General features: G+C 33.0%; 1 protein-coding gene and 1 long non-coding RNA gene across 2 annotated transcripts; one reads left to right on the top strand and one right to left on the bottom strand.

The window, feature by feature from the left end:
- Positions 1-40,784: 40,784 nt before the first annotated feature.
- On the bottom strand, positions 40,785-43,976 carry LOC108478452 (microtubule-destabilizing protein 60-like). The gene is made up of 8 exons (XM_017780911.2): positions 42,866-43,976; positions 42,730-42,775; positions 42,282-42,371; positions 42,088-42,207; positions 41,909-42,007; positions 41,733-41,792; positions 41,531-41,625; positions 40,785-41,104 (listed from the first exon to the last, which is right to left on the bottom strand). Exons 1-8 carry the CDS (start codon positions 43,765-43,767, stop codon positions 40,972-40,974), a joined length of 1,545 nt encoding a protein of 514 aa, XP_017636400.1. The 5' UTR covers positions 43,768-43,976; the 3' UTR covers positions 40,785-40,971.
- A 4,510-nt stretch (positions 43,977-48,486) lies between these two features.
- Positions 48,487-49,520, top strand: LOC108478745 (uncharacterized). Its single transcript, XR_001870343.2, has 2 exons — positions 48,487-49,087; positions 49,217-49,520. It is a non-coding gene; the product is annotated as an uncharacterized LOC108478745 (long non-coding RNA).
- Positions 49,521-72,089: the final 22,569 nt, after the last annotated feature.

Below are 72,089 nucleotides of genomic sequence, written 5' to 3'. Positions count from 1 at the left end.
AAGCCACTATACCGAGATGGTCCGTTGATAGTGTGAGCTTGCCTCCTACCGTCCTGATCTCCAAGCTGACTTGTCAAAACTACAAGGAATGGAAGGGAGGGAGTAAGCATAAATGCTTAGTAAGTTCACATGTAAATAGCAAGTAACATAACCATGCAATAATACGAAGTCCACATTTGCATAATATCACCAAAGCATTCATATCATATTTCTCATTCATGATCTTACCATATTATTGTTATATTGAAGTCTCAACCCGAGGGTTAAGTACATACCTGTACAAAGTATTCGTTCCACAACACTTACCAACTAGTCACTTTCATCTCGAGAATTCTTCCATTTCACTAAAATTTTATCCATTGAACACATTCGGAATATAATTCGGATACATGGAAAGTTTGCACATAAGTGCCACATATGTAGCCAAGCTATCTGGTACGCATAGTAGCCTGCACTTAGTACTACACATGCGACCAATTATCCGGTACACGTAGTAGCCCGCACTTAGTACTACACACGTGACCTAACCATCTGATACACGTAGTAGCCTGCACTTAGTACTACACACGTGATCAAAGTTATCGGGTACGCATAGTTGCCTGCTCTTATTCATCATATAACCATGTTCACGTGTATTTTTACTTAATTGATTTTCCCGTTGAACACTTTTCGGAATAATAACTGATACTCAGTAGCAATTCATATTTAACTAGTAGCACACATAATTTGCATATTACTCGATAATAACCACAAAGCATAATATTCCATGATATTAATCATCATATCATATAAATAACATTAAATTACTTAAAATGACAATTATTTTACTACATTTACACCTGAACTTACCTCGTATGCAAAAATGGTTATTTTTACCATTTTGTCCACAACTTGGTATTTTGCCGATTTTAGCTCGAACTTCGATTTTCCTTGCTCTATCATTTCAAATATAGCCTAATTAGGACTCATATTATTCAAATCAACCCAAAATCATATTTTGGAAAAATTACAATTTTCCCCTAAACTTTTACATAATTACACTTTTGCCCCTAGGCTCGGGAATTAAACTTCATCCTATTTTCAAATTTTTTATGACATCCTGATCATTTTTCCCTTCTATAGCAACATCAAATTCACACTCTAACATGTACTTATGAATATTAGGTATTTTTACCGATTAGGCCTTTTTACTTGTTTTCACTTAAAACCGAGTAGCACAAGTTGTCTAGCATAATTTAAAACCTCATATTCTATCATAAAACACCAAAATACACAAATTTCACTATGGGTATTTTTCCAAATATGAACCCTAGGTTGAATTATTGCTAGCATAAGCTAAATCGAGCTACCGGGATTTCAAAAACATAAAAATCATTAAAAACGGGCATAGAAATCACTTACAATCAAGGCTTAAAAGTGTTGAAACCCTAGCTATGGCGGAGAGAAAAATTTGGCAGCAACTTATGGAGAAGATGACCATTTTTGTGTTATTTTTCCCATTTTATTTCATTTAATATCAAAATGACCAAAATACCCTTCCTTACTAAACTTTCAAAAATTCCATCCATGTCCAAATTTTTGTCCATAAACTTAGAAATTGGTCAAATTTATATTAAGACCTCCTCATTAATATTCCAAAGCAATTTCATACTAAAAGCTTCTAGAATGCAAGTTTTGCAAATTACTCGATTTAGTCCCTAATCTCAACTTAAGCACTTTATGCATAAAATTTTGTCACGAAATTTTCACACAATCATGCAATAATATCATAGACCTCAAAAAATTATAAAATGATTATTTCTATCTCGAATTTTTGGTCTCAAAACCACTATTCTAATTAGGCCCTAATTCGGGATATTAAATGTATGATGTTTCTAGTGTGGTGTAGTTACCCGAGTATCCGAGTCGAGTTACTTAGTTCATTGGGCTAAGTGTTAATGGATTATACAATTGGTTTATAGATCAAAATGTGATACATATTCAAGATGCATAAGAATATGAAATGTTAATCGAATTTACCTGTTGGCATGATTATATACTAGTACATCTATGTTAATGAAATGATGCTTATGGAAATGGCAAGTTAGTTGTACTGGGATTATCATGTTGTATTTACGTTATGAGATCAAGAGCTAATATGAGCAGTGGATATGTATTGGATTAGCGGGAATTGTATATTATTTCTTTATATTTTGATGTCAAGTAAGGTAAGATTATATTTGATGCTTTTAAGCTATGAACTTACTAATCTTCTTAAGCTTACTTGTTTTATTTATGTTCTTTTGTAGTTACTATAATTGGGACTGACTGGATGGATCAACGGGAAACTCACACTATTCAGTCATTTGGTAGTTTTTGTATTTTGGTCTTGGGGTGTGACCTGTATATATGTTTTTTTTATGAATATGTTAAATGTTAGGTTGATATATTATACCTAAATGAAAATTGGTTTTGGTTGTGTTTAAGTTGGTTTAAAGATTAGATCTTGGTATTAATGCTTATGTATGACAAGCTATTACGCATGTCTTTATTATAATCCTTGGGGTTGAATTGAATATGTTCGGATAATGTGGTTTATATTTGGGATAAGGATTTAGTATGAAATGATGAAGTGAATGAGCTTGATTGTGGTTTCTTTGAATGGTATATTGGTTAGTTATTATAGGATAGTTGAATTAACTTGTTTTGTAGTAAAATGAATGTGTTATTTGATGGTATGTGCAATTAGTGTGTATTGAGTTTTGAACTTGTGAATTTTACCATTTAAACTTAGGTACCGATACCTTATCACTTAGTATCGATAATTGGCTTTGGGAAAAACTTTTCAGAGAAACATAATGCTAAAATAATATCGATTTTTAGTTAATTATCGATACTTGTATATAAAGTATGGATACCACAAATTAATTATCAATACCACTATTTTTAGTTTGAAAACAATATAACAATTTGGTATTGTTTTTCAATCAGGTATCATTTTGGTATTGATACATCTACAAATTTTTATTAACTATTTTTCAACTTTAAAATTGGGATTTGTTAAGTGTTTGAAAGCTACATTTGCATCCTTTAAACTCGAGTTAAGGTATATAAAAGTGTTTGTAGGTCAATCTTGACAAGTGTTACAATTTGAAATTGTTTTGGCAAACTTTAAATTTGATTGAAACATGTCATTTTACTAATATCATCGAAGGTAGTAGTCATATAATAGTTAAATACTCAACATTAATAATCAGAATAGTCTTGTTATATATCCAACTTCTAGCTTTCAAAAGGGAATAAATAGTTATAGTTTTTATTATTTGAATGCCAAAGTTCTGAAGTGTTCTGTAATGCCCATAACTCTAATCTGGCGATAGAGACGGGTTTAAGGTGTTACATGAACTTTCTAAACTTTCCCTATATAAATAGAGCCTTGGGTCATTATTTATACACACTTGAATTCAAGAGAAAGTTGTAGAGATAAAATTCTCTGAAGAGATTATTCCATAAAATTTTGAAAGATATTTTTTTGATTTACAACTTGACCTAAAAGTTTAGAGAAATTAAAAAATTACCCGACTGGTAATTTTTGTGAAAAATTTTTTGATTCAAAGCGAGCCAACACTCGACAAATGTGGGCTTAAAGATAGTGGAGATGACTACTCAGTCGAAGCGCCCATCCTAGACGAATCAAAAAGGTACAATTTTGATTAAGTGTTTATTACTTTATACATCACAACCAAGATCTTGTTTTGGAAAAATTTTAAAACTCTGGTTTTTCCCTAAATTTATTTTTCGTTGCATTTTCCAAACCCATTTTTCAATACAAGAACGGGGTTAACTTCTACATGGTTAAATACCGATCTCAGAAGTTCAAGTCGAAGTTTGCAATGCGAGATAGTAGATGCGCATGGAAAATCATGGCTTATGTCAAAAAGAAGACGGGGTTGTGGATGATAAAGAAGTTTATCGATCCACATACGAGTGTTGCCACTAGTACAGTGTCAATATCGATATGTAATCCTAACATGGCTGAATTACTTAATTTAACGTACTCGTGGGGTTGTAGGTATTTCATGGGATTATCCAAGGTTGGGTTCAAAGGTGATCGCGAGCATAATACTACCGATGGTGAAAGTAGATCCAATGATTATTGTGTCAGTTTTAATTGCAAATATTCGTAGTCAATTCAATTACATGCCTTCATACTGCAAAGCATAGATAGCAAAGTAGAAGGCATTGGAGAAAATACACAGTGGGTAGGATGCATCATACAACGAGATATGGCAGTAGTGTCAGGTGCTGGAGAGGTATGTCCCAGGTTACGTAACTGATCTTGAAACGGGGCTCGCGTACCACAAAAATTGCTTGCTCTGTGGATGTCGAGTGTTCTATCGTCTCTTTTTGGACCTTCAAGCAATTCTCTCAAGCATTCTATTACTGTAAGCCATTGGTAAAAATAGACTGTACCTTTATGTATGGTAGATATATCCATCGGTTGTTATTGGTTGTTGCATAGGATAATAATTGAAGAATCCTTCCAATTATGTTTGCAATAACATTAGGGGAGTCAATAGATGACTGAGATTTCTTTTTGTCTAGGTTGAGAAGGCATGTCTGCCCCTAACCTGATATATGCGTCAGCTCAGATCAGGGAACTGGAATACTACTCGCAATTGAACGACATGGAGGCCTTTGGGACCACACACACCATCAGTATTGTCTAAGGCACGTTGCGTCCAACTACTACCAGAAATATCCCTCTATCGCTGAGTGAGCACAACTGACCAACATGGGTATGTAATTGCCACCAATATTCTTTGGTTTTTAATATTTTGTTTGTTTTTTATATTCTTTGGTATGTAATTGTCACTATCCACTTATATTGGTAGGGTACGAGATCGTGAAGGATTTTTTCCATGAGATGTTGGAAATCTTACAGTCAATTAATGAGGCAACGGCACAGTACCTTTCTAACATACCCTTTGATCAGTTGACACAATCTTACGATAGGGGTCTACGATATGGCCACATGACCTCAAACCTAATGGAATGTGTCAATTCCATTTTAAAGGGAATGCGTCATTTGTCAATAACCTCAATTGTGAAAGAGGCATACTATAATAGCCCTTTTCTACTCAAATCAAAACAGTGGTTTCGTGTCCACAAATCTGAAGTCAAAATAATTATTTTATTATTCTTTTAATGTCTACAATATGATAATATCATTCTGTGAAATTTTCGTTAAGAAATTTTGTTATTTGAGTGTTTAATTTGATAAAAAGGACTAAATGTGTAAAGTGCAAAAGTGATGTTCTTTTAGCTAAAGGTATTAAATGGCTATGGCATTAAAAGGTTAAGGGATTTATGTTGCAATTAGCCCACTTTTAAATTGGGTGGACAAAGATGGACATTAATATGATGATTTTAATGTTTTTTCATTAAGGTTTAATCGGTAATTTGATATTTAAAGTTAATTAAAATAAAAAAAACAAATTTATTTCTCCATTCGTCATCTTCAACCATTTGATAAAGGGAAAGAAACCATTTTTTTTTCTTATTCTAGGGTTCGGTCAATTTGGGGCTAAATTGGTAAGTGATTTATGTCCCGTTTTTAATTATTTCTATGTTTTTTAGATCGTTGAACTAGGTCTAGCTAGCCCAGGGACTATTTTGCAAAACTGTTAAAGATTTAGAATGTTTCCATTGATGAATAAGCATGTATTTTGATGATTGATGATAGGTTATAAATGTTGATGATAGTTATACAAGTTTTGTTAAGTGATTTTTAGTGAAAATGCAAATTAGGGATTAAATTGTGAAATGTGAAAACTTTTTGGTTAAAATGTGAAATAAATGGAAAATAAAGGCTACTAGGACCTAATTTTAATTCTTCTAGCATGTGTTTCGGTTGAATTGCATGAATTTACGTTTTTATGAAATAAGGACTAAATTGTAAAAATTTTGAAATATTAGGGGCAAATGTGTAAAAGTTCCTTAATGTGAATATTGGACTAAATTGAATAGAGTGATGATTAAATAAGTTAATTTTGATTATATTTAGATTAAGAAAGGCAAAATACGGACTTAGATTGGGGAAAGAACAAGGTTTCGAAATAGTTGACTCGTTTTGTTGTTTTAGCATATGAAGTAAGTTCGTATGTATTAAGCATTGTTATAATTATGTTTTTAATGCTTTGATATTGTATGAATTGTGAATACAACTTTACGGACACAATCGATGACGATTCAGCAAGTGTGAAATCCCAGTTGAACATTAGGAATAGATTAAGATATGAATGACATGTCATTAGGGGTTATTGTAATTATGCTATCCGGGTGCTGGTCTTGTATGTCCTACCGGTGGCTGAGTATACTGGCATGTGTTGTGGTTACTTGACAGCTTATGTGAGCAGGCCCGTTGATAGCTCTAGTGTGAGCAGTTTATGTGATACAAGATTGAGATAGATTCGGCTATATATGTTGCACTTAGGGTGCAAGTTTCCAGAGTATTCGATAGTATTTCAAATGGTTCAACGGGTAAATGAAAGACGTGGTTGAGTATAAGGTTGGTACGACATAGTACAGGTATGTACATGAACCGTATAAGCTTTAAATTGAAGTGATTTATGAAGATCACATATAATCTTTTGATTGAATAAGTGAAAGGTTTGTTAGTTAATATGAGTTACATGATGATATATATTCAATTTGTTGAATTGTGTATTTATGATTATATTGAGTTTATTGCATACGAGCTTAGTAAGCTATAAATCTTACTTTGTTTATTTTTCCATGTTTTATAGTAACTTCAAAGCTAGCTCAAATTCAGGGATCGTCGGAGACTACGTCACACATCCTACTATCACTTTTGTACTATTGAGTTTATGTTTTGAGTATATGGCATGTAATGGGACTTTGGTCATTTTGGTTATGAGTTGATAATGATTTTGGCCATTTGAATTGGCTTGTAAATTTTTAAAGTTTGGTTTGTAAATAGCCATGGAAGTTGATTTATTTTTGTATGTTTGAATTATGTATAAATATGTGTTTATGTCCTGTGGAATGTGTTGGATGATGGTTGTGTGATACTTGATGGTAATTGGTATTATGAGTATCGAATGGTTGAGGTGTGGATATTGGTATACTTGTGAGGTTATGCTAAATAATGCATATTTGAGTCATTTTTTTTGTGTTTGAGTAAGTGAAATTTGGTATGAGTTGGGTAGCATTGTAACACCCCTTATCCGTATTCAATACCGAAACTGGATACAAGGCATTATCGGACTCACATCGCAAGTAAACATACAATTCTAAGTCATAAATTTGCATCCAAATCTCTGTGCGGGGTTGTAGTTTTGGCAGCTCCTCTTCTTCGCCTTTAGTCGATTGCGTCCTTGCATTCTCAGTTGTCATCATGCATCCTCCAGTTTAGGAATAGGTGGTTGGAAAGATGACCCAGCTTAGTAGAACAAAGATCCCAGAGGTGTTTGCATCACAACCGAGGAATGACCATAGCTATGTTGTGTCACATACACCAATGGGATAACGAGTGGACTCTCTGTCAATGCCTGGAACATAAACTGACCTATACATCATTGTCGACGTCATTGGAAAAGTAGATGGCATGGGCGTGTAATACATCAGGGATCGATGTCCAAAAGTCCAACCTAGCATAGGGCTAGAAGCAGGAAAATGTAGTGCAACATATGGTGCTTGTGTGAAGATGATAGGGTTAGAATACACACTAGAATAAGATGGTACATACTGAAAAGGGGGTGGTGTGGCCATCGGTGTTGAGGCCGTCGGTGCCAGTTCTTATGTGGGCGCCGATGATGAACTCACCTCGCCAACCCTTGGATTTAAAGAGGGCCGTCGTGGCCTACTCGTATGAGGATACCGACTACGAAGTTGCGAGAGAAAAGATTGAGAGGTAAAAGGCACGAGCGAGTGAGATCATTCGAGCGGAGGTAAAAGCCAAATGAGTGTAAACACGAGCGGGAGTGACACCTTTTCCTTCTTCTTTCTGAGCGAAATTGTGAGGTTTGTGGTGAGGTACTTAATTTTTTTTTATTTTATTTTGTGATCTAACATTTTCTTTTTAGCAACAAAAATCATGTCACGCGAAGAGTTCACCGAATCGGAATACCAATACTTGGTTCAAGAAATGCGAAGAATGGTGACTAAACGAGACCAAAGTGATCGAGTTTCTTCAAGTCGTAAAACGGAACCAAGAACCCCACGGAGATATACCCCTGACTACTACCTGAAAAAAAGTTCCAATCGTGATTCCTTTTCGCCATCTACGTCGAGACAAAGAGATTCATACTATGACTCATATTCATCAGTGAATTCGAGAAGTGACTTCGATCGAAAGTCCTTTTCATCAAGAAATTCGAGAAGACGAGAAGCTGATTACAATTTTGATTCGTTCCAAGATGGCATTCGAAGAGAAAGACATACTCCTACTAGATCTTCAAAGAAAACTTACTCGGAGTATTCTTCACGAAGTTTTGATTATGAATCATACGCAAATAGTTCTTCATCTTTTGAACAAGATTTGTATTCTCATCGTTCTTTTGTACATTCTTGTAAAGAGAAAATAAAGAAAAGAAAAGAAAAAGAAAAAGAAAAAAAAATGAAATAAAAATAAATGAGAGGCAAGAGGCAAGTAAGAGAGAAAATGAGAAAATCTTGAGAGAACTTGAAAAAGCCTTTGAAAAAGCCTTTGAAAAGCAAAAAGAAAATGAAAAAGAAAATGAGATTGAAAAAGAGAACAAAAAGAAATTTGAGAGTGAAAAAGAAGATGAAAAAGAAATTGAAACAAAAGAAACGAGTGATTCAGAAGAAAAAGAATCGAGTGAAAGAATCGAGTGAGAAAACAAGTGAGCAAGTGAGGATTATTTCTACTAACCCACCTATTCGATCTTCTTGTGAATTAACTTTTCAGGTTCCTAGAAGTTTGTGCGACCAATTCCATCTACATTACCTTCCAAACGAGAGGTGTTTTAGGTTGTTCAAAAGGTAAGTTCACGAATGACACCACCCCTTGCAATTGAAGGTAAGAAAGGTAAGGATTCCTTATTTATTGATTCGAGGCCGTTTGAATACAACGTTGCTCATATAGATTTTATGGCCTTATTTTTGAAAATCTTCCATCTTTTGATTTGGTTAATTATGTTCACATACTAATGTTAACGATGTTGTTTCAAAAGATGTCATGAAGATTCCGTCCTATGACATGTTTTATAACGACAATTCTGTTGATTACATTGGATTGGTTCATCCTGCAAATTGTGAATGTGTGTGATAGCGCTTTTTCACGTTTTGATTTGTTTCATTATAAAAATTCTTTGAATTCATCTTTCTGCTTAAACGTGCCTATTCAAATGATTTGTGATGGATTTGAATTTCGAAAGGTTGCATGAACACAACTTCTTTGCTCGATATATGCGTTAAAAGATTTTTGCATGAAGTAATTGATCTGTTTGAATTTGTTCTTCAAGATAAATCTCGAAATTTTGTGCAAGATTTCCATGCTTTGATCTATCTATTCGAGTAGAAATTACGATGCAAAATTGTTCGAGTATTTGCATGTTTAAGTTTCCTTTGATTTACTTGCATGATAACATGTTGCATCATTTCTTTGGTGATAAAATGAATATGCTTGGTTGTGCCAATTTTTCAAGTCCGATTGAACGAGTGAAATCAAATCATGCGATGAGTTGATTATATTTTCCTTATTTAACATGTTGCTGCTAAATCAAATGATCAAGTTCGTGTGTTCAAGCCCGGTATTTGCTACATGAATTCATTTTATGGAAACATTAAGCGCTTTGCATCATTTACATTCAAATTATGTTTGCTTGATGTTCGAACTTTTGATAAGAAGGTGAAATTCAATGATTTGGGTTTCAATTTTGATTCATTTATTAATCACCTTGTTTGGCCACGTCTGAAATTTTCATTTCATTTCGAGAAGGTAAGGCCAACCTATGTTTTTGGAATTGAAACAAATTTCCATGGTAACTTTCCTTTTCCATTTAAGTCCATAGTTTTCGATAATACTAACCAGTCTTATTTTTATGAATTCCACCCCTCGAGGAGCAAGACATGTCATGGTACGTCACCACCTATTCAAATTTATCGGAGTAATAGGTTTGTCTTACGTTATCTATCCAAAGAGAGAAGATTCATTTTGACCGAGAAAGGTAAACCCAATCCTCAATTGTCTTCTCTTCATATTCGTCAAGGTAAGTCATCTGAAAATTTTCAAATATCTTTGCTCAATTCGATTGAAGTTGAAAATTCCCTTGATTTGTTGTTTGGAAATTATTTATACTGTGATGAGACGGATTTTTCCTTTTGGCATTGTAATGATGTGATTATTATGTTGGAATTTGGAGACACTCCTCATGTTGTTCAAAAATGAAAGGAAGAGTTAGCATACCTTTGGCCATGGCATACCTTGCATGAGCAAGACAAAGGACCAAATGAGTTGCTATATTCGATTAAAGAAATTAAAAGGTTTTGGATGAGGAATAATGTTTTTAAGTGCCTGCCATCATTTTCAACCAATTATCCCTTGATCCAACTTAGTTTTCATGTTTACAACGATGGTCTAACGAAACTCTTCGATAAATTTACGTATGCTTACTTTGACTAATTGAGATTTTTGGCATATGTTCGATTGAATGAATTTTTTATGAACTATCGAACACATTTGAATCTGACTCCTTTAAGTTTCTTTTTACTGACTGTGGTAAGAATTTTCAGGTTTGTGTGACATCTTCCATCCCATTTGATCGAGGAAAGCCATGCACGAGTCAAAGTTCTCCCATGGACAAACAGCTCGACTTGAGGACAAGTCGCCTAAAAGAGGAGGGGATGATACGAGCACGCCCCGCGAACTTCATCGAACAAGTCTGTCAAGCCGAGCATTGACATGTTGGTAAGCTGATCCCAGCTTGTTTCCAGCTCCACGAGCTCCGTCCAGCTCAAATCCAGCTTATTCGAGCTCAATCCAACTTGCCTGAGCTAAACCGAGCTCACTCCTAGCTCATATTCAGCTCACGAGCTAAACCTTAGCTCAACTTCACTTAGGAGTTTAATCTCACTCAACTTTAGCTCACGAGCTAAAGCTTAGCTCATTTTAGTTTAACTTCGGTTTTGTCTTTAATGCATTAAATAAAATTTGCACATATTTATTTAAGCATTAAACTTGTCTTATATTAATATTTGTTATTAATATGTCATAGATATCACATAACTTAAATGTGTTCACATTGTGCTGAATTTATGTGTGTTCACATGATGTCTTATGAATTGTTTTATTTCTTGTAGGTACAATGCTCATGGACCGCGCAATGAATGCTTGAAGAAACATCTCTTTTGGACATCCCACATGCATGAATGAACAACATTTAACTAGGTGCATGTATGACCAGATTCAAGGTGTTTACAAGTTCATGTATTTGTCAAATACATGAATGCACAAAATACATGAATGTTTGGGTTCAAATGCACATTCGGTTACATGAATGATGAAGATTCATGCATAAATGTATCAAGAAGATCCAATCCCTTTGGACGGCACACATGCATGCATGGAAGGAAATTAATGCAAGTTCATGTAGGGCTTGGTGCAATGTATGAAGAGGTGCATGTAGAATTGAGGTTCAATGGACGGCATTTAAGGGGGTACATGTATTGGAGACGTTCATGCAAGTAGGGGCTATTTAATGTTCATGTTTTTGAAGGTTCATGGACCGAATTTATGGAGGAACATACATTGGGGCATTTCATGCATGATCCATGCATTTTCAAGCTAACCATTCAAGTATTCAAGGTGCATTAAAGCTTCATTCGGCCAAGGGGGATGATGGAACATTAAAGGGCTGCACATTCATGGATATTCATGATTTTTCTTTTAGAATTATCTAGGTGTTTATGGCCGAATTTCTTAGCTTCTAAGCTTGTCCATTCAGCTACTTTTATTTAGGCTATAAATATATGTTATTTCATTTGTAAGAGGTTAGACTTTTCACTTAATAAAACTTTGTTAAACTTTTATAGAATTTGTGAGATTTCTTTCTCTCATATTTCGTTAAGGACTTCGTTGGCTTATCTAGGAAGCCTAGTGGCGTCAACCCTGTTCTTCACTATCCCGAACTTATCACTATCAAATAGTGTGGCGTTCACCCATATACTGAGGTTCCTACTTTTCTAAGTAGCGGGTCGAGGTTTATCACTTTCATCCTCCACCTTGAAAGCCTATAAGCATTTGGGTCGATATTTTCTAATATTGGTTCGTGTTTGCTTTTAAGAACCCTTTTCTTCCATATCCATCCTCTATTTACTTCTTTCACTTTCCCTTCCAATTTAGCCGAACCTATACATATTATTCTTATCCATAAACCATCATAGAACCATTATACATAGCTTCCGTCCTATTTTTCCATCATCTTCATTTCAAAAGTGAATTGAACGATACTTTCTCATAGACGACCGGGCAACTCAGCATACGACTCGACTCTCCCCGAGGCGGTTCGTATCACCCCATCTCTCTTTTCCCTTTTTTCTTAGCATCACCAAGCTAGCTCGAAGATCATAGATGTCGGAGCTCTAGTCACACTATCAACAAATCTTTTGGGGTATATTTGGTTTAATACATTTAAGCATGACATGTATAGGGGACTTATTATTTTGTTATACGTGTCATATTGTTTGGCCAAAGTGATGACCCATATTGGTATACTAATTCATTTTGTATATGGTCATGAAGTATGGCTCATATTGATTATTGGGTTGTAATCCTAGATATTGATGCATGCATGAGATGTGTTGATACCTTTGAGGTGTGTGATGAGTTGGTTGTTGACAATGAATGATAGAATATGAATCTATGCTTGATGGATGATTGATGTCACTTGGTTAGATTATAGCATGGTTTAAAATAAGGAAATGTTTTGAATGATCCTAGTAAGTTATGGAGTCCCAAATATGTATACTTTGACATGTAATTGTCACTCATGAGTTAAACTATGGATGTTTAAGTAACCCATTTATGCCATGATATTCACCATTGGCATATGAGCGTGTGCATGTATTAGTGAGGGTGACAAAAGGGTTTGAAAAATAGCCCCAAAGTTGTCCACACGAGTAGACATACGGGCATATGTCTAGGCCGTGTACAACACACGGTCAGCCCCATGGGCGTGTTGTCTGGCCGTGTGTCTCCTACACCCTAGTTTTGTAAGTCAGTATGCATGGTAGTAGGCACACAGGCAAAGACACGGTCGTGTGTCTCAACTGTATGGAAGACACGGCCCTAAGATATTGGCGTGTGCCCAGACCATGTGAAGTCTGCACTTTAAATGCGAAACTTAAATTTGCCATACAGCCTAACACACGGGCATGTGACTTGGCTATGTGACCTTTAATTTATGCTGACGTCATAAACAGAGAGCTACACTAGTTGAGGACACGGGCGTGTGAAACCCACACGGCCTACCCACACGGGCGTGTGACTCTTCCAACTTAGAAAATTTTTCCTAAGTGTTATAAAATTTTTAAAAGCACTTAGTTTAGTCCTGAACCACCCTTGAAGCATGTTAAAGGACATTGTGTTTATGTTTGAATGTTTTTAAGATTGGATGAATTTTGTATGGTTCGATTTATGTTAAAGTGTATGTCAAAGACCGGTAATGCCTCGTACCTTGTCTCAGCATAGGATACAGTTAAGGGGTGTTACATTTATTGGTATCAAAGCTACAGTTTAGTTGGTTGTAGGACTACGTAGCTAGTATAAGAGTCTAGATTTACATGCCATACGTATATTATGATAGTGTGATAACTCTTGATAATTTAAATTGTGTTTTATATATAGTAAATGGATCTTGAACGAGCAGACGATGTAGAGAGTAATGCGCCGGCTTCCGCTCAAGGAGCATTGCCTTCCGATAGTAGACCCGAGACCGTTAGTCCGGCTGGAGAGGCTAGAGAAGCCTTCCTAAAGATGATGAATGACTGGTACACTGAGTTTGTTTGGATAAACCCGGGTGTTCAACCTCCCCCACCCTTTCCTATTCCTTAGCCTACCCCTGTAGCTCTCTAAATTGTTGAGATGGTGAGAAGGGAAAGGCCTCTAGTTGATCGAATTAGAAAGCAATGAGCCGAAGAGTTTTAAGCTAATATAGATGATGATTTTGGCTCGAGAATACAATCTGAGTCTTTGATGAGCTGTCATGCACCCTGAAAGAGTGTATGAAGTGCGTTGTATCGCTTTTAAGAGACTTAGACTATTAGTGGTGGAACACCCTCGTGTCAGTTGTGCCGAGGGAGAAAGTGACTTGGGAGTTTTTCCAAGAAGAATTTCGCAAGAAGTACATCAGTCAAAGGTTTATAGACCAAAAGAGAAAGGAGTTCCTCGAGTTGAAGCAGGGTAAGATGACTGTTACCGAATATGAGCGTGAGTTTGTGAGGCTTAGCAAATACACTCAGGAATGTGTATCTACTGAGGCCATCATGTGTAAAAGATTTGAATATGGATTAAACGAAGATATCCAATTGTTGGTTGGTATCCTTGAGTTAAAGGAGTTTGTGGTGCTAGTTGAGAGAGCATGCAAGGCTGAAGAATTGGCTAAAGAAAAGTGAAAAGCCGATTTGGAGTCCTGAGACTCTCGGAAGAGGCAACTGGGTAAATCTTTTCAATCTTCATCCAAAAATTCAAGAGAGTTCATTACTCAATCTAATGCTTCTGTTGGGTATTCAAGCAAGAACCGGGGTAAATAGTACACGGTTTCTAAAGCTCAGACCACTTTAATAGCTAGTGTTAGGAATGCCCGACCCTATAGACCGAAATGTCCCAGTGAGGGAGACTTCACCTTGGCAAGTGCTGAGAGGGTGATAAGACTTGTTTTAAGTGTGGTTCCCCTAACCACTTTATTAGGGATTGTCCCGAGAGGACAGAAAGAGGAAATTTTCAAGGAACAAGATCAGATAGCACTGCTAATAAGGGGAGGCCTCAGAAGAATCTGGGTAGTGGAACAAACAGTAAGGCTACACCTCGGGAGTCTGCTGTAAGACCCGAGGGCAGGGCACCTACAAGGACCTACGCCATTCGTGCTCACGAAGAGGCCTCGTCCTGATGTGATCACGGGTACATTTTCTATCTATGATACTATTGTTGTTACTTTGATTGACCCGGGGTCTACCCTTCGTATATTTGCATGCAATTTGTGTCTGATATGAACTTACTTATTGGATCTACTGAATTCGTGATAAAAGTGTCAAACCAGGTAGGCAAGTATGTGTTAGTTGATAAAGTGTGTAAAAATTGCCCTTTGATGATTAGGAGTCATTGTTTTCTGTCTAATCTCATGCTATTACCGTTTGATGAATTTGATGTAATTTTTGGTATGGATTGGTTGACCGCTCATGATGTGGTAGTGAATTGTGGAAGAAAATTTATTGAACTGAAATGTGAGAATAGTAATGTTTTTCAGGTTGAACTAGGTGAATTCAATAGCATGCCTATAGTGATTTTTTCCATGTCTACTCGGAGATGCATAAAGAAGGGTTATGAAGCTTACCTTGCCTTTGTATTGAACACTAAAGAGTCTGAATCAAAGATTGAGTCGGTACCTATAGTATGTGAGTATCCGGATGTGTTTCCGGAAGAATTGCCTGGGTTACCTCCTATTAGGGAAGTAGAGTTTGGCATTGATTTGCTTCCCGGCACTGCACCTATTTTGATTGGCTCGTATAGGATGGCTACGATGGAATTAAAAGAGTTGAAAGTTTAGTTATAGGAGTTGACTAACAAGGGTTTTACAAGATCGAGCTTTTCACCTTGGGGTGCTCCTGTGTTATTTGTGTAGAAGAAAGATGGTTCAATGAGGTTATGTATAGATTATCGGTAGCGCAACAAGGTGACAATAAAGAACAAGTATCATTTGCCAAGGATTGATGGTCTATTTGATCAGTTGAAGGGAGCCACTGTATTTTCAATGATAAATCTGAGGTCTGGTTACTATTAGTTGTAGATCAAGGAGTCATATGTACCGAAAACTGCATTTCAGACGAGGTATGGTCACTATGAGTTCCTTGTCATGCCGTTTGGGTTAACCAATGCTCCCGCCGTATTTATGGATTTAATGAATAGCATATTTTGACCTTATCTGGATAAATTTGTTGTGATGTTTATTGATGACATATTGATTTATTCTCGTGATGAGACCGAACATGCTGAGCATTTAAGGGCGGTTTTGCAAACTTTGAGAGATAAACAATTATATGCTAAGTTTAGTAAAAGTGAATTTTGGCTTCGCAAAGTCGAGTTTTTAGGACATATTGTTTCAGGAGACAGTATTAGACTTGACCCGAGTAAGATTTCAGCCATTGTTGATTGGAAACTGCCGAGGACTGTGACAGAGGTTAGAAGCTTTTTAGGCTTGGTCGATTATTACAGACGGTTTGTCAAAGGATTTTCAATGATTCCTACTCCAATGATAGGCTATTACAAAAGGATGTTAAGTTCGAATGGACAGAAAAGTGCCAACAGAGTTTCGAGAAACTGAAAGCGTTATTAACCGAGGCTCTAGTGCTAGTAAAGGAGTTTGTGATTTTTAGTCATGCATCCTTGAATGGATTAGGGTGTATACTTATGCAAGAAGGCAAAGTGATAGCCTATGCATCTAGACAACTGAAATCGCTTGAGAAAAAATTACCCGACACATGACTTGGAACTAGTCGCCATTGTGTTTGCACTTAAGATTTGAAAACACCATTTGTATGGTGAGACATGCCAAGTATTCACTGATCACAAGAGTTTGAAATACCTGATGACTCAAAGGGACTTAAATCTAAGGCAACGAAGATGGTTAGAGTTGATAAAAGATTATGAGTTAGTAATCGACTATCATCTGGGAAAGGCGAATGTGGTCGCCGATGCCCTAAGTAGAAAATCCTTATTTGCTTTGAGAGCCATGGGTACGCGGTTAGCTTAATCAAATGATGGTGCAGTTGTAGTAGAGTTGAGAGATAGACCGATGTTTCTCCAAGAGAATCGTAAAACTCAGAATAGTGATGAGGATTTACAAGCTAAAAGAGCTCAGTGCGAGTCAGGCACTGGATCTGATTTTTGGATTGGTTCCAATGGTTGCTTGATGTTCCAAGATAGGATTTGTGTTCCTAAGGATGCCGAGATGATTCATAAAATTTTGCATAAGGCACACAATGGTCGTCTATCAGTACACCCCAGTAGTACTAAAATGTATAACGACTTAAAGAAAATATATTGGTGGAATGGTAGGAAAAGGGATATTTCTGAGTTTGTTGCTAGATGCCTAATTTGTCAACAAGTGAAAGCTGAGCACCAGGTACCTTCAGGATTGCTACAGCCTATCATGGTTCCTGAGTGGAAATGGGACCAAATTACCATGGATTTTGTAACGGGTTTACCCTTGACGCCAAGTAAGAAAGATGCGGTGTGGGTCGTTATTGATCGAATGACGAAGTCTGCTCATTTTATCTCAATACGTACCGACTACTTGCTAGATAGATTAGCTGAGTTGTATATTTTTGAAATTGTGAGACTTCATGAAGTACCCTTATTGATTATATCGGATAGAGATCAGAGGTTTACCTAGCAATTTTGGAAAAAATTGCAAGAAACTTTGGGCACAAGACTGAATTTTAGTACTGCCTTTCACCCACAGATCGACGGTCAATCCGAAAGAGTGATTCAAACCTTGGAAGACATGTTGAGATGTTGTGTGTTAGAATTCTAGGGTAGTTGCGAAAAGTACTTACCTTTGGTTGAGTTTGCTTATAATAATAGTTTCCAGACAAGTTTAAAAATGGCACCTTATGAGGCATTGTATGGCTAGAAGTGTCGAACTCCCTTGTATTGGGCAGAACTCAAGGAAAATTAGATTTACGGGGTTAACTTGGTCAAAAAAATAGAAGTCAAGGTAAAAACGATCCAAGATTATTTGAGGGCAGCATCGGATAGGCAAAGTTCTTACGCAGATTTAAAAAGAAAAAAATTGAGTATTAAGTAGGCAATAAGGTATTTTTAAAAGTATCCCCATGGAAAAGGGTTCTGAGATTCGGCAGGAAAGGCAAGTTGAGTACTCTTTTCATACAACTTTATGAAATCACTGAAAGGAGAGGACTGGTAGCTTATCGGTTGGCTTTGCCGTCTGATTTGGAGAAGATCCATGATGTATTCCATGTGTCTATGTTGTGTCGTTATAGATCGGGCCCCTCACATGTGATCTCACCGATAGAGGTTGAGATTCAACCGGATATGACTTATGGTGAAGAGCCGATCAAGATTTTGGCTCGGAAAGTCAAACAGTTGAGAAACAAGAATATTGCCTTAGTGAAAGTCTTATGGCATAGACATGGGTTAGAAGAGGCTACATGGGAGCCCGAGGAGGCCATGAGAAACCAATACACGCACTTGTTTACCGGTAAGATTTTTGAGGACGAAAATCCCTAAGGGGGAGAATTGTAACATCAAAAATTAAGGCCTAGTCGGAATAGTGGTTTTGAAACCACAAATCTGAGATAGAAATAATTGTTAACTTTCGGGCGTCTAAATTGATATGCTGATGAAATAAATGAATTTTATTAATTTAGATCAAGATAAACACGATTCGGGTCTTAATCAGGGTAAGAACAAAGTTTATGAGGATTAAGCTCGTCTTCATCATTCTGTATCGAGGTAAGTACATATGTAAATAATGTGTTATTGAAGCTTACTTTGGTATATTTTAATAATATACATCTGTAATTAGCTTATTGTTGTTATGTATCTAAATTCTATTTGTTGCCATGAATGTATGAATAACATGTTATGCGAGTAAATTACAATGTGAGAAAATACGATGCTATTCAATTTGATATGAAGCCCCGTTGAACCTTAGACATACTACAGGATACAATGGGGTATGTTATGAAAATTATGTGGTCTGAACTCATAAGTTGAGTCTGAGTTCATGAGATAAATGCTACAGGTAACGTGGGTCCGGGTATTGACTTTGTGTATAGACCCGTGAGTAACTCAATGAGCAAACATTACATGATAGCTATGGGGTCCGGGTCTTGACTTGATAAAAAGGCCTGTGAATAGCTCAAATGTGAGTGTTTCATAGCACGAGGTAGCCCTGATTTCTTATATGAAATTTAGACGCAAATTCCCTGCGTATCCATATGTATTTCGAGAGTTCAACGGGTAACCCAAAGATTTAGCTGGTGAATACCTTGATGAGGTACGTATACCGAACTCATGGTTAGGACCTGAGTAAAGAATAAGGTGTACTACGTATACATGAATAAAAGGAATAGTAAGATAGAGGCGATAAGTGATTTATATCTTTTAAGCATGACAAGCTACCATTGGGTGAATTTGACTTTCTTATAATTACACTTTATTTGCATATATGTACTTACTAATCTCCCACGCTTACCCTCCTTTCTTTTTTTCCCTTTTAGTTCCGCCAAGCTAGCATTGAGGATCCAGTGACATCAAAAGCTTCGATCACACTATCACTCAAGACCTTGGTATAGCTAGTTTTATCGTCTTGTTTTTTGGCATGTATAGGGACTCGAGTCTTTGTTTAGTGTTTTGTTAGTTAGCCATAATGTGTTGGCTCATATGATGAATATGATACTCATTTTGTATAAGGCCATGGATGATGGTCAATATTCATTTTGATTAATAAATAGAAGATAATGTTTTCATGGATGAGTAAATTGCATAAACAATATGTTGTCCATTGTGGTTATTTTGGTTATGTGATGTGCCCTTATGTTAGTATAGAGTGATTTTTGTGCAGGTTACATAAGTAAGGATGACGAAAAGGCTTAGTAAATAGCCTTATTTTGTCCACATGGGTAGGCACACGGGCGTGTGTCTAGGTCGTGTATGACATACAGTCTATCACATGGGCATGTGATATGGCCGAAATTCCCCTGCACGTAAGAATTGTAAGTTAGTATACATGGTAGTAAACACACGGGTAGAGACACGGCCGTGTGTCTCAACCGTGTGAAGGGCACGGCCTAGCAAACAGGCATGTCGTGTAGTCTTTAAGGATTGCTGATGTCAGAAACAGAATGTCCAGGTTTTTGCACACGGGCGTGTCATGGCAATGTGAAAGACACGGGCCAGAGACACGGGCGTGTTCTAGGTCGTGTGAAAACCCCTGTAGGTGTGCATTTAGAATTAATTCCACACAAGTATAGGACACGAGCGTGTCCCTGTATTGCTTAAGCCGTGTGAGCCACACGGGCCAATAGCACAACCATGTTGAAATGTCACACGGGCGTGTTGCCCCTCCCACACGGGCGTGTGCCCCTGTGTTAAGAGTTATTTTCGGAGTCCTTTAAAGGACTCGGATTGTTTCCAAATGGGTTCCAATGGATGTTTTAGGCTTAGTAGGCTTTTACTAAGGAGTTTATAAATAAAATTGAGAAAGTTTTAATTTTAACCATGTTTTGGTGTTATGAAAACATTTATATGCTTAAGTTTAAGTTGGGTAATGCCTCATATTCCGACCAGATGTGGGGGCACAAGTATGGGGTTTTACATGGGGTATATTTGGTTTAATACATTTAATTATGGCATGTATAGGGGACTTATTATTTTGTTATACGTGTCATATTGGTTGGCCAAAGTATTGACCCATATTGGTATACTAATTCATTTTGTATATGGCTATAAAGTATGGCTCATATTGATTATTGGGTTGTAATCCTAGATATTAATGCATGCATGAGATGAGTTGATACCTTTGAGGTGTGTGATGAGTTGGTTGTTGACAATGAATGATAGAATATGAAATCTATGCTTGATGGATGATTGATGTCACTTGGTTAGATTATGGCATGGTTTAAAGTAAGGAAATGTTTTGAATGATCCTAGTAAGTTATGGAGTCCCAAATATGTATATTTTGACATGTAATTGTCACTCATGAGTTAAACTATGGATGTTTAAGTAACTCATTTATGCCATGATATTCACCATTGGCATGTCAGAGTGTACATGTGTTAGTGAGGGTGACAAAAGGGCTTAGAAAATATCCTTAAAGTTTTCCACACGAGTAGACACACGAGCATGTGTCTAGGCCATGTGTGACACACGGTTAGCCCCATGGGCGTGTTGTCTGGCCATGTGTCTCCTGCACCCTAGTTTTGTAAGTTAGTATGCATGGTAGTAAGCACACGGGCAGAGACACGACCGTGCGTCTCAACCGCGTGGAAGACACGACCTCAGGACATGGGCGTGTGCCCAGACCATGTGAAGTCTGCACCTTAAATGCGAAAATTAAATTTGCCACACAGCCTAGCACACGGGCGTGTGACTTGGCCATGTGACCTTTAATTTATGCTGACGTCATAAACAGAAAGCTACACTGGTTGAGTACACGGACGTGTCCTAGCCACACGGACGTGTGAAATCCACACGGCCTACCCACAAGGGGGTGTGACTCTCCCAACTTGGAAAATTTTTCCTAAGTGTTGTAAAATTTTTAGAAGCACTCAGTTTAGTCCTGAACCATCCTTAAAGCATGTTAAAGGTCATGTGGGCCGTAGAAGGGACATTGTGTTTATGTTTGAATGTTTTTAGGATTTGATGAAATTTGTATGGCTTTGTTTGTGTTAAAGTGTATGTCAAAGACCAGTAATGCCTCGTACCTTATCCCGGCGTAGGATACGGGTAAGGGGTGTTACAGGGAATGTATACAGGTAGTTCGCTTGAGGACGTAAAAATGGAATCCAGTACCGAGCCCATGATTGCAATAGTAAAAGGCAACCACCAATTTTGATTTTTCCTAGTTCAGTCGCTCGACACATCTCCCGGTACAATGTCACCAACATGGTAGATCCCCAACTGAGTTTGCCTGCTCCTCTAAAATAAACGAGTTTTAGCAACCACTTTAGATGGACGAGATTTCGTGACTTATTCAGTATCAGGATACCCCTGATGATCTGCAAGATGTACGCCCGAGCGTGTCGTTCTCTTTCGACTTTAGTCAAATCCTTATCTAGCCTTGCGAAAGTTCTTCGTATCCAAGTAATTTCGATCTGACCTCTGTAAGTCGTCTCCAGAACTGAACCCAAAAGTCCATCACATGCAACTCCCCAATCAACAGACTAAATAGACCCGATGACTACCGACCCATCCATCGGTAACCCCAACCAACTATAAATGTACGTCGTATAAAGTGATAGTACACTTGCTGTATAGAAGATGGAATGTGTGCATCTCGAGTCTCCACCTCTCTTCCAACACGCTTACAAGTTTCAAGTCCAACTTACACTCCTGGCCGACAAAGGCCACGTGCCAAAAACTGGCTTCCTTCAAGTATGGTTCGATCAATGGTGATGGAGGACCAAGTAGACTACGAATATGGCATTGTAAAATTCAATCTTTTGTCTATTTACATAAAAAATAATTTAAAATATAACAACAAAATTAAATAAGATTCAAATTTATTAAAATTTATTCTTACCATTTGCAATTGATTGACGGAGATGTGCTTGCCATCAAAACGGATTAGAGACCTGACTGTTGCTAATAATATAGAACACAAATTAATTTTTAATAAAAATATTTCTTGAAAATATTAATAAAATTAATTTTTAATAAAAAATATTTCTTGAAAATATTAATAAAAATCTAATAAAAATAGAATTTAGATAGAAATAGAATTTTAGTAAAAAAATTTAAGAGAGACTTTTTAGAGAATGTTGTGAGAAATTAGTAGGTGGGGGTTTATAGTTTTTTTATTGTTTGGGGGAGGGTTAAATGAATATTTAAAATAACCATTGGAAATTTAGCCGTTTCGAGAGGGGGGGAACACGCTGTGCTGGACGAGTTTTTCATTAATGCTTCCAGATGGAAGAGTTTTACTGGTCACCCGCAAAAAGCGCTTCCAGTTGAAAGCGTTTTATTGAGTTTTCCATGAAAACATTTCAAGCTAGAAGTATTTTACCAAAATCTATTCTCGTAAATTTTCAAAAATTTGGCCTATTTTTGTAATTTTTTAAAAAATGGATTTTTTGGTAATTTAGTCAAAATAAAGCCTTTTTTTGTAAAATGACTTACTCTTTTAAAACATAAGTCATTTTTCAAAAAATTTCAAAAAGAGCTCCTCTATAGGTAATTTTATTTTTATATAAAATTAACTTAAATCAAGTTTAATATTTTTATATTAATAATAAATTTTATTTTAAAAATATTTAAAATATTAATATAAAATATTATATTTTTCAATATTATTAAAAGTACATATTTAATTATTTATATTTAGTCATATAATAAATTATTGAATATTTCAATTTTATTTGAATAATAAATTTTAAAAATAATAATTTTAAATATATTTTAATAAAAATATTTATTACAATTATAAATATAATAATAATAATTTTTGTAGTATAAAGGTTAAAATATGTCATAAGTCTACATACTCTTCACAAATTTGCAATTTAGTCTTTGTAATTTTATTTTCAAGAATTTAGTTCTACTTTTCAGATTTGAAAATCAAGTAAATTGTTGACATTGTTATTTTTTGTCAATTTGGTTGATGTCACATTTTAAATAAAAAAATACTTACTTGCAAAAACAATGTAAAATATAAATGACGTTGTAATGAACCTAAATTTAACAAAATATTTTTAATATATGTAAAAATAATGTAAAATATAAATTTATAGATATAAAATAGAATCAATTAAACAATGAAAAGATAAGAAAATCTCAAATGTATGTTAATTTTATTGAAAACAACTTTTATGAAATATTTTAAAAATTTATCAAATAAGAGAAAATATTTTATACAGATTCATCCAAACATCAGAATATAGTAACTTTTCTAGGAAAGTAAGCCATTTTTAAGAAAGCATATTCCGGAAGCCATTTTCAGTAAAACAAACAGACCCTTAGTCCTTTGATTTTTCTTTTTATTCATTTTGGTCCTCAATCACCAATTTATTTTACTATTTAATCCTTTCCTCCCTTTGGGTATTTTCACTATTGGTCATTTAATTTTTTCAAATTCTGAGCCTATGAATTTTGAACATTTACACTAAGGCCACAACACTTTTTCACATTTTTATGATTTAGTCCCTAAAATTAATACGCCATGTCATACTTCTTAATTCAACTTTCTTTCTCATTCATCAACTTTCTCTTTCATTAATTTTATACGTTATTCACTAAGAATCTATCACATATTCTTTTTGAATTTACATTGTTTTACGTAGAGGTGTGCATGGGCGGGCAGCCCACCAAAAATTTTAGGCCCATTTTCTAGGCCCGAGCTCGAACCGGCCGAAATATGGGCATAAAATTTGCCCAAGCCCGCCCGAAATAAAATTGTTAAGCCCGAGCCCGCCCATATTAAATTTTTTAACTTATTTTATTAAATAAAAATTTTAAAATATATTAAATAATCAAATACATTTAAAACAAATATTAAAACAAGAAACAAATAAAAATATATTAAAACAATTCTTAAAACAATACACAAATTGAAAATATATAATAAAATTGATTATATTAAAATTAAAATTAAAATATAATTATAATTAAAAATAAAAATATATATTTATTATATAATTGGTAGGGCAGTGGGCCCGGCCAAAAAATTTTATTTGAGCCCGCCCATTTTCTAAACGGGCCTCATTTTTGTGCCCAAACCCATATTTCGGTCTATATTTTACCCAAACCCTCTCATTTTTCAAGGGGCCTTTGGGCAGGCCGGTAGTCTTGCCCATGCACACCTCTAGTTTTATGACTAAGGAGTTTTAGGATGTTACATTAAAAAATTCTAATATTACGGCTAATAAGTATATTATAAAATTTAAATATTATAAAAGTGTTACAATATAATTAATTATAAAAATCTATGGCGAAAAGGTATGGATAAAAGTTATTTGCATGTCAATGCTATATATATTATAAAAAAGATACTTATTGATAAAAAATATATAATTTTTGTCATAACTTTTTATAAAAATATAATTCTAAAATTATGGTAAATATATATTATTTATAAGAAGTGTTATAAAAGTAATTAACCACTTTATAAAATATTTTCTGAAAAAAGTTATAAATTTTATACAAAATGGTTATAACATAATATAAGTCTTCCTCCAAATTAGATATATAAGTTTTATAATTAAAACTATAAACTAGATTGTTTGCATCATAAATCCAAATATTATGTGGTAGATGCTAGTTATGCAAATATAAAAGGTTTTCTTGTACCATATCTTTGGGTTATGGTACTATTTGAGAGAATGGAGCCAAACACAAGCACTAGAGACAACTCATAAACTCTTTAATTTGAGACATTCCCAACTTTAAAATGTGGCTGAGAGGATTTTTTTTGTTCTAAAAAATTTCTCATATTAACAATATCACCTCGATATAACATAAAAAATAAAGTTAAATTGTACTAGCATATTACATACTTCATAACTTCATTTTTAGGTGGAATTGGAATGATTCATATTTTACATGGAAAAATGACATCTTGATAATCTTTATGGTACATATTCAGATGATGAAGAAGTTGGTTAAAGATTAACATATGATGATAATGAGCATATGTTAAATGTTAAAGAAGTAATAACCTAAAAAATATGAAATACTAGAGTGGTTAGATAAACTGAACCAGCTTTGTTTGTGTTTAGTACGTTTAATAAAGGAGCCTCAAAATCTTGTTCATGTTCATTTATTTAATTTAATAAATAAGCAAAAAAAAAAATGAATTGTTCATGAAACTTTCTATTCATTTATAGCCCTAACTGTAATGTTTGGGACTTAAATGTGTGTTCCCCAATGATGGGGAAGCTATGTATTTATAGCATGGTGGTCGATTTTGTTTCAGTACTGATTGATACACTTTGTTTCAAACATAAATCGGAGCAATATAATATAGGTTTCATTTCGACTCAAGTTTTGACCTATCTTGCCTGTACTGACATATTTCAGCCTGTTTTATCTATTTCGACTAAAAATGATGTACTAATGAAACTTGAATTGAAACTTGAGAGAGAAAAGAATGAGTAAAAGAACCACAGAAGAAGAAGCTGCAAGAAGAGAAGAAGAAAGAAAAAAAAATTAAAATCTCAAAAATCGAGGCTATGAAAAAAACCTCACATTCAAAAAGTTGAAAAAATGAGTAAAAGTATAATGTTAAAAAATTAACCCGAAACATTAGGTGAATTACTAGTTATGGGTTTTCACTAGGCTAAAAAATAATATTAATTTAATCTATAATTTTAATTTAAATAAGAATTATATTATATTTTTCAAAAATATCTATATTGATAATAGTTAAAAATGTTAATAAATAAATAAATAATTTTTAAATAAAATTTTTATTAATAATTTTTATATAAAATATTATTGTATTCATTATTAATAAAAGTAGTAGTATGATATATTGACCTTTACATGTTGGTGCAAAAGTCAACCGAACACCAACTTAGCTAGAGAAATTATGAAATGTTCTTTCATAACTAAAACAAGTTATATTATTTGATGGTACTTTTGTCTTTTCATTTTAACAAAAAATAATAAAATAAAAACATGCATATGATGGAATTTGAGTACATGCCAATTAGATTGATAAAACTTTAAACTTAGCACCGAACCAAATCTTCATTTTAATATGTTTATATACATTTTTATTTTAATATGCATAGTTCATTATCTCCATTAGTTGTATTTATTAATAATGCAGTTAATTGAGTTGGTGTCATAAGTCAACTCAACACTATGATAAAGATGCGTGCGGAACAAGATTGTAAGTTTGTCCAAGTCACGGATTTTGTAATATCCCGAATTAGGGCCTAGTCGGAACAATGGTTTCGGGACCACAAATCCGACACAATAAAATTTTTTTATTATATTTTTATAGTCTAAAATTTCATGGGATGATTTTTTGAAAATTTCTTTCAAAAATTTTGACATTTGGGCACTCAATTTGGTCAAAAGGACTAAATTGTAAAAAGTGCAAAAGTTGAGTTCTACATGTTAGAGCTGTCTAATTGTTATGAAATTTTAATTTGGAGGCCCTTAAATGGTAATTAGACCAATGGATAATTTCTTGGACAAAAATAGACATGAAATGGGTGAAATAGAATATTTTTAAGTTAGGGGTATTTTGGTAATCTAGTAATTAAAATGAATTAAAAACAAAATTAAAAGCCAATTTTTGTCCATCTTCTACCCTATGGCTGAAACTTGCATGGAGAAGACATAGCTAGGGTTTTTCAAGCTTCCAAGCTCAATTGTAAGTCCTTTCTAGCCCCGTTTTTAATGATTTTTACATTTTTGAAATCCTTGTAACAGGATCTACTCATTTCTACCCATATTTTGAGCTAGGGTTTGTGTTTAAAAATTTACCCATGGATGATATGCATGTTTTTTGATGTCTAATGGTAGAATATGGATGCTCGGTGTGTAATAAACGACTTTTACTAAGTGATTTTCAGTGAAATTGTCAAAAAGGACTGTTTTGTAAAAGTTACAAAATTTGTCATAAAAGTGTGATTTAGTGAAAATTAGGGGTTACTACAGTTCTGAAAATGATTCGACTAGGCTTAAAATGCAAGGAAATTGAATAAAAATAATTTTACGAGCCTAAGGGCCAAAGTGCAAATATGTGAAAGTTTAGGGGTCAAAATGAAAATTTATAAAAGTATGATTTTTGGACCAATATGAATAATTTGACTAATTATTAAGCTAAATGTGATATTATAGATCAAGAAAAATGAGATTCGGGCATAGATTGGAAATGAATGAGATTATGGACTAAATCAGAATATATAGTCGTACTCGAACCCGAGGTAAGTTCATGTGATTTTAATAATGCAATGTTGTATTTGAATGCTAATGCTTCGATATTACACGAGTTGTAAGTATATATATGTGAATAATTTGATATTATGTGATTATTTTGATGATATAACATGTTCTTGATGTTTTGTTATTATGATGAAAATATTGCAATGCCATGTGATTATGAGATATTGCTATGTGAATGAAGCCACAATTCGAGTATGTCTGGTAAAGGTTTGGAATTTTGATGGAATATGATGTTTCTTTGAAACGAGTAAGTTTGTATGTAAATAATATTTCGATTCTTTTTATTTTATTATCTTTTGTTATTGTATGAGATGTGGCTGCCTATAGAATGATCAATTGATGTAAACTACGAATCGGAATTGGCTAAGAACGAGTTAGTAAAATTTTTGAAAAATGAAGAATTTCCCGATTGAACCTTCGGAATAGAAGAGACAAATGATTTGTTGTGAGTCATGTGTGTAGTACGAAGTGCAGGCTACTCCGTGTACCATATTGATAGGTCGCATATGTAGTACTAAGTGCAGGCTACTATGCATACCCGTTAACTTTGATCACGTGTGTAGTACTAAGTGTAGGCTACTACGTGTATTAGATGGTTAAGTCACGTGTGTAGTACTAAGTGTAGGCTACTACGTGTACCAGATTGATAGGTCGCATGTGTAGTACTAAGTGCAGGCTACTATGCATACCCGTTAACTTCGATCACGTATGTAGTACTAAGTGCAGGCTACTACATGTACCAGATTGATAGGTCGCATGTGTAGTACTAAGTGCAGGCTACTATGCGTACCAGAGAGCTTCGGTTATAAAGGTGGTATATGCACAGGCCACCAGGTATCTGTTATTATTCCGATGAGTTCAACGGGAAATTTACTAAGTGAAAATACATATGTACATGACTATGTGATGAATAAGTGCAAGTATATCTATGTGAAAAGTTGTGAGCAATGTGCTCGATAGTTGAGCGAATCTTTTGGTAAGATAGAATGGAGTAAGTGAAATTATGTAAAAGTGAAATTTTGTAATAAAACAATTTTGGACAGCAGCAGTTGTGTGACTTTGAAAAATCACCAAAAATGGTATAAATTGAATTAGGTTGAATAAGATCTTAAATTAAAGCTTAATGAGCCTATTTTCTCATAAAAGAAACAGTGAAGCAAAAGAATTTCATATTCTATGATAATTGGATTTTTGTGAGACAGGGTTAGAATGATTTTGGAATCCCCTTTTCTAATTTTGAAAAATCATTGAAAATTGTACAAAAATAAGTATGGGTCATAATTTGCATGCTTAAAATCCTTAATGAGTCTATTTTCAAGAGGAATTGATGGGGACAACATCCGAGAGCTGTACCATAGGATAAATAATTTTTAGTGAAGATAGGTCGGAACTATCAAACAGTGAAATAGGGGTATATTTAATGAATAAACTGTACTTATTGACTAGACCAAATGTAACGCCTCATACCCGAGATCGTCGCCAGAGTCGAACACGAGGTGTTAACAGACTTAATTCATTACTTAAACAGCTCAAACAATTTATTTTAAAAATTTCCAGTCAAGCTAGCAATCTGCGTCACAGTCGCTTAAAAATTCATATCTTGAGTTCCGAAACTCGAAATACAATTCCATAAATTTTCCATAAAACTAGAATCATATATATATTTACTAATTTTTTTCTAGAATTTTTGATTAATCCAATTAGTACAGTTTATTAGTTAAATTCTCCCCTATTTCAGGGTTCGACTGCTCTAACCTCTGTATATTACGAATCAGATATCTCTCTGTACAGAATTTCAATGTCTATGAAGTTTGTTTATCTTAAAACTAGACTCAATAAGGAATCTGTACATATAAAGCATGACTTATAATTATTTTTTTACAATTTATGATGAATTTATAAAGTCAGAACAGGGGATCCAGAAATCACTCTGTCCCTATTTCACAAAAATTCAAATATCTCATAAAATATAATTTATATACCTGTTTTGTTCAATCCATATGAAAATAGACTAATTAAGCTTCAATTTCATAACCTACTCATCATTTAATTCCATTTATACTATTTTTAGTGATTTTTCAAATTTACATCACTGCTGCTGTTAGATTCTGTTTTATGGCAAATTTCACTTTACTAAGGATTTTCATGGACTAAATAGCATTTTAAACATACATAACATCAAATATGACTTAGATTGGTCATTCCAATGGCTAATCATTTACAAACCCTTTTCTTACCAAACCATAGTCATATCATAGATCAATTACACAAAGTGAGTGTTTTGCCATACATGCCACATTCAAAATACACAAGCCATTTTACCAATTTAAGCCTTCGGATAGTGTAAACGAGTCTTCGACCTATCCCGATTCTCAAGCCGGCTTGTCAAAACTACAATGAAAGAAAAGGAAGGAGTAAGCACAAATGCTTAGTAAGTTCACATGCAAATAGCAAGTAACATAATCACACAATCTCACATAAAACATCATTTGCATAAACAACACCAAGACATTCATGTTTCATTTGTATTTAATATCTTTCTACGATTTCATCATACCAAGTTTTCAATCTGAAGGTTTAAGCACATACCTGTCAAATTTTCTCATTTACCACACTTACCAACATGTCACCTTCGTTTTAGGCCTTCTTCTTATTCACTTAAGATTCACCCGTTGAACACATCAGAATATAATTCGAATACGCGGATCTCATGAACATAAGAGCCATACCCGCAGCTAGACAAACTCAATAGCCTGCGGAACTTATGTAGCCAAGCTACCATGTAACCCGCCCATAAGTGAACTTGGACTCAACTCAACGAGCTCGGATGCCCAGTTACATCTTACGAACTCGAACTCAACTCAACGAGTTCGGAGCTCAACCATCCTAGTGACATGTCACTTGTATTCTAATCTATTCCCAGGGTTCAAACGGACGTTTTCCTTGATCACACATCTTTTTCGTCTTCTACGGAATATCGAAATCGATACTTCGGTGATAGTTCATACTCATCAAGTAATTCACATAATTACATATTATTCAACAATAACCACAAAGCCTAATATTTCATGATAATAATCAGCATCATATCATATAAACAACATTAAATTGCTTAAAATGACAATTATGTTACTACATTTACACATGAACTTACCCCGGTACAAAATTATTAGCAATCGAGCCTATTCTTCGTAAACTTTGTTTTTCCCTCGATCGCGACTTGGATCTCGTTTCTCTTGATCTATAATGCCAAATTAATCTTATTTAATACATACATTCATCAAAACAGCATTTAATACGAACTTTGGCAAAATTGCATTTTTGCCCCTAAACTTTTGCATAATTACACTTTTTCCCCTAGGCTCAGGAATTAAACTTCATCCCTTATTCTTATATTTTATGACATGCTGATCATTTTTCCCTTCTATGGAAACATCAAATTCACACTCTAACATGTACTTATGACTATTAGGTATTTTTATCGATTAAGCCTTTTTACTCGTTTTCGCTTAAAATCGAGTAGTACAAGTTGTCTAACATAATTTAAAACCTCATATTCTATCATAAAACACCAAAATACACAAATTTCACCTATGGGTATTTTTTCAAATATGAACCCTAGGTTGAATTATTGTTAGCATAAGCATAATCGAGCTACCAAGATTCCAAAAACGTAAAGAACATTAAAAACGGGGCTTGGAATCACTTACCATGGAGCTTGGAAGCTTGAAACAAACCCTAACTATGGAGAACCCTTGAAATTTCGGCCTAATGAAGAAGATGGACAAAAATTGACTTTTAATTTTGTTTTTAATTCATTTTAATAACTAAATGACCAAAATGCCTTACTACTAAACTTTTCAAAAATTCCATCCATGTCCAATTTTTGTCCATAGACTTAGAAATTGGTCAAATTTCTATTTAATACCTCCTCATTAATATTCCAAAACAATTTCATACTAAAAACTCCTAAAATGCAAGTTTTGCAAATTATTCGATTTAGTCCCTAATTTCAATTTAAGCAGTTTAGGCATAGGATTTCATCACGAAATTTTCACACAATCATGCAATAATATCATAAACATCAAAATAATTATAAAATAATTATTTCTATCTCAGATTTGTGGTCACAAAACCACTATTTCGATTAGGCCCTAATTCGGGATATTACACCAAAAATTCTTAAAATTTTATGATAAGAAGATATTATGAGTCTAGTTTCATAGAAAATTAACGGATCTTGATTTTCAGTTTCATAGCTCTAGATATAAATAAATTAGTAACTATGACTCGAGAAAATAACATGACCAGAAAATCAGCAAAAGTGTAATTATGATTACATTTTCATGGAATCATGTTGATAATTTGCTTATTACTTTCATATGGACTTACTAAGCTTTAAGCTTACTCCATCCTCTCCATTTCCTTAGTGTTCTCAGGTCAACTCGGGGTTAGAGACCGTCGGAGGCAGTATCACACTATCAAGCCAACAACTCCGGAGTATTGTCATATGTGTATTAAATACTTTCAACTGAGTGGCATGTATAAGGACTAGTTTTTATGTTGGATGTTGTTATGATTAGCCAAATGTATCGGCTTATATTGATTTGTTGTATATGGCCATGAGATGTGGCTTAAATGGTTATGGCTTGTAAGCCTAATTATTTTTGCTATGTGTTAATGTTTGTAATGTGTTTATAATTGGTTGTTATGAATGATTAGTATAACACATGTACATGATGAATGCTTTAAGACCATTTGAGGTGGTCGTGGCCATGGAATGAATGTGTGGCATGGTAGTAAGTTGATAATGATTGAATATGGACAATTGTAGAATGTGAATTGGAATGTCTAACTTGGTGTAACATGAGTATAGGTAATAAACACATGTATGACAACATGTAAATGCTTTAACCGAATTTTAATAAAGGATGATTAACCATTAAATTGATGTTATAATGTGTATAAGTATGGGAGAGAATTAAGGACAACATAAGGCTTGGAAAATAGCCTAAATGTTGGCTACACGGGCAGAGACATGGCCATGTGTCTCAGCCGTGTGGAGGATATGGCCTAGCACACGGGCGTGTGGCTTGACCGTGTGAATCAATTTGTTTTGCTGACATCATAAACAGAGAGTTACACAGCCTGAGGACACGGGCGTGTTGAAGACACACGAGCGTGTCCTTGTGTCCATACGGGCGTGTGACCCTGTTTCATGAAAATTTCTCTAAGTTTTCCCAGAGCTTTCTAAAGTCCTCGGTTTAGTCCTGAACCACCCCGATGTATGTTTTAGGCCTCGAAGGCTTGTATAAGGGACGATTTACATGTGTTTTAAATTTTTTAATTTGGATGAAATTTTATAGCCGGGTTTTGCATGTTTGTGAATGTTTAAGCCCGATAATGCCTCGAACCCTGTCCCGACTTCGGATACGGGTAAGGGATGTTACAGATTTAGCCTTGGGCTCTAGACAAACGAGGAAATTCCAGATTCAATTCAACCTAAAATGCAACAATCGAAGTTAGATATAATTGAATAAAAGGGAAACAAGTAAACAAATTGAATAGTTGCACTCCAAGTGTGGCAGATTTGAGCTTAAGGCGTGTAGTAGTGAATTATCTGTTTGGCGAAGTGTAATCCACCCAATTTATTTTTTAGGAAAATATGTATGGGCACATAGTAACTACCGTATAAATAAGAGAAGATTCTACTTCAGGTCATTCTATTATTTAAAGAAAAGGATTGTGCTAAACGAAAAGGTAATTAGCATGAGTTGTCACCAAATGTATAGTACGCCTTGTTTGTTTGGGTACTGTGCTAGTTAGATTGTAAAGTAACCTAGTTAAGAACCAACTAGTTTGACTAATCTAATATATACACTATGCAAGATTCTCATTTATATTTCTTTCAAAATCTGTAGGCCATTAAGAAGGACAAACTCTAAATTGAATGACACTTGTTAGGTTCTACTAAATAGAATTGAGTTGTATATATATGTGTGCAAGAAGGGCTCTGAAAGGGGGGTTCTTACTTCTTCAAAATACTACTCTCTGATTCCTTTTCCTCAAATCCATTTTCATTTCTTCTCTATTCTACACTGGAAGCAAAGGTTCTTGGTTTAATTAATGGCCATTCCAACTCCAAGTAAGTATTATAGCTTTTCATGTTAAGCTCTAAAAGAGTATGTCTGTATGAGGTATATGAACATAAGTTGTAAGTACAAGACTTTGTATGAAGGTTGTCATTGATTGATATGATAATTAGTATGTAAATAAGTTTTAATGGTGACCCTATGTTCTTTAAGTAGTTATTGTTGTTGGTTTGAGAAGGATGACTGAGCTTGGAGCTTCGAACTACAGTAGGTGAGTATTAGATGAGTCTCTATCCTAACTCTTATAGGATATCTAAATGATAATGATGTCTCTAATAAGTGGTAAGTGTAAGAAGCATAATAAAATAATATATGTGTTATGATGATATGTATGAAGAAGTTTTGTCAAAATAGAATGTTGATGGATAAGTATGCAGGTATAGTTTGATTTAGAAAAGATACGAATCAGTCAGAGGTGTGAACGAATCCGAGTAAGTGAATGTTGTGTAAATGTCCCTCTGTTATACCTTTGTTAGGGCAGTTATTGCAAACCAGATTGACAAATCACGATATGAAAACAAGTGTAAGATTATGAGGTTGAAACCCATGACATCGTATGATATGAAAACACTCATGGTATAGCCTTCAATAAAAATGAAAAATGGAATGACAGACTACGATACATGAAAGTGTGCAAGTTTATGTGTGATGCCTACTCGTATTCATGAATTTGATTACAAGATGCTGAATTTCTTGATCGTCTAACTTTCATATTGTCTCGATTTGGAATTCAAAGTGGAATTGTGAATAATAGAAACTAGGCTGGTTAAAATAACAAAAAGGGTTTTGATTGATTAGCTTGCAAGAATCTGACACTTAGAAAAGAACCAACGATATAAATGATCATGACCCTATTTATATATAGTGAAATAACAAACAAGCCTTTGAAGAAATAAACTGTGACATGCTATTTAGCAAAATAGGAACCATCAGTATGTTAGAAAGCCACGCTTCAAGACAAAGAAAGAAAAGAAGTGATAAGTTTAAATGAAATAGGTTTGATTCCACAAGAAGCACCTTGATAAGTCCAAGTGAGTTTGATCAAGAACAATGAGATAGAATTCTCGCATAAACTCAAAATTATTCATTAGATACAAAGGTTTTTTTCATAAATTATTTATAGGCAGTATTGTGACCATTCGAATGCCTATGTGAGACATTTCATCTTTAGAACTGACTAAGGTTATTGCAAGCTTTAATTTCATTTTTAAATCATGTAAGAAATCCAATGGTCATGTCTCTTCACTTGATTCTGGTGTAGATGAAAATGCATGGTTCTATTCCTTAATAAAGACTAAATGTGTTCTTAATATGCTTAATTGATATCCCTTTAGCTTCCTTGAAACTGAATCTTAAAGCTTGTGTAACATCCTCTTAAGATGGCGTCATAATGAAAGTTAAAGACTCCAAAACTAATCAGACTTGAAGAGTCTCCTTTTGATCCATGAACAACCTCCTTAATGTTCTTTTTAAAAGCTTTGACCTGTCCAATTTGAAAAGTCTTTCGTAATATGAAAAGACACCTACAAAATATATAATTAATCATTAAACAATAACTAAAACGCTCATAAAAACAACATATTTAATAACACTCATGCACATAAATTAATTGAACATGCAACTTAAACCATACTTAAACTTTATTAAAAAAGTGAGATGTTTTAATGTATGACTTATTTAATATGAAGAACATATAATGCAGGTATTAAAGGATGCTAGTGTATTAATTCAAAACATTAAACAAAGATGTATTTAATAAACAAGACATTTAATGCAAGTTTCTAAAGATGCAAATGTATTAATCCAAGACATTAATCAAAGATGCATTCATCTGACAAAACACTTAATAATGCAAAACAAACACAAACATAATTAAAACTGAAACATTAGTTCAAATTAAACAAATTTCCACATACAAAACGTTGCATGGACTTGGAACGTTATCTTGAGTCCAATAGGAATTGGACTTCTCATGTTCGCTCAAATTTGTTGAATCAGGCCCATCGTTGCCTTTTAAGCTTCTTAGATCTAACACACGTTATAGGCTTGATGGAAAATTCAATTGGATCCTCTTTTGAAACAGGCAGCTTGGAGTTTGGTCCACTTGATGAGCTCGAGTGCACTTCAATCATTCCGGTGCATGTATCAATGTGATTGAGACCCATGGCAATATATCATTGTAACAGCCCATTTTCAGTGAAATCGAAACAGTGGTTTTAGGACCAAAAATCCGAGTCAGAAAGAAAATTTATTTTAATATTATTGCATGAATTGCATTATGATAGAAATGGCGTATAAAAATTCATTAAGAAAATTTTACCAATTTCATGTTTAATTCTGGAAAGGATCAAATTGCATAAAATGCAAAAGTTTAGTTCTAGTAGTTATAAATATCAAATAACTATGGAATTCAAAACTTGAGGTCCTTATATAGTAATTAGACCATTAAGAAAAGTTAGTAGATATTTTTGGTGAATCATCCATGGAAATTTTTAAAAAAAAAAAGAGAAAATGACAAAATTGGAAAGTGGAAAATTAAAAGATGATAATAAAATTAAATAGAAAATATCATCTTATTTTCATCATCTTTCCCAAATTAAAACATGGAAACCCTAGGAAAGAGAAAAATGTTCAAGCAAACTTTCTTGGCTTGATTAGGTAAGTTTTCTTGTCCCATTTTTAGTAATTTTTATATTTTCGAGTTCGAAATAGCTTAATCTATCTATTTTGGGGATTAATTTGTAAAGATATCAAAGTATAGAAATTTTTCCATGGATGTAGATGCTGAAATTTTGAAATTTATGGTAGAAAATGAAAGGTTGTTAATAGATAAACAACTTTTACAAAGAGAATTTTCATGAAATTGTTATTTAGGGAATAAATTGAAAAATTGTAAAACCCATGGAAAAATTCTGATTTTTGTGAAATTCATGGGCAGTTATTAAGACATGTAAAAATCAGTTAGGCTTGGAATAAGGATTAAATTGCATGAATTTTATTCTTCGAGCCTAGGGACAAAATTGTCATTTACAAAAAAGTATAAGGGCAAAATAGTAATTGTGCCTAAGTGAATTAAGTTCAATTGAGTATGAAATAGATTAGATTCGGAAAACTCAAATACGAAGTTAGATCGATGAAAAGAAAAAGTGCTAGATTAGTAGATTTCTGTATACGAACAAGTAACGAGGTAAGTTCGTGTAACTTAATTATGTGTATTAATATGTTTGAATTGAATGTTGTATTTATGTGAATTTCACAAATGTTTAATGTATGAAATTAATCACATGCCTGATATTGCTCGATAAATGATAAATTATGTTTGAATAATGAAATGCGATGGATATAGTATTTTTCTGTATTAATCATAGTCCTGCATATGTTGCGGACATTATAGCTCAGACGAGCATCCTGTTAAAAGCCTTCTCGAGCATTCTTGTTACATGGTTCTTGCGAGCATCCTGATCAGTAATGATCCTGCATGTGTTGCGCACTACCGCAGCTCTTTATGAGCATCCTGTTACATGATTCGATCGATTGTGATCCAGCATTTATTGCGGACACAAACGCAGCTCTTCATGAGCCTCTTGATATAAGCTCTTATGAGCTTCCTGATATGGCTCGCTTGAAACTTCCTATTATGCTATCCGGAGCTCCCTGTTAATAACTCTTCAGAGTTACCTGTTAAGCTCAATAAGCTTCCTGATCTAAACTTTTATGAGTTTCTTGATTTAGCCCGGATAAGCTTCCTGTTACATGGCTCACATGAGCATCCTGGTATATGACTCGAGAGTGTGCTTCCTAATTATGTGCCCTTATGGGTACCCCTGAACATGAGTTGACAGATTATTTAGTTGTATACCTCGAGTATACTACCTGGGTATCCATCGACATTTCAATAATTCAACGGACAAAATTTCCAATGTGAGAAAAATATAAAAACTAAATGGATTATATCTCGAAAATTTCTGGAATACTTGTAAATCTATGTTTGATGAGCTCATCTCTGTTTTCTTGAAATTCATGTTAATTACATGACTAACTATTTTGATGAGTATATATGATTAGCAATTGTCCAAACATTGAGATGAGTATATATGATGAGTATCTATGTTGGATGCATGTTTTTTATGATAATCTTAAATGTAAATACATGGTAAGTTAAATTCCTGTTATACGAACTTACTAAGAAAGAAATGCTTACTCTGTTTTATTTTCCTCTGTTTTATAGTAATCAGAAGCTCGTAAAGGTTAGAGATTGGTCAGAGCATCATCACATTATCCTCCAGCTCGTTTTGGTATAAATACGGGTATGTAAATGTTTTGGTTGTAACTAGCCATTGGAATGGCTAGTGGTAGTAAATTTGCTGCATACTTATGCATGAGATTTATTTTAATTAGTATATGAATGTGTTTGATTTAATATATTAGATGCAATTAAGTTTGGGTAAGTATATAATTTTAATGTAAAGATGATACTTGAAAGCATGAGTAAATGTGTCATGCATAAAACTTGATCATTATATTGATTTATATGCCTTGAATTGGTTGATGAATATATTGAAGTATTGTTGTAGGTGCAAGGTAAAAAGGGTGAGAAATAAGGCTTGGAAAATGGTCTTATTCTGTCCATACGGGCAGACACATGGGGGTGTGTCTCAACCGTGTGTGACACACGGCCATGCCCACAGGCGTGTGGTTTAGCCGTGTGTCCCTTGCATCCTAAAAATTGAGAAACAGAATGCTCAGGATTGGTCACACCGGCAAAGACACATGCATGTGTCTCAGGCGTATGAACCATACGGCCTAACACACGGGCATATGCCTTAGTCGTGTGAATCCTGCACCTAATTTTTGAAAATTAATTGTTCACACAGCTTAGCACATGGACGTGTGGCTGGCCGTGTGACCCAAGTCAGTAGCTATCCTAATTTGAGCACGAGCTGGGACATGGCCATATGCCTCACATGTAATGCCCACATGGCCTAAGATACAGGTGTGTCACATGGCCTGACCCCACGGGCGTGTGTTCCCTACACCTAAGCTAAAATTTGAAATTTCGCGAAAAATTATCTGAGTTCTCTATTTAGTCCTAACTTGTTTCTAATGTATAAATAGGACTGCGAGAGTCCATTTAAGGGACAATATGATTGAATTATGAATTGTTTCATATATGAATAGTAAAGACATGAATTAATTAAATTTGTTCTGTAAACTCTGGTAATGCTCTATAACCTTATTTCGACAACGAATATGGGTTAGGGGTGTTACAATCACTGTATGAATGTTCATGGTGTAGCCTCCAGTAAGATGAAGACTGGATTGGTAGATCACAGTACATGAAATTTATGTATCCATGAAGGAGAAACCATGGCACCTTCTGTGAAAGTCTAATAAACACGTGATTATGTATGTCGCCTTTGTGGCATATTCTGTATGTTGCCTTTATGGCGTACTCTGTATGTTCCCCTTATGGCGTATTTTGTTTGGCTCTTGTGGCCTACTCTGTTAAGTTTGTATGGTAGAATGTAATGCATTTCTTGAATCCCAAGCAAAAGAGGCAATGGTAACGAAGGACAAAATTGACAAGGAAGAAGAAAGTAGTTGTAGCCTATAAAACGAATTAGATCAACAAACCATGTGTTTAGGGAACTCCATCATGAGGTCAGGCCGATAGAAATGTGGTTGCCCAACAACTGAAAACACCATGAATTCAAAAGCTAAATACCCATTCGATAAAACCTTTTCCATAAATTCGCGTACAATAAAAACACACCCCCAAACACCAAATGGGTTATTTACAATTTGTAAAGAGTCACATAGCTGAATTGAAAGGCAAATAACTCCAAGATAGAGACTAAGAGAAGCGTGGGTAAGCCTTTTCTTTGTGGGGGTGTAGGACATGCTATACTTTTGCATTTACTTTTTAAATTATTATTTTTTTGTGTAAAAATATATTTTCGAAAAATAAGTTTGGATAATAAAATAATGTCTATGTTTTAAATGAATTGGGTCTTAGGGTCCGACCTGAATTTGCAAAAAAAAAAATTATTTTGCCATTAATTTTTCATTATTTTGCTATCATTTCACTATTATATTTTACTATTTTATTGTTATTTTTAGATATTGTATAACTTTTTTATTATTAATTTTTCTAAAAGTATTTGCTTGCTAAAATTGTATTTAGTTTAGAGTTATTTAAGTATATATATATATATATATATATATATATATATATTTAAAAAATTCCTATTTATTGGGGAAATATAAAAAATTTAATAAAATTAAGCCAGACTAAATTGAGTTTTAACATTTTTATCTAGATTGAGCTAGATAAAATTTTAACATTTTATTTATAGTAGTGATATTCATCACTATAATAACTAATTATTTTATTATGATGTTTTTCAACAAAGTAAACAGTTGAACATGAAATATGCTTTACTTCCTGTAAAGGATGGGATAGCTTTTGGTTTTCATTTGCAAGAAGCAACACAATAGTTTGGGCCAGCTTTTTGCAGAATTCGATTTAATTCATTTCAGATGTCGACTGCAGACTCCATGGATGGGAAGAGCCAGCAAGGTTGCCCGCCTTCATTTTTCTTTTCCCTTTTTTTTTTTTTTTGTCATAATATAATAGTTAGATTATGTTACTTATTTCTCACATCCAATGAACAATCAGATCTTTCGACCCAATGGATGGTGATAGCACAATGCAGCAAAAATGAATGCAGGTGGCTCTCTTATGCAAGGCTTTTTAATCCACAAATTTAGCTGCTCATTAGAAAGAGAAACTTCACTTCCACCAAACAAAATGATTACTGCAACTAATTTGGTTGCTTATGTACACAATATTCAGAGGGAGAGAAGGATTGACAATATTTTGTAATGAAATAACAAATGAAAGAATCACTTTTTTTTTAAAAAGGAAAAAAAAACCACTATATTTCCCTTCCTTCATTCCCTTGGAAAGTGTATGGGCTCATGTCATTCCATGACACGAAGCATTTTATCTTCTTATGCTGTGGAATGTGGAACTTTGGCTCCCTCGGTATAGTTGGATTCTTTGATGACCTTAAACAACAAAAAATGAGCATGGGGATGAGGTTTGATCGTCAAAATATATGGAAAAAAATAATCCAGAATAGCGGTGTATGGGAGATGAGGTTTGATCCTCAATATATATGGAAAAAAGAATCCCGTATAGTGTCAATCCTACATTTAGCTTTCATCCTTGAGTCTGAAGATAAGAGAGATCATAATTATAAAATTATATTTTAATCTTAAAAATTTATTATTTATTTCTAGCCCCTAAGTACTATTCTTCGCCCTACTTGAGTCAGAGTATAGCTGCTAGTTTAACAATATTTTTTAAAAGTACTTTTGAAAAAAAAAAAAAATTACTTTTGATACAAAGTTAAAATTTTACTTTTGGCAAAAAGAAATTATTTTTAAAATATTTTTTGGAGCAATGTTGAACTCGGGCAAAGTATCTTTTACCTTCTAGGAATAAAAGGCCTATCAAAGTAAGGCATAGGTTGTGCTTTTGGAATGAGCTCCTTCCTAAGCATCTTTATTTCTTCTTCTTCTGCCATCTGCAACAAAAAAATAAAAAAAAGAAAACCTCAATTTAGAAGTATTTATTGTCTTTCCCCTTAAACAAACACCTAAATCATGCATATTTTTGTTAAAGATCATTTACCTTTTGCTGTCTCTCCCTTTCCATTTTATATTGCTCTACTAGACTCATCTTCTCAGCTACCTTCAAACAAAAGCAATACATAATTTTAGTGCCTCAAACACATTATATAACACTTCAAAACATTAATGACAAGCAAAATATATACTACCAGTCAGACAGTAGTAATTAAAAAGAACCTGATGATCAAACTCCGCGCGCTCCTCCGCTCGTACATCACTATGCAATCTTAAATCTACTGGTCTTGTGTTCACTTTAACAGGAGGTTTGATCAAGATCTGCATTAAACACAGTTACATTGATGAGAAAGACTCACTAATTTGTTATTAATTTGAAGTGTATAGAAGGTCGTTCAGACCTCCGGTTCATCGGTTGTCCATGGGAGGCCTTGAGCAATCGGAATCCGCTGCTTCTCTTGTTCTACCATCATTTCTTGAACCTTCTGCATGAACTCTTCTTCCTTGGCTTTCCCCCTTTGCTGTAAATCTAGATATAAGAATCACTTCAATAGACTGTTTAATAGAAACTCAAGTCCAAAAGATGTAATTGTACCTCAGTTCTTAGCTTGAATGGTTTTAAGGAAGTTGGTTTAAGCTGCTTTTTCCATCTCCTCCCACCAATTGTCCCAACAGACTCAGAGCTCTAAAATTCAATACAAAATTCATAAGCCAAAATGCAGAAAATAAACATTTATATTTGCTTAGTTTTATAATCTGTGGTATGTGACATGTCCCAAGTATAGACAATTATATCTATATTTATGAACAATTATAACTATATAAAAGAGGACTAAAGACTAAGTTCTATGTTTTGCACTTTGAGACATCAGCATTAACCTTGATTTAGATCAATGTTTGCTTATATTTACTATAATTAACTGCTTTAACATTACCTAGTCCAAAAAATGGTTTTTTACCCTGAATGGCTGAATCCTACTTTTAAAGTTCAGTGTGAAAAAAAGGGTGAAAATATATTAGCATTTAAGTGAACGATTACTTACATTTCTTCGGCTTCTTCGACCTCCATTAGAGGTCCTACTTGAAATACTGCAAAATTAAGGAAAACCAGGAATCAGAGAAGAAACAAATGTTTGCAGGTGGTAAACTAATCAATTATAATTCAGTTGCTTCACTGACCTTCCTTGGCTGCTATCCCATGAAGAAGAAACTGAGAAACATGGATCCAAACCAAGATTCTCGGCAGTCAAAACAAAATCTGATGGACAAAATGAAGGAGAAGAAGAAGATGATGATGATGAAGAATCCTTGGTCTCATCTTCATTCTCAGCGTCAACCTCAGTCAAGTTTATTGTTTGCAATCCAGGTAACGCCCATTTCAGTGGTTTCTTCCTGTTGTTATCATCATCATTCTTGTCTTCTTTTGGTTCCTTTTCATCATCTTCCTCCTTATCTGATTCCTTTGAATCCGGTATCGAAAGAAGCCTCTCAAAAGCCTTAACCAAATGCAAAACCTTTCCACATTCAGGAACACTATTCCTTGCTTCTTCCATCAACTTATCTCTCCTTCTCTTAATAGTAGAACTACCTGGTTGACTCAAGTTTTCAATCTCTTGATTATCTGATCCATACCCTTCTCTAAGATTCTCAATCAAATCTCTCGTCTCTTTACCCTCTTCTTCTGCTTCAGGTTCAACCTTGTTCCTGAAAAACTCTTCTTGAGATGCTCTCAGATTCTCATAAGCAACACATAAACACTTCTTTGAATTCCCACCAAGGTTCTCTTCACATTTGCAATTAAGCCCAACCGTCGTTGGATTCGAATTAGACCTTACTTTCTTCGAGTTCTTCTTAGCCACTACAAACTTTCTTTCCCTAAGCTTGTTACTTGGTGAATAGATAACTGGATTCTTGGAAGAATATTTCTGGGATTTTGAAGATTTTGTTATTGGAGAAGTTGAACCAGAAATATTTGGATTTGAATTCTCAGAAAATTTTGAACCCTTTGGGGTTTTTGATCGAGAATTCCTTTCTGTGTCTTTCATAGGAGTTCCCAGTTTGGAATTCTTTGCAACCTCCATTGAGCAAAAAAAACTGAAGAAATCTTTCAAGGAATAGACTAAAACTGGAAAATAAAAACTGGGTATTGGTTTATAGTTGATGGAAAACTGGAGCTTCGATTTTGGTGAAAGAGGAAAATAAAAATCAATAAAAAGAAGAAGAAGAAAAATGAACGTTAGAAGCTTTGTGACGCTCTACGTAACGGCTAGTTTTGGGGGTTGAATGGAGGCCGCCGGATTAACTGTTTGAAAATCAGGAATTTATTTATAAAGCGTTTGATTATGATATTTTTAGAGAAATAATTGGGATTTGCTTTGATTAATAACCGTTATGAATGGAGAAGACAGATCATATAGACCCTTGATTGTTTGGGAAAATTACAATGGAGTTCTTTTGGGTTTAGATTTGGGTTGCTTTTTTTGGAACATTCCATGAATTTGTTTCGCTGATGTTTATACAAAAATATTTTTACAGTTTTATATTTTGAATAAAACTAGTAAAAAATTTGTATATAGTGTTTGAATCCATACAATTAGCATCTATAATTTTTTTACCACTTCAATCAAAGCTTAATTTTAATATTTTTATACATTTCAATATTTTTATTCAAAAATTTTCACCCACATTATTTATATATTATACTAATATTCAAATCTTAATTGAATTGGTATTGTCGAAACAATTTTATTTTGAAAAAGGGGTCAAGTTTAAAACGAAAAATGGAGTTGTCACCAATCCTTTTGGTTTAGGTGTGATTGGATCACTTAATAAAACGTTTTAATTTATTAAAATATTAGTTTTGGCCTTCGAAAGTCAAGAAAACGGGTTCAGGAGTCAGTTACGTACGAGGAAGGATTAACACCCTCGTAACGCCCAAAATTGGTACTTAATCGATTAATTAATGTCCTAATGTCGAAAATTTGAAATGATTTTAGAAATACAATCCCATTTAAAAGTGTTTGAATATCTAAGATTCTATTGTTCCGAAGGAATAAAATATCACATCCACTACGTTAGGATATGACAATTCAAACCCTCGAAACCAAGATCATCTCATGATTTCCGAAATTCATGCATTGAAATTTTAAAAGGATATTCAGTTTTTTGTTCAAACGGTAAATCGAAACCCAGCACGTGAGGCCATGATTTCTCGAATTTCTAAACAGGAAATATTGCCTTATTTTCGAAAACTTTTGAATAATAATATCAAGTCCAAGAGGTGTATTTTTTTACTTTGAAACCATGATATGCGAATGCAATTGCTACGTAAACAATATCGAATGCACTAATAAAACAATTTGTGATGGTCACCTAATATACATTATTTACAAACTAATATGATAATCAAAGACAAATGAATTAAAAGCCATATATAACAAATTAAAAAACAAAGCAAATCGAAATAGAGTGTAAAAACAATTTGAAAATGATAATAAATAAGTTCAAAATAATAATGTGAGAAAAGAATCTAAAAATCAATACTATACAAAATGATTTTTAAAAAATAATAATATATGACAAAATCTAAAATAGTTAATGTATATACATATAAAAAAGTAAAATAAATCACATGAAGAAAAGTTCAAAATAAACAGTAAATACATTTAAAATAAATAATTTGTATAAGAGTTGGAAATAGATATTATGTAAAAATCTGAAATAAACAAATAAAATAGAAATTTGTAAAAAATGAAAATAAAATGAATAAATAAATACAAAAGGAAAATAATATAATATAATAATAATAATAATAATATAAATTGATTAGTTTGGTAATAGTACAATAATAATAGCAATAATACAGTGATAAAGTAGAAAATAATAATGAAATATTAATAAGCATGATAATATATTAATGATAAAAATCGAAATGATATGTTAATAATGATAATAATAAAATAAAAATAGTAATAATAGTATACTTATAATAATAGGAAACAATAATGATAAAAGAAAATAATAGTAATAATGGAAGTAATGAAAATAATAATAATAGAAACAATAGAAATAAAAGTAATAATAAAATAGAAAATAACAATGATACATTAATAATAATAATATACGTGCTAATAATAACAATATAAAAAAAGAAAATGACACTATATTAATAAAAATAATAATAATAGGTTAATAATAATAGTAATAAAAAGGTAAAAATAATAATAAAATAATAAAAATACTATTACGTTACTACTACTAATAATAAAAAAGAAATAGTATTAGTCTATAGAATAATAGTAAAAGTAATAAAAAATAATAATAATATTAAAAATAACACTATTTCTCTCTCTTTTAAATCATCGGTTCAGCCTTGCTCTGGTCACCGGACCTCCACGTGCCGCTGTTAGCGCCACCGTACACGGCGGCTGAACCTAAAAAAACCCTTTTTTCGGCAATTTCAAAATGGGTAAGTTTCTTCCCCTTTATTTTTACTTTCGTATGTAAAAAAAAAAATAAAATTGAAAGATAAAATAAGACAAACAAATAACTTAAAACGAGAATAGACGGAAAAAAACACCTCTTTTACTTTGATTTTTGATTAATCTCGTGTATTTCTTGTATTGAAAGTCTCTCTTTTTCTTGTATTTGAATCTCTCTCCTTTTTCTCCAAAAAAACAGAACCTCATTTACAATAGTTTTAAATGGCTTTTATAGTCAAATTTTACAACTGATTGTCTCTTTATTTTTGCAGGCAAGTGGGGTGATGGAGCTAGTGACAAGTGGGATGATGGAGTTAGTGGTTGGTTTAGTGGTTGGTTTAGTGAGGTGCTAATTAGACTGTTAACTTATTTGATGTTTTGGGCTCTGCTTGTTGGGCCCGGGCAAAATTTGGGTCCTACAGGTATCATGAGTTAAACGGTCACCAACAATTACAAAAATTATTAAAATAACCTTTTATGCATAAATAAATTATATTGTATGAGGGAATTTTTGTCTATTTCTATTTTTAATAAAATCAGTAAAATATTTGCATATGATGATATTTGAGCCCATATTACTAGTATCTATAAAAAAAAAAATTCTTTACCGCTTCAATTAAAGTTTAATTTCAATACTATTACTCAAAAATTTTAACTCAAGTTATTTGTATATACCTATACTACTAGTTTTAAACCTTGATTTAGTGGATGTCAGGGGTCACCAATCATGAACTGGATTAAGAAAATTATAAAAATACTCTCATATGTACAAATATATTATATTATTATGAGAGTACTTTCTTATTTTTATATTTTCAATAAAATTGGTAAAAAATTGCATGTGGTCAGGGCGAAGCCAGAACAAATTTTTAGGAGGCCGAATGAAATTTTATTTTTTTATAGTTTATATTTTTATAATTTTTAAAAGATTAAATAGAATTTTTATAATTTTAGGGGGCCAAAATACAATTTTACCTTCGTTAATTTAAAATTTAAAAAAAAAATTCAATGGATTAAATAGAAAATTTTCTTTTTAAGGTGGCCAAGGCCCCTACTAGCTCCCCCTGTATCTGCCTCTGTATGTGGTGAAATTTAAACACATGCTACTAACATATATAAAATCTTTTCTTTACCACTTCAATTATGCTATGTCCGGTTGTAGTATTATTTTTTTCACATGTTTTAGTAATTGGTTAACTATAAACTAATCACAATTGATAACTTTTAGCCACTTACATGACTTTGTGGTAAAGGGATTGAAAATTTTTCGCTTATTTTGAAGAGGTTATATTTTTTACAAGAGTTTTTACTCATATTTTTAATTGCATGTTTAAATTTGTACTAATTATTTTTATTTTATGTTTAACTATTGTAGAACATATATGTTAAATAAGTTTTTACTCATATTATTAAAATAGTAACCAAATGTAATATTAAAACTTCATTTTAATATTTTTATATAAATTTTTCATTCATATTATTTGTATATATTAATAAGTCATTAATTAAGTTATTGTCACAAGTCAACTCTTATATTATATCAACTTAAAAAATAAAAATACAATAATAAACAATTAAAATACATTTAATATTTTTAATCATTGTATTTATATATTTAAATTTATTAATCTTTTGCATCTTATATCAAACATTATTATTAGCATTGATGTCGTTTGTTATATAAGTGATAATTTATAATAAAATTTGAATAAATGTGAAATTAATTAATATATTTAAACTCAAGTGTTAATTTGATATGGTTGTTGAGCTATTTTGAAAACTATTAAATTTAATTGTTTTTGAATAATTTTATTTTAGGTTTTGATTATATTTGTACATTTTGATATAATGTTTAAAATTATATATAATCCTTTTCAAACAGGATAATGCGTTTTAAGGCATTCGAGCTCACGTCTTCCTACATTGACAACAATCCTATATCACATCCAAAAAATAAGGTTAGAAGAAAAAAGAATAAAATTTAGATTTTTTTTATAAGTATTAGGGAAATGAACCCCGTGATGTAAGTTTACGTCAGCAGTATAGAACACCCTATTATGTTTGCATTGAGCCAGTTAAGTTATAAGGAAATGATAGTTAGGGATTAACTAAATGTGAACAAAAATAGTTAAGAACCAAATGAAAACACTTGATTAGTTTCTTTGTAAGATTTAGATAAAACCACCAAATGACTGATGTGACGTTTGTCAAGTTCCAATAAGAACTTGGGTTAAGTCAAGAGTTTAGAATAGGTTAAAAGGAAAATATCTTTTCTATCTCTTCTTCTTCAGAGAAAGAGGCTAAAAGGAATTTAGGGCACTTTGATTTAAATTTGAGGCCCAATGATTAGATGAGGTCAAGGTAGGGTAACACTCGGTATATGGGCAAGCTCTGAAATTTATAAATTAAATGTTGTTCACCCCACTAATACTCTTGACATGTACGTGGGCACGTAACTAATATTGAAATATGATACAAAATTCCCTTAGATGGGAATGAAGCAAAAGAAAAGAAAGCTTGGCAAGGTAATGAGGAGACTCAGATAATAGGATTGCCACGAAGAATACATGATGTGCCAAGTGCGACTAGCTGAACTATCAACTACGACCTAATGAATGATGGGTTAAGACCCAAAGGTATATCATGTGTATGAATGTATTTTCGTACATACCTCTTTACAACTTTCATGCATCTATCTAGTGAATCACAAGGATTGAGAAGCGTGTCAACCATCTAAAGGAGCAAGGAAAAATATCTATGTAACCCAGGTAAGAAAAGGGAACTATTCCTTTACTTTCTTAAGAAGTAGTCTCTGGTTATATAAGGATGAAATAAGAGGAAAATAAGAGGAAAAAATTCTCTTATCCTTTAAGCAGAAGTTGGGAAAATGGATCCAAGCTTGGAGATGCCCCTTATTAAGGTAAGCCTTACGATCTTACATGCTATGCTGCTCAAGAACAGCAAGTATGTTAAAGTTTTGCAATGTGATTCTGGAAAGCGGTCAGTTAAATGGATAGATCTTGATGAGTTTATGTGATTTATCGTTTAGGGGTTGTTGATATACTCGGTGGAAGCCCAGATACGGTATTTGGAGCTGCTAAAGTGAGTAATTTTTGAGCACCTTGTGAACTTCTTGTAAGTATATCGTGAGAAACTCGTGAGAGTGTTATGAATCTCTAAACTGACTCTTATATGTATGTTTGTATATTAATATCTTTTATACTAAATATCTGATCTGTGAAACGAGAAAGTAAGCAATATGTTGATTCTGTATACGATGAACTTGCAAGTGTTGCTTGATGATATGCCTCCATTATGAAAAGAAGTATATGCTTGATGAATGTGTGAAGAAAGCATGAGATTGATGAATGTGTGTGAAAGTATGTTGAGTCTGCCATGAGTAAGTCTCTGCATGAAATGAGTCTACGTGCGATGGTAAAGAAAAGTGTGTTGCATGTTTGGAAATGTAAATCAGCCAAATGAAAGCTTTTATCTGCACCAAAGGAATGCTTGTGGTATTAAGTTCACAATTTGATGTGTTTGGAGGAGGGGGTTCTGGGTATCTCCCTATTTTGATGTGATTTAGTGCTCGAGGGTAGGATTATCAATTGTTAAATGAAATGTTAAACGATAATTGCATGTTACATTCTGCATAATCATAAAAAGTACATTTCATTAAATGTATATATGGTTATTGTGAAAAGTATAATGATTTGATAATTGAATTCATCCTATTAATGATGATTGAATGTTATGTTCACTTACTTAAGTAGCAAGCTCGATTTATCATATTGAATTGACTGATATGTGTGTACGGGCCCAAATTTGCCCGGCCTGTTAGAAAACCCAATAATAATAAAATTCAAAAATTAATAAGTCTAATATCCAAATTGCAAACAACTAGTAGGCCTAAATTACTCAACTTAAACCTAACTAAGCCCAAACTTGGATGGCCCAATGCCTAATCCAAATTTCAGCCAAGCCTAATCCTAGCTCTCTCTCGAGTGCCGCACCCCACGTGCCTCCGTCAGCGTGTCCACCGTCCAAGGATTGTTGCCTTGCACCAAAATGGAAGCCTTCGCCCGTCGACCTTCTTCAGCCCTGCAAAACAATCCACGAGTAAGAACACAGCAAAATGCAAGAACACGCAAGGGCAGACAAGAGAAGCGAACAAAAAGAAATGATGACATGTATTCGGCTATATATAGCCAGAAGAAAAATGCAATTTTTTTTAGAGAGAATCAATACAAAAAGGAGATTAAAAAAACACGAATAGCAAATCCACAAAGAGATTTAGAGAAAAAAAAAAGGTTATTGCTATTTATTTTTTTTTCTTTCTTTTCTTTTCGATTGTATACATGTTTTCCCTATTTTATCTTTTAAAAACAATATATACGTGTATTTATATATATAAATATAAAAAATAAAAAAAATTACCTTTTTAATTTTTCGGCCACCGTACGGTAGACGATGTCGGTATGATGGTCGGACTTGTGGCCGAAAATCGTGACCCCTCCCCAGAGAGAATCCAAAGCTTTTCTCTCAAATTTTTTTTGAAAACCCGAATGGAATGAAATTTAAAAAAAAAATTGACTTTTATATGTGAAGTAAACGACGTCGTTTAGGGTCTGTTTCAGTGGCCTCAAAACGACGCCGTATCAGGCTTCAACCCGCGTATGACCTGACCCAATTAAAGGATCCGCATGTTTTCAGAGATTGGGCTATTTATGTCTTCGAACCCTTTCACTTTTTTGGGTTTTCATTTTGATCCCATTTTCCTTTTTATTTTTCTTCAAATTCTCCTCTTTAATTTTATTTTATTTTTAATTTAACCCAGGGCTTTGTTAGTCAAAACACAACACATAAGGACTAGGGATATTATCCCATTTAGTCCTTGCTAGTTTCAAAGCATCGCAATTTGGTCCTTTGACTTTATTTTATTCCTATTTTTACCCTAAAACCCTATTTGGTTTTCAAATTAGTCCCTTTTGTTTGTTTATTTATTCATTCATCTATTTATTTGTTTATATATATATTTTCATTATTCTTTTGTTTTACTTGTTCATTTATTTATTAGTGAATATTATTCATTTACATTATTAGAATCATTAATTCATAATTCTTTTATTTCTTTTCATTTTTATTTACTTTCGTTATTCTTGTTTTATTATCTTTTATTACTTTATTATTTATTCATCTATCATTCATTCATTTTATTATTTTCTTTCATTAATTATTCATTTTATTTATATCTTCATTATTATTGGTGTTGGATCATTTATTATTATCATCATCATCATTATTATTATTATTATTATTTACTTTTATTACTATTACTATCATTATTATTTTTAGTAGTAGTATTATTATCACCATTCTTTTGTTCTTGTATTATTGTTATTCTTTATTATTATTATTATTATTATTATTATTATTATTATTATTATTATTATTTATTTATTTATTTATTTATTTATTTTATTTTATATTTCTATCATCCATAATTGTTTCACATATCCATATATTTGTTATTTTTCTTAAAAATACTTACTCAATTTCTTTTACTTGCTTTATTTATTTACTTGCTCATTATTCATTTGCTTTCCAAATGCTTAAATATAGTTTTGTTTATATCCGTTTTAGCAATTTTTTTTATATTTTTATTATTTCATTCATTTATTTATCATTCTTACTTCTAAATTACTTAAATTTTATATAATGTATATTCGTTTTATCTATTTTATTTTATATCCCTAATAAATAAATTTATAAAATTTTCCTTATTTTAATACTTATCATTCGTATTATTTTATCCTTACCACCATTATGTATTAATCCATCTACTTCTTGTTATTATTATTATATATATTCTTTTGAAATATAATTGTTTAAAATCTCTTATTTATACCAAATTTTACTACTGTCATCGTTATGTTATCTTAACCTTCCTTTGTAATTTATTTATTTATTTTTATGCTTTCATAATTATTTTATTTTATTATGCATATTCCTCTTTCTTTCATTTCTTTTTTGTATGTTATTGTTTAATTAATATTAGATTTAATTGATAATCGCCATTGCATTCTCGTTGTTTCATTATCATAGATATGTTGTTATGTTGCCTATTCGTATTATCATTCTATTATTATTCCAATCACATCATGAGCCATATTTAAATGTTCATTTTTTATATTAAAACCCAAATAAAATAGATATGCATGGTTTTAAACACTACATGTATATTTATTCAACATTTTAAAAAAAATAATAAAGGTAATATTCCGTTTTTGGGGATTCGAGAAATCGTGCCCTAATGTGCTGGGTTTCGATTTTCTTCATTTGACCCAAATGACCGAATAACCTTTTAAAATTAAAATGCATGAGTTTTGAAAATCAAAAGACAAGCTTATTCTCGATAATTTAAAATGTCGTGTCCTAACGTGTTGGATGTGACATTTAATTATCTCAGGACAAGAAGGTCTTTAACATCCGCTTCGATTTATTCAAGCGTTTTAAAATTAACACTAATAAAAAGGGATCGTATTCTAAAATTCTTTTCAAGTTTTTAAATTTCGACATTAAAACATTAATTAATCGATTAGGTACCAATTTTGGGCGTTACGAGGGTGCTAATCCTTCCTCGTACTTAACCGACTTTCGAACCCATTTTTTTCAAATTTCATAGACCAAAATCGTTGTTTTAGTAAATCAAAATGTTTTATTAAAATGATCAAATTTCTAGGTGAACTGATCACACCTAAACAAAAAGGATCGGTGGTGACTCTCATGTTTATTTTCATTTTCAAAACCAAAGTTGATCCTCGTTTTTTCAAAAAATGGTTTCGACAATTTGAAATTTACTACTATGCATAATGTAACACTCCTTACCCGTATCCAACGCTGGAATAGGGTACGAGGCATTACTGAACTTATACACAAGTAATCATATAAAACCGAGACGTAAATTTCTATCCGAATTTAAAACTTTTCACATACATTCCTATTGCCCCTAAAACGAGCCTACGAGACCTAAATTATGTATTGGAGGTGGTTCGAGACTAAACCGAGAACTTTAGAAAATTCTACAACACCTAGAAAAATTTTCATCAAAATAGGGTTACACGCCCGTGTGGCTTAGGACACGCTTGTGTGGTGATACACGCCCATGTCCCTAAGTCGTGTAACTCTCTATTTATGATGTCATGCACCAAAGGAAGTCACACGGCCAAGTCACACGTCTGTGTGCTAAGCCGTGTGACGAATTTAATTTTCGAAATTTTTCATAAAATAGGTGCAGACTTCTCACGCCCTGGACACACGCCCATGTCCCTAGGCCGTGTCTTTCACACGGCTGAGACACACGACCGTGTCTCTATCCGTGTGGGCAAAATAAAGCTATTTTTCCATTTTGCCACCCTTACTTGCACCAACCTAAACAACAACATGCATCACCAATCCAAGCATACAAATACAACCAAATCAGCCACAAACAAGATATCAATATATCATTTGCACATACTAACATCTACCATGCATAAACATCACATACTTTCTTTTCCATTCATGCCAATTTCATCTTCATATAAGCATCATCACATAAACATACCAATGACCAATAAGATTAATATTAGCCAACTTCCAATGGCCATATACAAAATGAATCATTAACTATTACAATGCCAACATATTTGGCTAAACCAATATGACACATAATAAAATGACCAAGTCCCTATACATGCCTTACTCAAAATATTGAAACTAGGTACACCCAAAACAATCGTTCGATAGTGTGAATCAAGCTCCGACGTCCCATGATCCTTGAGCTAGCTTGGCGACACTATAATGAGTGGAAAGAAAAGGGGAGTAAGCTTTAAAGCTTAGCAAGTTTGCATGTAAATAATATGCAACAATAATCATACATTAATCATATAATTATTCAACACAAGTTAACATAAATATCATGTATCTTAGGCAAAACTTACTCATTAGCATTCTTACCAAGAGTTCATCTCATTCTAAAGTCCATACTCATGAGTTTTACATACATACCTATACCAACTCATAACATAGTCATATACATTGTCATCTTTGACATACTTTACGGATTACCCATTGAACACTTGGAATACTATTAGATACACGAAAAGTCTTGCACATAAGTGCCACATATGTAGCCAATGCTACCTCATATCTCATAATACATAGGGCTTGTACAAGAGCTAATCACGGGCCTGCTCACACAAGCTGTCAATTAAGATGTAGCTACATGGGCTGCTCAGACAAGCTGTTAGGTGTCTGCAATGCATACCAGACTACCCAGCCACCGGTAGGACATAAATGACCATCACCCGGATTCACATAGATCACATAACACATGGTTTCCTAGTGACATGTCACTTGTATCCTAAACTATTCCTAAGGTTTAACCGGGATTTTCTCATCGTCGAAACTTCGTTGAATATTTTCATAGAAACAATCGTACAATTTATGCAATATTAATCATTAAATACATAATATAACATTGCGTTATTTACACACAAACTTACCTCGGTACAAAATAGAAAGAAATGGACCTAAACGTTAATAACCTTATTCTTCCCCCGATCAAGGTCCGAACTTCATTTTTCTTGATCTATAATAGAAAATTTAACTTATTTAATTATCACATTACTCAATGCTATCCAAAAATCACATTATGGAAAAATTATAGTTTTGCCCCTAACTTTTCACATTTTTACAAATTAGTCCTTAGGCTCGTAAAATGAAATGTGTTCATTTTCTTTGTTACCCAAGCCTAACCGAACCTAAATCATGCTCATAACAGCCCACATTTTTCATCAAATCATATTTCTACTACCCATTTTTTACAACTTTTACAAATAAGTCCTTTTTATGCATTTTCACTAAAAATCACTTAGTAAAAGTTGTTTATCACACCTTAAACATACAATATCTTCCATCAAACATCAAAATACATGCATGTCAAACATGGGTAAATTTTTAATCATGAACCTTACTTCAAAATAATGGTTGAAATAGGTAAATCGGATGATAACCGCTTCAAAAATGTAAAGAGCATTAAAAACAAGGCTAGGATGCACTTACTATCAAGCTTGAAAGTTGAAGAAACCCTAGCTATGGTGTTCTTAAAATTTTTGGCTGAGGTTGAAGAAAGATGAGCAAATTTTAGCTTTATTTTCGCTTTTTATTCTTTTATTTACCAAATGACCAAAATGCCCTTAATGCATAACTTTGAATTTTACCTATTCATGTCCATCTTTGTCTACTAACTTATACAATGGTCTAATTACCAACTAAAGGCCTCTAATTTAAAATCTCATAGCAATTGGACACCTTTAATAAGTAGAACTCAACTTTTTCACTTTTTACGATTTAGTCCTTTTGGCTAAATTGAGTGCCCAAACGTCAAAATTTTCAAATGAATTTTTCACAGAATAGTTCCATCAAAATATAGACCATAAAAACATAATAAAAATGAATTTTTCTATGTCGGATTCGTGGCTCTAAAACCATTGTTCCGACTAGCCCCGAAATCGGGCTATTACACATAATGTTTATGATAGAATACTGAATTGGTTTATTGTAAAGGGACTCATATTGAGCTTCCATAGCTCACTCTCTCTAATTTCCATCTTTTCAGATAATCCTTCCGGCTAGGATGCAAATACGACATTTGGAGGGTCTCGGCTTTTGTTCCATCTTTATTTTTATTAATGTCATTATTTTTAATTCCTTAGAACGTTAAGTTATTTTCCATTTTCTTTATTTAAGAACCATGGTTTGGGATTGAGTTTTAATTTAATTGTTAGATGCATCTCATTCAGTATAGGCTATAAAAATTAAATTTTTGTTAATATTTGATTAAACTAGATTATTTTATTAAATCGGCTTATGTTATATTTTTGCTGCTATTCCTAATAAGTTAAACTAGAATTTAAAAATCACCTGTATAAACTTGAGTTTTAAAAGGAAAATTGAATTTGATAAGGACTAAACCACTTCGGTGGTTAATGTAATATCTCGAATTTGAGTCTACCGTCTAGGTTAGATTAAAGAGGTTACAAAATGCTTCAAAACCATATATATTTTTAAATATTACTATAAAGAATTTTTGTTTCTTTTCATATTTGCATATAAAGTTTATAAAAAATCAAGAATATATATATCTAGAAAGAAATTTGTATGTAATGGAATTTGAACCTTTGCCGTTTTAATCAAATTTTCATCAATGTTTTATGTATATATTTTTGGAAATATATTTTACAGAATTTTTTCACTTACATCAAAAGTATGCTTTATCTAGTACAATTTTAACTTGATTTTCTTTTTATTTTCTAATTGAATTAACCTACAAAACCAACTCAATTAAAAGTTTAATATCATTATAAATTTATTAAAAATGTTAAAATTATCATTTTTATTTTATTAATAATTATTATATCTAAAAAATAGCAATTAGATTGAAGATTGGCCTAAACCTATTTCTCATATAATCATTACGAATGAAATTTTTAACTTTCAAAAATAAAATATATATAAAATTTTGTTTTTCATCTCTTTATTCTTTTCATATTTAGAATGAAATAAGTAATTTTAAGAAAATCCATATAAACTGAAAAACCACTTAGTAATTGGATTTAAGTGTAATTATTTATAATTACAAAAGGGTGATATGTTTGTATAATCGATATAATTAGCTAGCCCTAGTTACTTAGGTGTAACGAGCAATCCAATTACATTTTCCAATTTTTAAAGGAGTGAGAATTGAAGTAATTACATAAATTATTACACCTAAATTGAATTTTTAAAAAAATTATTTTTCATACAAGTTTAAGTTATAAATTTTTATATTATAAGTATGAATATGCTTTAGTGTTTGAGATAGTTATGACCAAAGCTTTATTATATTATAAATATTAAAAATTATATTATAAAAAATTATGTATAGTTTATAAAGTTATAACAAAAATGTATTATTTAAATTCTAATTCTTTTTAAATTTATGAAAAACAATATTATAATAAAAAAGTTACATGCTATAAAAGTGTTATAATATATTTATTTATAAAAGTTTCAAGAAGTATAGACATAATTTATTTATGTGTCCATACTATATATTATAAAAATAATATGTTTATTCATAAAAAATATAATAGTTTTTTATCATAACATATTTGTAAAATAAATAACTTTCGAAATTATGACAAAAGATTATATTATTTATAAAAATGTTATAAAAGTTATTCAACATTTTATAAAAGTTTTTTTATAAATGTTATATAATATAAGTTTTATATTACGTTTAGTATAATTCTTTTTCAAATTAAATTTATATAAATTTTTATGATTAAAGTTACAGAGCTATTTGCATCGTGAACCTAAATATTATATGGTAGATGTTAATTATACAAATACAAAAATTTTATTACACCGTATCATGGGGTATGATACTATTTTATAGAATGGAGCTAGACACAAGCAACTTGTAAACTATTTAATTTAAGATATTCGAGGCTTGAAAATGCAGTTGAGAGGTAATTTGTTGTTTTAAAAATTATTTATCGTATTAACATCACTACATTACTATAGCATAAAAAAAAAAAGGTTGGGTCATATTAGCATGTTGCGCACTTTCTTAATAATTACTACTTTAATAATTACACTTTCATCTAATTACTATGTATTATTTAAACAAATATTACTAACAGAATTATAAAAATATTTATTAAAAGATGAAATTAAAAACAAATTAATTTTTATCAAATAAAATATAAACACTAGACAACCAGAAGTTGGTCCAAACTAGTCATCACCTTAATTACAAGCTATGAATTCAACCTTTTGGTTTGATTTAAAAGAAAAAAGAATCAAAGTTAATACAATTGTTTCTTAAACTTATGCTGTCATTCACTTTTGTTGTATTAAAAATAATATCCCTTTCAACGTCATCGAAATCCATCATAGTCAGATGTATTCATTAATTCTCGAAAAATATCGAAAATTGAGTATTTAAATACATTTTAGAAAAGAAAATGTGTTAAAATAACTTTTAATAGGGAGAAGAATTGTGTTTATTTACATATAACCCTTTTATGTAATTTTTTTAAAATAGCATTTCTTTTCTAATTTTAATTTAATTTCTCATAGATTACTTCTTTTATGACAAGACTCATCATCACCTAATTTATCCCTAACAAATATGGCTTGAATTACACTCAAAAACTTTAATTTTGCTGATTCCCGAAGCAACTTTCATTCTTGGTTTTGAAGATTTCCATTTCGTATTTTCTCCCATCAAAAAATTAATTTATCACAAGTGATTAAAATTATTATTATTATTATTATTATTATTTTTTTTAAAAAAGAACTTCAAATTGGATAGTTTGGAGCAAAATCTTGTACAATCTAATTATGGTCTAAGCACCGCACCTTTTCCCTTGGCAGATCTCCTATACTTTGAGTATAAAACAAGCAATGGAATTTTCTTCCACTATTTTAATAGATTTGGCATCTTTCTTTAGCATGTTAGCAATGCCAATCCATTGCAAATCCTTCTCCAAGTTTCACAAGAATTTAGTTGGTCGTAGAGGACTGACTAATTTTTTATTTTAAACACACTTTTCTGGTGCCACATGAATCATTCTCAAGGCTTTGAGTGCCAAATTCACTGAAATATGTAATATCATCACTAAAGGTAAGGAGAGTTTTTCATCAAATTAGATCAAATTGAGTAAAATATTTTCGAATTAATTGAGTTGACGAGTCTTAATTTATTATTCTAATTCAATTTTAATTTTTTTTACATTAAGTCGAGTAAAATGAAATTCAAGTCGAGTCGAATCGAATCGAATCGAATCAGATCGAATTGAATCAAGTGAAATTATTCTAGTTGAATTAAAAATTAAACATGCCAAATTAAAATTTTATTAAAATATAACTAATTCCATATTAGAGCACATACATTTGAAACTATATATATTTCTAAACTTTTTCAAATAAAATAATAAGATACTTCATATCATAAACTTGAATAATTAATTAACTTATTTAAGTCTTGAAAATTATTATTTTAGAAATTTTTAACTTTCTTTATATATTCTTTAGATTTAAAAAATTATATTTAAAAATATAGAAAATTTGAAATTTTATAAATATTTTGAATTTTTGAAAATTATTTTGAATTTCTTTTGCAATTTTTGTTGAGAGAGATCAATTTACTCGTTTTGACAGGGACCAATGAGATATTTACATTAATTTATTATTTGAATTATTTGAGGTATTCAATTGTAAAATTCAACTTTACTCAAACTTAAAATTCAATTTTTTATTTAAGTTGAATTAAAAAATTAAATAACTCGAAATTTAATTTTTTAATTGAATTGAATTTTACTCGCAATAAAATATATTTAAAGATGAATTCCAATGATTTCATGGGTGTTAATATACAATTAGGACCGGTAAGCGGTACTTACCTTAGATCATGTTCTTTTAAAAAATATTGAATGTTTTTGGTTGATTTTAATTTGAATATTAATTAAATTTATTTAATTTACCGCAATTTTGGATAACAAGTTACAATTTTTGAAATTTCTTAATGTTGCAGCAGCACGTTAAGTTGCAATTGTAGGTGGTTTAAATTTACGAAATTTTTTAGACATATTTTTATCTAAAAATCTCGTTAGTCTCTTTAAAAATTTTATTGGGATAAACTCGATTAAGTAACGAATAAGAAAACGAATAAAGAATTGAAAAGATTGAAAACAAATATTTTATATGAAAAAAAAACCTTCGAAGATGATAAAAAATCAAGTGTAAAGATAATTTTGCTAAATCGAAAAAAAAAAAACAAAGAGCACAAAGATGAAGATAAAAAACTAAAACCACAAAACCTAAAAACAAAACCCTCGAAACTTAAACACAAATTCCTTAAAAGCTCGTAAAACCTAATATCTAAATGTGTTATGGGTTACTCTTTCTAGGGTTGTAGAAGACCTATTTATAGGTTAAATTCATAGGTCAAATAATATTTAAATAATCTACACAGATCAGAGTTTAAGTAGAAAACTAAAACAGTGTTTAAGTGAAAGAAGTATAGCCAAGAAAACTAAGGAACACGTCGCCACGTCGCGACGTGGCATATCGGCTTGTCCCAATGTCGTCTCTGCTTCAATGTTGTTGCGTCATCAGGACGAGCCATTTCTTCTCGTTGCGACATCGAGCCTCATCCAGACGGAAAGCTCCTCTTCGTTGCGACGTTACAGGCTTTTTATGCTGAAATGCGAGGCATACTCTACAAATCTCCACCTTGACTCGTATTTCCACAATGCATTCTTTACCAAAGCCCGCTACGAGCTTATCTCAAACTTTGTAGGATATTAACTGAGTCCAAGTTGTGCCTGAACTTTGAAACTGGAAGACTTCTAGTCTTCGACCTCTACATTGCCAAATCAAACCCGGCTTGAGTATGCTTTCCATGAACACATTGCTCTGTCTTTCCAAATCCTGTACCCAAAAGAGAATTTCTCTTATTCAAAATGGTCATACCTTTTTCCCTCTGTGACCAAGTTACCTCTACTTCAAACGAGTCAACTTCGACTTCTTAATAGACAGGGGGCATGTTGTTTGACCGGTTACCATTGATCCTTGCAGAACATAAAGACTGCCAATCTTTCTACCTTTCAGCAAAACGATACCCCCACGAGATACCTTAATGTCGTTTGACTCAATGTTAATTTTACAACCCTTCGAGTCCAAAATTCCCAAGGATATGAGATTTCTCTTTAAATTAGGCATGTGCTTGACATCTGATAGTATCCTGATTGTCCTGTCGTGTATCCTAATCTATATAGTACCCAGCACTAATTACCTTATTGGGTGAGTCATTTCACATGCGCACAACTCCACCTTCAACTAAAGCGTATGTAGAGAACTAATCCTTGTTGGGACACATGTAGAAAGAACACACCGAATCTAAGATCCACTCGGACGTAAATTTGGAGCTTTTGCTTATTGACACCGATAAGAAATCATCACCCTTGTCATCGGCCAAATTAGTATCAACTAATTCTTTCTCATTGCTCTTAACAACCCTATTATTTCATAGTTTGTAACAATTTGCCTTAACTTGACCAAACTTTTTACAATAGCGACATCTCTTATCTTGATTCCTTGATGCTACCAAAACCAAGGCTTACCTATCTAACTTGCAACTTGAGCCAAACTCGTTATCGAGTTGTCTTTGCTAAAAAAGTGACCCTTCATATCCTCGGATAAAAGTTTATCTCTTCCATAAATTAGTATATCTTTAAAAGACTTGTATGAAAGGGGTAAAGAGCACAATAATAGCATAGTCTGATCTTCATCATTAATCTGAACCTCAACATTCTTTAAATAATTCAAACGAGTAATAAATTGACTGATATGACCTCTAAGGTGCTCAAATTTGTCCATGTTGGATGTATATAGCCGTTGTTTTAACAGAAATCATTTAACCAGAAACTTTTCCGGGTAAAGCATTTCTAACTTTTTCCTCAAGGCGTATGACATTTTCTCCATCAACACCTCTTGCAAGACACGATTCGAGAGGCACAACTGAATTGCAACTAGGCCTTCTCATCAAGATCTTCTCATTCTGACTATTCCATATCTACAGGCTTTTTCCATGTAACGACCTCTTTCAAACCGTTCTAGATCAGTATTGTTGTCATTTGAACTTTCCACAAATTAAAAGTTGTGATACCATCAAACTTCTCAATGTTGAGCCTTGCTGCTGCCATCTTTAAAAGGTTGAATCCAAAAATTAAACTAGCTCTGATACCGGTTTGTTGGGGATAAACTCGATTAAATATTGAACAAGTAAATTAACAAAGAAATTGAAAAGATCAAACACAAATATTTTACGTGAAAAAACCCCTCAAAAAAAGAAAAACCATGAACAAAGATAATTTCATTAAATCAAAAAAAACGAAGAGCACAAAAATGGAGATAAAAACTAAAACCCAAAAATCCAGAAACAAAACCCTAAAAACTTAAACACAAAATTCCTTGAAAGCTTGTAAAAGCTAATACATAAATGTTTTATGGGTTATTCTTTCTAAGGTTGTAGAGGAACTATTCATAAGCTAAATTCGTACGTCAATTAATATTAAAATAATCTACTAATTAGAGTTTAAGTAGAAAACTAAAACAGTGCTTAACTGAAAGAATAAAGCTGAGAAAACTAAGGAACAGGTCGCTAAGTCGTGACGTGGCATATCGACTCGTCGCAGCGTCGTCTTTGCTTCGTTGTTTCAATGTTGTCGATCGTCGAGACAAGTCATTTTTTCTCGTCAAAACGTAGAGCCTTGTCGAAAATAAGAGCTCCTCCCTGTTACAACGTCACACTGACTGCCTCCCTTCCAATCGATAAGAGAGAGATAAAAAATTGACACTTAGAAATTAAAATAAGATATAAAAATCACGGCTTACTTCAAATGTGACAAGTCAGTTGTAATATTTGTAGTGTTACAATAGATCACTGGAGTATTTCAAGGATCAAACTCAAAGGAGTCAGCGATTTAATATTTTCTATTCAAAAAAATCCAAGCAACAAAAAAGTCTAACTAGCTGCTTACTAATTGTTATAGTACGACAAACCATTAATTTGAGAGGAATTAAACTAATTAATAACCTAAAACAGAAAAGGACTAAATTGTAAATAATGAAAACTATAAAACTACCAAATTCAATAACAGACAATGGTTAGTTGATTTTCATGTTGTTAATTAATGTTCAAATTAGGGATCTAAACCACTAACACTCCTAAATTACCTCTAATTTACCTCTCAGTCTCAACTCTACCAAATTAGACAAATTAATCCGGTTTATCTCTCAATCTCACCAGCAACCCATGACTAAAGAATTGGTGCCTAATAAGATCTCCTCTCGGTCTCGTTTATCTTGATTTTCCCTTAGGGTCATTAATCGTAAGTTTCAATGTTTATTCGACTTAGTGTAGTTTTTGCGATTCAGTCGCTGCACCAAAAACTAACTAGGCAACACTTCCTATAACACCCCTAACCTATACCCGTCACTAGAATTGGGTTACAGAGCGTTACTGTAAAAAAAATGTAACTCAATTAATTCATTTCCAACACTTCATTATCATTGCGAAATCCAATCAAACACATGCATGACGTCTCAATTCGAGCCCTCGAGGCCTTAGAAACACTTTAGAAACTATTCGGGACTAAATCAAAAACATTTAAAACTTCATGGAAAAAAATAAAAAAATTTACCCTACAACAGTCACACGGCTGTGTGGCCAGGCCGTGTGGGCATTCGAAGTAGGGATGCACGGTCGTGTCCTAGCCTGTCGCTGTACCCATGTAACTCTCTAACTTGGGTCACACAGCCAAGCCACACGCCCGTGTGCCAGGCCGTGTAACTTTCAAAATGCAACCATTAAAACCTATAAAAGACACACGACCGTGTCACATGGTCGTGTGTCACACACAGCTGAGACACACGCCCGTGTCTTCGGCCGTATGGATAAAAAATAGACCATTTTCAAGCCATTTCTCTTACCTAAAACATGTTCATACATACAAGTCATTTGCACCTATTTCAAGCATTCAAAAATGTACCTAAAACATGCATAATAAAGTTAGATCAATATGGTATTTATCCATACAACCAATATGCCCAAAAGACATCTCAAAAGCAAGCACTCAACTTAACAACACATATGTATAATTGATCACCTCGATACCGTTTTAAAACATATTATACTTAACTTATACCATGTCATTAGAACTTATCATTTGAACCATTGTTTTCATGCATCCCAAATGCACATATATCTAACTTACATATATTTGACCATATTTCATCCATATATATCTAGCTTTATTCTATACCATGTTATACCATAATTGACCACAAGCCAAATTCACATTCAAATATACCAAATGGGTCATAATTCAACCAATTATACTTAACTAAATTTCATATCAAATCATGCCCTAAATGGTCATTTTGCAACATGCCAACACTTAGCACTTTTGTTATAAAAACCATGCATTAATTTGATCATATAAACACCAATCATTAAACATTAAAGTGCCAAAAACACACCAACCATCAAGGCATCAAAATAACATAAGTTTCACAAATTCAAAGCAATATTACATGCCAATATCATCAACTAAACATTAGACATATTCCACCTATACATGCCATTACAACCACGACCAAAGCATTAAGATCTGTAACACCCATTACCCGTATCTAACACCGGAACAGGGTACGAGGTATTACCGGACTTAATCACAAGCAAACACATATTTCCAAGCCATAAAATTTTGTCCAAATTAAAACTTTTCACATACATTCATATCGTCCCTAAAACGAGCCTACGAGGCCTAAAACATGGTTTGAAAGCGGTTCGGGACTAAACTAAGAACTTTAAAAAATTTTATGACACTTAGAGAATTTTTGCTAAACCCGTGTGGGCAGGCCGTGTGGTCACACACATCTGTGTCCCTAACCCGTGTAACTCTCTGTTTGTCACCCAAGAACAAATTGAAGTCACACGGACAAGATACACGCTCGTGTCCCGAGGTTGTGTCCTTCACACTGCTGAGACACACGCCTGTGTCTTTGCTCGTGTGCTCGATACTGAGTATTCTATTTGCAAAAATTTAGGTGCAGGGGACACATGACCGGATCACACGCCCCTGGGGCAGACTGTGTGTCACACACGGCCTAGACACACGCCCATGTGCCTACCCGTGTGGACAGAAACAAGGCTATTTACCAAGCCATTTTGCCATCCTCACTTGCATATATCTACACAACAACACATGGCACAATTTCAAGCACATAAGAGGTACCAAACCATTCACAATTATGACCATCACATACCAATACCACAACAACATCTATCATATACATAACATTTATCATGCCATAAATCATTCATGTCAATTTCACCTTCATTAGGCTTCATTTAACTACTCTCTAGTTACCTTATTGTACACACAAAAATTTATCATCTTATCAATAGACTACATTACCAAACATTTCACATTTATGCAATAAATCACATTTCCAAACAATTCACATTCACCAAGCATACCATGTCCATATCACCAAAGACATTGATATATATATGAATATACTTAGGCTTACTACCATGTTAGCCAAATAAGCCAACTTACACGGCCAAATAGCAAAACAAGCCTTTGACCCTTACAAGCCAATACATTGGCTAAAGTCATAATGACACATATGACCAAAAGACCAAGTCCCTATACATGCCATAAACTCAAAATACTTGAATTCATCAATACCCAAAATGATAGCTTGATAGTGTGATAGGATCCCCGGGGATCTCCAACCCGAGCTAGCTTGATGACACTATAAAACATGGGAAAGGAGGGGGTAAACTATATAGCTTAGTAAGTCCGTATGAAAATAATAAGCAACTCTTATTAATCTTTTATTAAGTCCAACAATTTAAACACAAGATAGTACAAATTGCTATGAATTTCACAATTATAACTTATTCAGTCATATTATTTGCTCTATAAAATTCACAAGCATAATTTAACATGTCTTGACATTAGCGTAACAACCATAATCTCTCAATTACAACAGATTGTCACAATCAACCAATCATTTCAAACCTCATAATAAACATACACATTAATTACGAGTATTCACATTTCAAACATATATTTTAACATCTTTCAATTGTTTAAAGCTCATATCTTCCTATAATCATTTTAATAGGCAATTATGCCAATCTTTCATTTTTCTCATATCCGATAAATCATAATTTGTGTGAATCAAACATGCTAGATCATAACTCAATTTGGCTTAAAAGCCAATTACACCATTGCCAACAGAATTTACCATGTATTTCATACATCACAAATATAGACCAATAATCACAAGGCTTTTATAAAAACATTCTCATGGAAACCATGAATTCAAAATATCATGAAATCAATCATATAGACTTTACGTACATACCTATACCAATTCATAATACTTACATACTTCTTCTCTTCTTTGACATATCCATTAAATTACCCGTTGAACCACTTGGAATACTAAAGGATACTCGAGAATCTCGTACTCACAGTACCTGTAATACCCCTCACCCGTATCTGACGCCGGGATAAGGTTCGAGGCATTACCAGGGCTTTACACTTGTAACACACTATTTGGGTCGTAAATTTTTGCTCAAATTTAAAACCTTTCAACCATGAATATCTCGTACCTTATATAAGCCTTTCGAGGCCTATAACATACCTAGAGGCAGTGTGGGACAAATTCAGGCACGTTCGATAAAATTGAGCTCCTCAGAAAATTTTCCTTATCTTAAAGTGTCACACGCCCGTGTAAATGGGCCATGTGGACTCACACGCCACTCACTATATACATCATGTCATTTTGCCACTCACTTGATATTTCTAATATTTGAATTAATTCTCCCAAAAATGATAGCTTGATAATGTGATTTTGCCTCCGACGATCTCCAACCCCAAGCCGACCTGCCAAAACTGAAGAAGTAGAGAGAAGGGGTAAGCTTTACGCTTAGTAAGTCCATATGAAGTTAATAAGCAATTACCAACATTTTTTTTAAAGTAAAACATCATAATCGTACAATTTACTCTTGTTCAGGTTAAGCTATTTTACTGAGTTACAGTTACTAATTCATTTATATCTGGATCTAAGAGACTCCAAATTAAGTTTTGTTAATTTTCCTTGAAACTAGACTCATATACCTTACTCCCATAAAATTTCCAAAATTTTTGGTTTAGCCAATTTGTACAGTTTATTCATTAAAGTTTCCAAAATGGGCCATTTTTGGGTCAAAGTCATCAAGTATCAAGGACTTATTCCAAATCATGTCATTTTCATAATATTCACCAAATACTATATACATCATAGATCATCACATGTCAAGGCATCACACATAAGTTTAGTGTACATACCTGTACAACTTGTAACATAACTCAAAGACATACTCACCAATGGCTTATCTCATTGGGATCATCAACGAATATTTTTCCAAATTACCCGTTGAACACTCGAAATATAATCTGATACACGGAATGCATGCACATAAGTGCCATGCCCACAGCTAGACAAACTCAATAGCCTGCGGAATATATGTACAGCCAAGTTACCATGTAACCCACCCATAAGTGAACTCGGACTCAACTCAACGAGCTCAGGTGTGCGCATCCATAAGTGAACTCGGAATCAACTCAACGAGTTCGGATGCCTAGTTACATCTCATGAACTCGGACTCAACTCAACGAGTTCAGAACTCAAATATCCTAGTGACATGTCACTTGTATCCTAATCTATTCCTAAGGTTCAAACGGGATTTTCCTCGATCACACATCTTTGTCGTCTTCCACGGGATGTCAGAACCAATACTTGGTAGCATTTCATATTTATCAAGTAATTCACATAATTTTGCATATTACTCAACAATAACCACAAAGCATAATATTTCATAATAATAATCATCATATCATATAAATAACATTAAATTACTTAAAATGACAATTATGTTACTAACATTTACACATGAACTTACATATCATTTAATATCAAGGCAATAACATTAAATTACACATTGCATTATAAAAAAAATCATATGAACTTACCTCGTATACGAAAATGGCCATTTTTACCATTTTGTTCACAACCTGATATTTTCCGATTTTAGCCCGAATTTCAATTTTTACTTGCTCTATCATTTCAAATATAGCTTAATTAGGACTCACATTATTCAAATTAACCCAAAATCATATTTTGGAAAAATTACAATTTTGCCCCCAAACTTTGTCAAAATTACATTTTTCCCCTAGACTCGTAAATTAAACTTCATCCTATTTCCTTATGTTTTATGACATGCTGATCATTGTTTCCTTCTATAGCAACATCAAATTCGCACTCTAACATGTACTTACGAACATTAGGTATTTTTACCGATTATGTCGTTTTACTCGTTTTCACGTAAAATCACTTAGTAAAAGTTGTTTAACACAATTTCAAGCTTCATATTCTACCATAAAACATCAAAATAAACACATTCCACCCATGGGTATTTTTTCAAATATAAACTCTAGGTTAAATTATTGCTAGAATAAGCTTAACCAAGTTACCAGGATTTCAAAAATGTAAAGAACATTAAAAATGGGGCTAGGGAGCACTTACAATCGAGCTTGGGAGTTTGCACAAACATTAACCATGGCTGCTGCTGGTAGAAACGGTTGAATGAAGAAGATGATAGCTAATTTGGCTTATTTCCTTTTTTAATTCTTTTAATTATTAGTTTACCAAAATACCCCTAACTTAAAAATATTTTATTACACCCATTTCATGTCTATTGTTGTCCAGCAGTTAACCAATGGTCTAATTACCATTTAAGAATGCTCAATTTAAAATTTCATAACAATTAGACACCTCTAGTATGTAAAACTCAACTTTTGCACTTTTTACGATTTAGTCATTTTGACTAAATTAAGTACCCGAACGTCAAAATTTTGAAACGAAATTTTTACGAAATTATTCAGTGAAATCGTAGACCATAAAAATATAATAAAAATTAAAATTTTCATCGTCGGATTTGTGGTCCCAAAACCATTGTTCTGACTAGGCCCAAAATCAGGGTGTTACACTCTTAGTCCGTGGACAACACTGACTTTTAAACCTGGTCATGACACACGCCCGTGTGGCCTGCCCGTGTACAATACTGACTTTAGGACACGACTATGGCACACGCCTGTGTGGCCTACCCGTGTACTATACTAAAAAATTTTAAGTGCAGGGGACACACGGCCATAGCACACATCCATGGGAGGGAGCCGTGTGTCACACACGGCCTAGACACACGCTCGTGTGTCTAACTATGTGGACCCTAATAGGCTATTTTCCAAGCCTTTAGACACCCCTTTCTACTACTTCTGCTTAGTGGTTACCAGATTCAAAGTAAAACATAATTATACACTTGTAGATGATCTTGACAAAGTTTGCTGTATGGAAACCTCATATCATTAGTTTCATACGTGAAAGGTTATTTCCCATTTTATACTTATAGGTTTCCATGTTATTGTAACTCATTCAAAATTTGCCTCGTTTTGGTAACTTATTGCCAATGATAGCAACGCATCATATAGATGTATAAATATGCATAGGTTTGTAGGTCATAGCCTACTTCAATTAAGCCAATTCCATTGGCCAAAAAAAAATAGATAAATCTTTACATGCCTTCCTTTGGCAAATCAAATGACAAGTATAACAAAATACTCAATACACTATACATGTCATTGAACAAAATAGAACTGTTTTTATACCAAAGCTGGAATAGTTGATAGTGTGTTGACTCTCCTCCCGTCTCCCAATCCTTACGAGTCCTTGAGTTCTGAAAAACAGGGAAAAGAGAGGGGTAAGCACTTACATGCTTAGTAAGCTCGAATAACTGAAAAGTAAACTTACCGAATAATTAGCATACATCCATATTTAAATCATGAAATCATCAATTATGAAATGATTCCCTCTCACATGCACTCAATTAATGAGTTAGTCACATAACAAAGTATCATGTAATATATCTAGATGAGCTCATCATTCATCATCTTATTTGGTACACATGTCTCATATTAAACTCGTTGAGTTTCTAGGAAATCTCGATGGAATGCCCATTAACCGTCAATTTATATGAATGATCATTTCACATATATGTACTCCCGCGAACCTCACATCTCATGGCGGGATTACCAGTCCAGGTTAAATCCCCCATATCATGAACTCATAAGGTGATGTCGGGATTACCAGTCCAGGCTAAATCCCTTATAGACATACACCCTTACTGAGCTCGGAACTGAATTACCAGTCCAGGCTAAATTCAGACCCTAACGAATTACCCGTCTGGGTCCTCAATGCACATATATTCTTCGGGAGGCTCGAATTCTTCGGGAGGCTCGATCATTCAAGGAACACCCGTTCGGGCTAGATCCTTTCTATACTTGAGATCACGAATTACCTGGCTGGGCTAAATCCTCTCTGCAACACATGCAGGATCTCAAATTCACATGTAAACATGGTTCATCCATCGATTTCCTTTCCAACCTCAACCGGGACATCTTTCTACATGTCATCATTAAAGATGCATTTTTATGAAATTTCATGCCAATAATAAATGCAATTATTATACATTCATAAATCATATAATTATGCGTATTATAAGTTTACTTTGTGTTACTCGAACTTACCTGGTAATCGTTTTGATTCTGTGTTTCGGTTATTCCGAAACCTTTCGTTTTCCTCGATCGACCTTCGGAATTTGTTCATCGGGGTTTGTAACAATAAAATTAGCCCATTAATGCTCTACATTATAATTTTCAAGCCTAAATTCCTCCCTCGATCCAAATGACTGTTTTGCCCCTAACCTTTTACATTTTGACGATTTAGCCCCCTAGGCTCGTATAATGAAGCACATGGAATTTCTATCTTACCCAAACCTAGCCGAACACTTTTCCCTCTTTTTGAAGCCCATATTTCCCATTATTTTCTCATTTCTACCACACATTTTACAACTTTTGCAAAATAGTCCCTATAAGGGTTTTTCATGAAAATCACCTAGGAAAAGATGTTTAACACACATTCATCTTTCATATTCCTCCATAATCCATCAAAATGCAAGTAACTCATGCATGGGTAAATTTTTAAACATGAACCCTAGCATGAAATATGGGTAGAAATGGAGAGAGCAAGCTACCGGGATTTCAAAAATACAAAGAACATTAAAAACGAGGCTTGGGAGCACTTACAATTGAGCTTGGAAAGCTTGAAACCCTAGCTATGGTGACCCTTGAAGTTTCGGCTGGATGAAGGAGAAAATGATCTAATTTTGGTTCATTTTTCCCATTTTAATTCATTAAAATGACAAATGACCAAAATGCCCTTATGCCCTTTCTTTAAAATTTCATCCATGTAAGCCTATTTTGTCCAAAAATTTAAAAACTAGGAAAATTTCTCCCCAAGACCTTCTAATTTATAATTTAAAGCAATTTCATACTAATTTCTTCTAGAAATCAAGTTTTGCAATTTATTCAGTTTAGTCCTTATTTCCTAATTGGATACCTTACTCAAAGAATTTCTTCATGAAACTTTAACACATGCATATCCTCAAATTCTAGGCCTCATAGTAATCATAATTTAAATATTCTGATGTCGAATTTGTGGTCCTGAAACCACTATTCTGACTAGGCCCTATTTCGGGATGTTACATTTCTATCCCCTTAGGGACTTTCGTCCTCGAAAGTCTTACCAGTAAATAGATTTGGGTATTGGCTTCTCATGGTTTCTTCCAGTTCTCATGTAGCCTCTTCTACACCATGTCGATACCATAAAACCTTTACTAGAGCCACATTTTTATTCCTCAACTGTTTAATCTCTCGAGCCAATATCTTAACTGGTTCTTCTCCATAAGTCATGTCCGGTCGGATTTCAATTTCGGTCGAAAAAATCACATGAGAGGGGTCTGATCGATATCGCCTTAACATGGATACATGGAACACATCGTGAATCTTATCTAGTTCGGGTGGCAGTGCCAAACGATAAGCTAACGGTCCAACTCTTTCGATGATCTCGTACGGTCCGATAAATCGCGGACTCAATTTGCCTTTCCAACCAAATCTTAATACCTTTTTCCATACTTTCAAGAATACTCTATCTCCAACTTGGAACTCAATTTCCCTTTTTTTCAGATTAGCATATGACTTTTGCCTATCCGATGCCGCTTTTAAACAACCTCGTATCACTTTAACTTTCTCTTCAGTTTCTTTGATCAGATCAACTCCATAAATATGACTTTCCTTGAGTTCTGTCCAGTA

Source organism: Gossypium arboreum, chromosome 12 (assembly GCF_025698485.1).
Source record: "Gossypium arboreum isolate Shixiya-1 chromosome 12, ASM2569848v2, whole genome shotgun sequence".
NCBI classification, from domain to species: domain Eukaryota; kingdom Viridiplantae; phylum Streptophyta; class Magnoliopsida; order Malvales; family Malvaceae; genus Gossypium; species Gossypium arboreum.
The sequence above is the reverse complement of the archived record's forward strand: the minus strand, read 5'-3'. Positions and strand labels throughout refer to the sequence as shown.

What these genes read in the sequence shown, in the direction of transcription:
- LOC108478452 (XM_017780911.2), bottom strand. Translation starts at nt 43,767, where the DNA reads ATGGAGGTTGCAAAGAATTCCAAACTGGGAACTCCTATGAAAGACACA. An exon ending in CATTCAAGCTAAGAACTGAG is followed by an intron (nt 42,208 to 42,281) that starts GTACAATTACAT and finishes CTAGATTTACAG; the next exon opens with CAAAGGGGGAAAGCCAAGGA. An exon ending in GGACAACCGATGAACCGGAG is followed by an intron (nt 42,008 to 42,087) that starts GTCTGAACGACC and finishes TGTTTAATGCAG; the next exon opens with ATCTTGATCAAACCTCCTGT.